This window comes from Pan paniscus, chromosome 3, assembly GCF_029289425.2.
Source record: "Pan paniscus chromosome 3, NHGRI_mPanPan1-v2.0_pri, whole genome shotgun sequence".
NCBI classification, from domain to species: domain Eukaryota; kingdom Metazoa; phylum Chordata; class Mammalia; order Primates; family Hominidae; genus Pan; species Pan paniscus.
In genome coordinates, this window is record NC_073252.2 from 113736013 (window position 1) to 113808101 (window position 72089).

The following is a 72089-nucleotide window of genomic DNA, read 5'->3' on the forward strand; positions in this document are numbered from 1 at the left end:
AAAATAAATATTTATAACCATGGTTAATATTAATAATGGAGAAATAAATCATGCTCTGCCTCATTGATGTCTTTATCGTGCCTCCTTAGGTGTGTATCGCTGCTTATTCCAACATTTGGTCATTGCCAACATTTTTAGGTTGACTTGATTTACAGCATCTTCTGTAATTAAATAATTTCTGTACTCTAGCCAAGCATTGTAAGATTTATCTCATGCCTACCTGGACTCTAAATTTATTCTGGAAATTAGCTGGCATGAATTTATTTTCTCTATTCTTATTTGATAATTTTTCAGATACATCAACTGTTTTGCCAGTATTTTATTAAGATATATCCACTCCTTTTTCCTTTGGATTTTCATGAATTTGATGGCTTTTCTGCAAAGTTTTCTAGAACCATATTTTATTCTAAAAACATTGTAACTATAGCTCATCTGGAAGAAAACTCAGAGTTAATTATTCATAAATTTGAATGTTGCTTCTATTGACCTTGTAAATGATTATATTTGATAATCTTGACCTGATTTCTTAGGTACTTTTGCTTACAATACCTCATGTATTTTATATATTATATACTACATTTACATAAGACTGCATAGAATACATGAATCGTGTATAATACACATGTAAATATAACACAATAAGGAATATGTGCATCATACACATTTCAAATATACACATATGGTATACATCAGAGAGTAACTGTCTCTGCCTCTGGTGTCAAATTTTATAAATAAAAAATAATGATGCCAGGTGCTGTAACATATTTACTAGCACCACTTCATCTTCATCTTTCTGTAAATTTCTTCTCAAACATAGTCTAATTTTAAGATAATTCCTCTCTTTCTGTTTTCAAATTTTGTGCCAGAAAATAACTAGAAATCATTCATATACTAGATTCCATTTCCCGCAATTTATATGTAATATTTATGAGTTTTGTTAGTTAAAACCAATCCAAGCAGACTTTCTTCTGTTGCAGTTATCATTAGGCAATTTAATTTTGTCTCTCTACTAAGATGTTTGTTTGCCCTTCAACTTTCTTAAACATTTTTCCATTTTTCTCTCTGCAATTTAACCTATCAACTGATGTGTTGCAGTATTGGCAATTCTACTTTATTTTCCAATTTTCTGGTACATGTTATGAATGAAATGTCTTCCTAGTTACAGAAACATTCTGTGTATCTGGCTTTCTCAGAATCCCTTTAAGGATACAGCAGGTAGAGTGACAACTGAAATTTTTAATGAAATGTTTCCTTTATGTATCCATTTGTGGGTGGTTAATAAGAGTCTAAAACCCTCTTCAAAGTGGCTCTTGTGTAGTACCTGTTCAGCTGGCACTGATTCTGTGGCCTTCTATCTTGTCAGCAGCAGAGAATTTGAATCGTCATTAATTTTCTTATAACAGTAACTCAAATGATTTAAAAGTATTTATTGATAATGGATGCAAGATTAATGTAAATGAATTTGCTAGGAATAAGATAAGTTTTCTGGGAACTAGATGAATTTACCTGAATAGAATGGGAAAAGGTAAAATGACCTCAGAGATGGTGGCTTTCTCAGTCTGAAGTGGTCTTTCATTCATTCATTCTTATGTCTTGACCACATGCTGCTGAGATTTGATATAGGTCTGGCTTCAAAGCACAGCTTTTTAAACACTTGTTTATATTCCCTAAGGGAGTATTACAGATCACAATCTTTGAAAATAATTCAATAACACATTATTAATAAACAGACAACCCCCAAAATCAATGACTTAGAAATCAGTAGTTTCAAAATGAAGGTTGTAACAAAGATGACATTAAAACTAATATCTAAATTACATTTTGATTAATTTTGGCCATTGCATTTTTCCAGAAAAAAATTAATGTCCTTTAATTTGTATTTGTTTGCCATGTAATTGAATTTATGCATCTTTTAAAACAAAATCTCAATGATTTTTTTCTTCTAAATTTATGGTTATATCTTTCATTCCTAAACTTATCCAGTTTTTCTGGCTTCTCTGTCCTTTTATCTGACTCTCTCTCTCTCTTTCCCTCTCTCTTTCTCTTGCTGTCTCTCTTTCTCTCTCTCTCTGTCTCTCTCTCTCTCTCTATATATATACATATAGTGTTTTTACTTAAACAAATTCTAATTTGTCTCTTTGTGTATTTTAAAATAACAAAATTTTGTACTTATCATTTTTATGTTTTGATTTTTAGTTCTTTAATATTTTAATATTTTCAGCTTTTAAATTAAGGAACTTATATTTCTAGAAAGTTTTTTTTATTTTTTTATTATTTATTTATTTATTTTTGAAACAGAGTTTCACTCTTGTTGCCTAGGATGGAGTGCAATGGCGTGATCATGGCCCACTGCAACCTCCACCTCCTGGGTTCAAGCGATTCTCCTGTCTCAGCCTCTGAAGTAGATGGGATTACAGGCATGCATCACCACGCCCGGCTAATTTTGTATGTTTAGTAGAGATGGGATTTCTCCATGTTGGTCAGGCTGGTCTTGCACTCCTGACCTCACGTGATCTGCCCACCTTGGCCTCCCAAGTGCTAGGAGTTTAACTTGTTCTTTTGTTAAGTTTTTAGAAGATTAGTACAAGGTTTATTTATTTTCCTTTTGTGTTAAGTAATAAAGGCACTAAAAGTAAATTAAAGGCATTCAAAGGCTTATATGGAAATACTCTTTTTCATTGGTTTGTGGATAGATTATCACTTTGAATTTCCTCTTTGACACAAAGGCTATCTAAAAGTAGGTTTTCTAATTTCAAAGAAGTTATAAGTTTGAATAATTTTTATTATTTGTATTTAATTCTATTGATTTCTAAAATGTAGATTTTTAAATGTCTTACTTTAAGAATTTTAAGCACTTTGTAGTAAACAATATGAAAAATTTTCTGCAAATGTTCCAAATGTATCCTTGATTTTATGCCTGAATTTAAGAGCATTACTGCTCTTTTGTCTTGCCATTTCTTACTATTGCTTGAATTGCCCTTTATTTTTAAACTTCTGCAAAATTAAGTATATACACTTTAAAATTTTACAGAAATAATTGAAATTCTGGTATTTCCATGCAATATACAGAATATATTTTCTACTAATAGAATTTTCCTGTTTCAAGAATCCTTAATAACCACTTAACTAATTATCAATCTCTCAATCATTATATATATATATGTGTGTGTGTATATATATGTATGTAAATATATACATAGTCAGATAAAACATTTTGTTTTTCACTGCAAACAGCTTAAACATATTTTATTTCTTTTGGAGGTCTTTGCTTGTTTGTTTTGGGTTGTGTGTTTGTGAGTGTGTGTGTTTTGAGTTATTATTTATTGAGTATTTTCCTCAAATTGATATGCAGGAGACATAGTCTTAAACATTTACTAGTTTACACATATATTTATTTAATCTGCTCTGTGAAAATTATCTTGACTGCCATATGTTTCTTGGGCTAAACTTCTCAGATTTTAATGTGCATATGAATCTATTAGTATTTTAATAAAATGCAGACCTGACATTGTAAGTCTGAGATGAAGTCTGATACTCTGTTTTTCTAAGAAGCCCACAGGTGATGCCAATATTTCCACTCTGTAGATTGCAAATAATTTAAATAGTAAGGTTGTACTTTGCCATTCTTATCTCTCTGTAGTCTATAGATGTTATTCTATAACTTTTTGTCTATAGATGTTACTCTATATCTCTTTGTTACTCTATATGCTGTCTGATTCTTTTTTCTTTAACTTTTCTTTTTTTTCTTTTTTTGAAATGGGGTCTCACTCTGTGGCCCAGGCTGGAGTGGTGCAGTGGCATGATCTCAGCTCACTGCAACATCCACCTCCTGGTTCAAGCGATTCTCCTGCCTCAGCCTCCTGAGTAGCTGGAATTCAAATTGCACACCACCACACCTGTCTAATTTTTGTATTTTTAGTAGAGAAGGGGTTTCGCCATGTTGGCCAGGCTGGTCTTAATCTCCTGACCTCAGGTGATCCACCTGCCTCAGCCTCCAAAAGTGCTGGGATTACAGGAGTAAGCCACCATGCCTGGCCTGATTATTTTTCTTCTGTTAGTTATTTATGCATTTTTCCAGAGAGCTTGATAATTATTTTCTCCTTACACTTACAGCTCGATAATATTTTTATTATAATTCTGGGTGTACTTCCTGATGTTGGTGAAGGTTTAAATTTGCTGATTTAGGTTCTCCTTTCTGTATTAAAATAAATTTCTCTTATTTGTTTAATGGTCACATTTTATTATTTCACATTAGATCTCATGGATCTCATGTACTTTTCTTTTAGTATTTTAATCCTGTGTTTTGAGATAGTTTCCTTCAATAATTGTAGGATACCATTTTTATTTTCATTAGTGATCATGTTTTTCTCCAATTCAATTACATCTTTTTTACTTGAAGATTATTTTGTTAGTGACAGTATTTTTATTTTTGTGCTATACTTGAAACACCCCAAGGGTTTAATAACAACACTAAAACTCTTGTTATTGTTTCTTTTCTTCAAGTTGTCTTTTATTTCCCCTGCCCTTTCTTTGCAGTAGAGATCTATTTGGATTGGTCTTTTGTTCTCTCTGTTGGAATAGCAGGCTTCAGTGTGATTTTGGTTTTGCTTTCCTGCTTGTTAGGGAGCCTTAGGGACAACAGTGGAAGCTGCTATGGCCCTTAATACCTCAAACTAGTGGCATGGCCTTAGCCAATTTCCTGGTCCCATTTCTAGGTACTAAGAATAAGTCATTTTCCCCCGTCCTTCATATTTACTGGTAGTCTTAGGGATGGAGAAAACTTAGTTAAAGCCTTAGCAACTTTTTATTTTCTGGTGGCAAGGATTACTGCGCATTCCCATCCTGACTGATGAGTCCAAGGATCTTCACAGACAAAGGAAGCGCCACATTCAAATCTTTGTCCAGAGGCTTTTTATATTTAAAGTCTAATCTAAAAATAAGAATGTGCAACACTGGGCCTCTGTTCTGTCTCCTTCAGGATCTGTCTCAGCAGGGAAATGGATTAGGTAAGCTTTTTGCTTGATTTTACATTGCGGATGTATGTTAGGTGGTAAAATCATAGTTTTCTATCTAACCTAAATCTCCCTGTTTCTCCCATGAATACTTCAAACGAAATAATTTGAAATATGACTGATGGAGTCCAGTACATTCCCATTATATGTGAATAATTTGGATAAAAATAGTCTTTATGGCAGCCAAGTTTTAAGTTCGCTATTGTTCATAAAATTATTTCTGGAAATTGTAAGTGGTTGTTTTATTCTCTTCTGAGAGCGGACATGTCATAGCCATGTCCCTGATTTTTCTGAGCTATTTGTATTGGTGTTTTTAAAACATGTATCTACTTTATTTTTTTATCAGTGATATTCATATAGAATGCAGAAAAAACAGGGTCTATGAAAATGACATTTGCTTGTTGAGTAACGTAAGAAAAGTAATATATTAGCATGGTGAGTACTCCACTGGTATGACACTCTAGGAAACTGAATGTTGGGGTAAATGTATTTGGTCTTCTTTTCTAATTTGAAGTTATTTTAATTATGCCTAAGACAATAGAACATAGAGATTTAACACTCATCTTTATTGAGCACTGAATTGTACCTGGTTTATAATTCAGGATTATAAAATTAATATTATTTTTGTAGCCAATATTATTAACTTTGAGAAGAATTTAGTAAGAGTATCCATTTAACAATGTCAGCACTGGAACAAAGTGTAAATAGTTTTTGCTATCATACTCAATCCATTTATAAAGAAAATTTGAAGTATTTATAGATCCCATACATATTTTTAAATTTATGCATTTATCTTTAATAATAAAATAATTCTATATAAAACATTCTTAAAAATACAATGCACTTTGGATTATGATTTTTTAATAACACTAGATTACTATTGCTAGGTTCCCTCTACTTTCTGCCTGTTCACAATAACCTAGCAGTTCTGACCTAAAGATTTTGAAGACTGTCTTCTCGAATAATGAATGCAATTTAAACTAGATTGTAAATATGTTGATGTCTTACAGGGCCACATTTCTCAGAATTCCAATGTCAGATACATATTAGAACTAGGTTTCCAGTTTTTTTTTTTTTTGTATTTCTGTATACTTTTTATTGAAATGCTTTTAGCAAGTGCACATATCTTAAGTGCATATTCCAATAGATATTTACGAAATACATCCCTTTATAATCGAGATATAGGAAACTGCCAGAACCCAGAAGTCTTCCACATGTCTCCTTTTTCTTAGACATTGTTTTTGATGATGTTGACCATTTTGAGAAGTACTGGTCAGATATTTTGTAGCATGTCTTTGGTATGGGATTTTTCTGATTTTTCTGATGCTTTTCTTATGATTAGTCTGGGGTCATAGGTTTTGTAGTGAAGGCTGCAGAGGTAAGTTGCCATTCTCATCATATCACATCAAGGACACATAAAATAAAAAAATCACTGTTGATGCTAATCTAAGCTGAAGTAACATTTGTCGGGTTTCTCCGCTGTAAAGTTCTCTTTTTTCCTCCTTTTTGCGGTACTGTTAGGAAAGTGTAACTATGCATGGCCCGCAATGAAAGAGTGGCAAGTTAGGCTCTACTATCCTGAGGGCAGAATATGCATAGAAATTATTCTGAATTCTTCTGTACAGGAAAGTTGTCTCTTCTTCCCCGTTTATTTATTAACTCGATCAATTAGTTGCATCACTATGAAGTCATAGATAGTTATTTTATACTTTGCGTTATAATTTAACACTATTTTATTTATTTGGTTGTTAAAATTGTTCCAGCTTTTGTCAACAAGAGCAATTTCAGTTGGCTCCTATGTTGCTCTGAAAAAATCTAATCATTATGGAATTTTTTTTTAGCACTTTCTAACTTTCTGGCACATCAAGGTGCTCCAGGTTCATATTGCATATTTTTTGCCTGAGAATCAGTCATGTCTCCAAAAAGCACTTGATCTTTTTATTGATGAATGGAGTTAGATACCAAGATATGGGCACTAAATATCCTTGTTACTATGGGCATGTTACTTTTAGGCTCTCTCAGCTGATTGAAAAAGGGAATATACAAATGCATACAAACCCATGTATATATCATATATTCATGAATATTTTTATGGGTAGTCATCTGTATTAGTTTCTTTAGGCTGTAATTAACAAAGTACTACAATCTAAGTGTATTAAAAAGACAGAAATGTATTATGTCACAGTTCTGAAGTCTAGAAGTCTGAATTCAAGGGACCAGCACAGTCATGCTCCCCCTCTGTGACCTACAGAGGAAAATTCCTTCTTGCCTCTTTCTAGCTTCTGGTGCTGAGACAGAAATTTGCTGGAAATTTTCAGCATTCCTTCACTTGCAGCAACATCACTTCAATCTCTGCCTCTGTGATCACATGGACTTTTCCCCTTGTGTGCCTGTCTCTGTATCTCTTTTCTTTTTAAAAAGACACCTTTCTTCCTATCCATGAGCATAGAATGTTCTTCCATTTGTTTGTGTCCTCTTTTATTTCGTTGAGCAGTGGTTTGTAGTTCTCCTTGAAGAGGTCCTTCACATCCCTTGTAAGTTGGATTCCTAGATATTATATTCTTTTTGTAGTAATTGTGAATGGGAGTTCACTCATGATTTAACTCTCTGTCTGTTATTGGTGTATAGAAATGCTTGTGATTTTTGCACATTGATTTTGTATCTTGAGACTTTGCTGAAGTTGCTTAAAAGCTTAAGGAGAGTTGGGGCTGAGATGATGGAGTTTTCTAAATATACAATCATGTCATCTGCAAGCAGAGAAAATTTGACTTCCTCTTTTCCTGATTGAATACCCTTTATTTCTTTCTCTTGTCTGATTGCACTGGCCAGAACTTCCAACACTATGTTGAATAGGAGTGGTGAGAGAGGGCATCCTTGTCTTGTGCCTGTTTTCAAAGGGAATACTTCCGGCTTTTGCCCATTCAGTATATTGGCTGTGGGTTTGTCATAAAAAGCTCTTATTATTTTGAGAAACTTTCCATCAATACCTAGTTTATTGAGAGTTTTTAGCATGGAGGGCTGCTAAATTTTGTCGAAGGCCTTTTCTGCGTCTATTGAGATAATCATGTGGTTTTTGTCATTGGTTCTGTTTATGTGATGGATTACGTTTATTGATTTGCGTATGCTGAACCAGCGTTGCATCCCAGCGATGAGGCTGACTTGATCATGGTGGATAAGCTTTTTGATGTGCTGCTGGATTCGGTTTGCCAGTATTTTATTGAGGATTTTCGCATCGATGTTCCTCAGGGATACTGGCCTAAAATTCTCTTTTCTTGTTGTATTTCTGTCAGGCTTTCGTATCAGGATGATGCTGGCCTCATAAAATGAGTTAGGAAGGATTTCTTGTTTTTCTATTCATTGGAATAATTTAAGAAGGAATGGTACCAGCTCCTCTTTGTACCTCTGGTAGAATTCGGTTGTGAATCTGTCTGGTCCTGGACTTTTTTTGGTTGGTAGGCCATTAATTACTGCCTCAATTTCAGAACCTGTTATTGGTCTGTACACAGATTCAACTTCTTCCTAGTTGAGTCTTGGGAGGGTGTATGTGTCCAGAAATTTATCCATTTCTTCTAGATTTTCTAGTTTATTTGTGTAGAGGTGTTTATAGTATTCTCTGATGATAGTTTGTATTTCTGTGGGATTGGTGGTGATATACCCTTTATCATTTTTTATTGTGTCTATTTGATTCTTCTCTCATTTCTTCTTTATTAGTCTTGCCAGTGGTCTATTTTGTGGAGTTTTTCAAAAAACCAACTCCTTGATTTAGTGATTTTTTTGAAGGGCTTTCTGTGTCTCTATCTCCTTCAGTTCTGCTCCGATCTTAGTTATTTCTTGCCTTCTGCTAGCTTTTGAATTTGTTTGCTCTTGCTTCTCTAGTTCTTTTAATTGCGATGTTAGAGTGTCAATTTTAGATATTTCCTGCTTTCTCTTGTGGGCATTTGGTGCTGTAAATTTCCCTCTACACACTGCTTTAAATGTGTCCCAGAGAGTCTGGTACATTGTGTCTTTGTTCTCAATGGTTTCAAAGAACATGTTTATTTCTGCCTTCATTTTGTTATTTACCCAGTAGTCATTCAGGAGCAGGTTTGTTCAGTTTCCATGTAGTTGAGTGGTTTTGAGTGAGTTTCTCAATCCTGAGTTCTAATTTGATTGCACTGTGGTCTGAGAGACAGTTTGTTGTGATTTCTACTCTTTTGCATTTGCTAAGGAGTGTTTTACTACCAATTATGTGGTCAATTTTAGAATAAGTGTGATGTGGTGCTGAGAAGAATGTATATTCTGTTGACTTGGGGTGGAGAGTTCTGTATATGTCTATTAGGTCTGCTTGGTCCAGAGCTGAGTTTAAGTCCTGGATATCCTTGTAAATTTTCTGTTTCATTGATCTGTCTAATATTGACAGTGGGGTGTTGAATACTCCCGTTATTATAGTGTGGGAGTCTAAGTCTCTTTGTAGGTCTCTAAGAACTTGCTTTATGAATCTGGGTGCTCCTGTATTGGGTGCATATATATTTAGGATAGTTAGCTCTTCTTTTTGAATGGATCCCTTTACCATTATGTAATGGCCCTCTTTGTCTCTTTTGATCTTTGTTGATTTAACGTGTTTTGTCAGAAACTAGGATTGGAAACTCTGCTCTTTTTTTTTTTTTTTTTTTGCTTTCCATTTGCTTCGTAGATCTTCCTCCATCCCTTTATTTTGAACCTATGTGTTTCTTTGCACATGAGACGGGTATCCTGAATACAGCACACTGATGGATCTTGACTCTTTGTCCAATTTGCCAGTCTAGTTTTTTAATTAGGGTATCTAGCCCATTTACATTTAAGGTTAATATTGTTATGTGTGAATTTGACCCTGTGATTATGATGTTAGCTGGTTATTTTGCTTGTTAATTGATGCAGTTTCTTCATAGCATTGATGGCCTTTACAATTTGGCATGTTTTTGCAGTGGCTGGTACCAGTTGTTCCTTTCCATGTTTAGTGCTTCCTTCAGAAGTTCTTGTAAGGCTGGCCTGGTGGTGACAAAATCTCATAGAAATTGCTTGTCTGTAAAGGATTTTACTTTTCCTTCACTTATGAAGCTTAGTTTGGCTGGATATTAGATTCTGGGTTGAAAATTCTTTTCTTTAAGAATGTTGAATATTGGTTCCTGTGCTCTTCTGGCTTGTAGGGTTTCTGCCAAGAGATCCGCTGTTAGTCTGATGGGCTTCCCTTTGTGGGTAACCCGACCTTTCTCTCTGGCTGCCCTTAACATTTTTTCCTTCATTTCAACTTTGGTGAATCTGATAATTATGTGTCTTGGGGTTGCTCTTCTCGAGGAGTATCTTTGTGGTGTTCTCTGTATTTCCGGAATTTGAATGTTGGCCTGCCTTGCTAGGTTGGGGAAGTTCTCGTGAATAATCTCCTGAAGAGTGTTTTCTAACTTGGATCCATTCTCCCCGTCACTTTCAGGAATGCCAATCAAACGTAGATTTGGTCTTTACACATGGTCCCATATTTCTTGGAGGCTTTGTTCATATTTTTTTCACTCTTTTTTCTCTAATCTTATCTTCTCACTTTATTTCATTAATTTGATCTTCAATCACTGATATCCTTTGACTGTGGAAACTTGTGCATGTGTCATGAAGTTTTTTTGCTGTGGTTTTCAGCTCCATCAGGTCATTTAAGGTCTTCTCTACAGTGGCACTATTCACAGTAGCAAAGACTTGGACCCAACCCAAATGTCCATCAATGATAGACTGGATTAAGAAAATGTGGCACGTATATACCATGGAATACTATGCAGCCATAAAAGGAGATGATTTTATGTCCTTTGCAGGGACATGGATGAAGCTGGAAACCATCACCATCAGCAAACTATCACAAGGACAGAAAATCAAACACTGCGTGTTCTCACTCCTAAATGGGAGTTGAACAATGAGAACACTTGGGGAATATCACACACCGGGGCCTGTCAGGGGGTGGGGGCTGGGAGAGGGATAGCATTGGAGAAATACCTAATGTAAATGACAAGTTGATGGTGTAGCAAACCAACATGGCACATGTATACCTATATAACAAACCTGCACATTGTGCACATGTATCCTAGAACTTAAAGTATAATTTAAAAAAAGACACCTTTCATATGAGATTAAGGACCCATTCTACTACATTATGGCCTCATCCAAACTAATGAACTTATTATACAATGACCCTTTTTCTAAATCAGATCACATTTGAAGGTACTGGTGCTTAGGACGTCAACATAGAGTTTTTGGAGAGAAAACTCAACCCATAACACTATCTATATCTGCATTAAGCTAAACATGAGTTCATACTGATGCTTCCAACTCTAATTCATTACCATATGGACTATTCTTGCCTTATTTACTTGCTTATCTGCTACCTTCCAATTTAACAGTCAGAACATTTGCTCCTTTTATCTACCTCCATTTACTTTATTCAACCTCTGTATGCATGTTGTTGAGTTTTAAGAGTTCTTTGTATGTTTTGGATAGAAATCTTTTGTATGTTTTAGATAGAAACCAGATACTGTAAACAGGTTTTCCTAGTCTGTGGCTTTTTATTCTCTTAACAGTGTTTTAAAGAGCAGAAATTTTTTTATTTTAATAAAGTCTAATTTATAAAGCATTTTTCTTAATGGATGATGATGTTAGTGTCATATGTAAAAACTTATCATCAAATACCATGTTATACACATTTCATATAGATAGAGTTACTTGATGAATTAGTACTTAAATTTATTGATATAGTTTAATTAACGTCTGTCATTTTACATTTTGTTTTCTGTATATCTCATATCTTAGTGTATATGTTTCCACCTCTTCTTTATTGATTTATTTTAGAATAAGAGACTATTTTCTAATGTAACATTTTAATGTCTTTAATCATTTTACACTATTTAGTTTTAAGTTATTTCTTTGGTGATTTCTCTAAGTCTATCATATAAATCTTAACTAACCAGAATCCGTCTCAGATATATACTGATTTAATTACAGTGAGATATAGAAAAGCCACTCCCATATAACTCAATTACATTTTCCTCTTTTTTAAGGTATTAATATTATACACATTTTATTTATATATGTTATCTATTCAGCAGTACATTTTTATAATTAATATTTTATATTTTTATGTACCTTAAGGAAGATAAGAAAGGAATGGGGAGCAACTATATATGTATTTTGATATATTTATTTTCTATTTGCTATTTCACTTTTTCTTGTGAGTTTCATTGATAATTGGGAGTCAGTTTCTCAGCCTATTCTTGCCTTACTAGCACAAAGAAGATGTGTCTATGCATACTAACTCATGTATATATGGGACACAAAAGAGATGTGTCTCCTTTGTGCTAGCATGGGAAAATACATTATATTTCTATGTGTATGCTCGACAATATAATTATATATATTGATTTTTAATTCATCTGAGAGAAGAAAGGAGATAAAATATGCATTTACAGTGTTTTTTACAATTTCATAGTGATCTTCACTGTTTTTTTTTCACATAGCTTTAAACTATTGTTTGGACTCACTTGCTACCAGTCTGAGAAATTTCCTTTTTTTTTTTTCTTTTTCTTTTTTTTTTATTTGCCGAGATGGAAAGTGAAGTCTGAGAAACTTTCTTTGTTATTTCCTGTAAATCAGTTCTACTCACTACAAGTTCTTTTAGATTTTGTTTTTCTTGTAATGTTATTTCAGCTAGATTTTTGAAAGATAACTTTGCTGAATGTAGTACGTAGTTTCCTTGGATGACACGGATTTTTTTTTTACTTTTTGAACATTTTGAATATGTGATTCTACAGCTCTCTAGCTACCATTATTTCTGATGAGAAGTAAACTGCTAATCTTGTTCAGGATTATACGGAAGTAATCATTTTTCTCTTATTGCTTTCAAGATTTCTTCTTGTCTTCAATGGTCAGCATATTCACTATGACATATCTGTAGATATTTTTTGTGTTTATCCAACTTAGATTATGATCATCTTCTTTAATGAATAAATTAACTATTTTCATCAAATTTTGGACGTTTTTAGACATTATTTGCTTAAAAAAATTATTTCCTCTCCTTTGACCTTCCCATTTGTAGTAGTTTTTCCTCTCCTTTGACCTTCCCAAATGTTAGTAGTCCCTAACATTTCCCTGAGACTATATTCATGTTCCCTCATTCTTTCTCTCTACTCTTCCAATTGCAAATTGGAAATAACAAAGAAACTTTCTTTGTTATTTCCTGTAAATCAGTTCTACTCACTACAAGTTCTTTTAGATTTTGTTTTTCTTGTAATGTTATTTCAGCTAGATTTTTTGAAAGATAACTTTGCCGAATGTAGTACATAGTTTCCTTGGATGACACGGATTTTTTTTTTACTTTTTGAACATTTTGAATATGTGATTCTACAGCTCTCTAGCTACCATTATTTCTGATGAGAAGTAAACTGCTAATCCTGTTCGGGATTATACGGAATCATTATTGATATATCTTTATGTTAGCTGTGTTTCCCATTGAAAGTCAACTGATGAACCTGTATAGTAAATTTTTAATTTTAGTTATTGTACTTGCAGCTCCAGAATTTCCATATATGATTGTTAATTGGTGCCTTAATTAGTCTGTGTGATGAGAACATGTTTCCCGATGTCCCCGATGCTTGTGGATCTTTGTTCATGTCTGGGTATTGAAGAGTTAGATATTTAGTCTAATCTTGACAGTCTGGACTTCTTGCTGTCCATCCTTCTTGAGAGGGCTTTCCAAGAATTCCAAGGAGACTGTGTGTTGCTACTTATGCCTGTGATCACTGCAGCCCTATAAACACTCAGAGTGGCCTAAGCCCAGTAACTCTTTGAGTCTTGCAGACTCCTAGATCCACAGCCTTGGTGGAATTGGTGAAGATAAACGATTATACCTTGGTTCCCAGGTAAAGCAGATCACTCTGTTCTCTCACTTTCCCTCAAGCAGAAGGAATCTCTTTATGCTGGCCTGCCTAAAGTTAGGGGAGGGGTGATATTGGACTCTCCCAGGGCCACAACAGCTGGAACTGTGCTGGGTCACACCTCAACCCCACAGCCTCCCAAACCAGCACAGTACTGAGGTTTGCCCAAGTCTGTAGCTGCTATTGTTTGGCTGCAGCTGATGTTTCTTTAAGGCCCAAGGCCACTTGATTCAGCAGGTGGTGAATCCTTCTGGGGCTGGATTCATCTCACCAGAGCAGCAGATTTCTTGCTAACCCAGGGTGGGTCTAGAAATTTGATCCAGGAACAAAGGCCTGGAACCAGGGGCTTCAGGAATTTCCTGGTGCTTTTTTTTTACTTTGGCAGAGCTGGCATTCAAGTTGCAAGACAACGTCTTCTGTACACTTTGCCCTCCTTCCACCAAGCAGAAGTTTTCCTCCCTCTGCACTTACTGGAGTTTGGGGAAGAATGATGCAGGCACTCCCACAGCCACTGCAGCTAATGTTACACTGGGTTACACCCCAAGCCCACTGCTTTCCAGACAAGCACATCATCAGAGCATGTCCAAGACTGCAACTTCTGTGGCCTGACTGCCACTCAAATTTATTTGGGTCCTTAGACTGTTTTAATCAACTAACTGGTGGTGAAGCTGGCTGAGATAAGGGTTCCTCTGTCTGGGGCAAATGATAGTTCTCTCACCCAGGGCTGGGGTAAATGCTCCCTCCATGAGCAGAAGCAAAATTCTGCCTGTAATGTGTTCCTCTGCAACAGGGAGCACTGAATTCTAATGCAAAGTCACACACTCACTTTCTCTCCCTCTCACAAACACACAGATTCTCTCTGTGCCGTACTGCCTGGCCTTAGGGAAAGGGTGGTGTAGACAATGCAAGACTGTCCTTCCTACCCTCTTCAATGCCTCTTTCCTTGTATTTATGTTAAAAGCAGGAACTGTTCTCACCTGATTTTTTTGGTTCTTATGAAGGTGCTTTCTTGTTTGGATCATTGTTCAATTTGGTGTTCCTGTGGGGAGATAATCACTGAAAGGTTCTAATCAGCTGTCTTTATCATACATACTTTTAATTGTAGAATATCTGTCTTTGAATGGCTGATCACAAAGAAACAGAGAAAATCATAATATTTTTGAGGCATTGTGTTCACAAAAGACCCAATTCTACCCTACATTTAACTGTTATCCCACCCATGAGTTAGAATGTACTGCTTACTCCTTTTCTTTTATCTGAGTGTATGTTCTGAGTGTATGTTTCTTTTATCTGCGTGTGTGTTCTAATAAGATAGGGACACTGTTATTCTCAACCCGTATTCTTGAAATACTAAATGGAAAGCAGTGTTCAGTGATATGAGAAAAGATATATCAGGCAGAAATATTGTTTTCAATTAGCTTACAACACACCACTTAAGTAGAATGTAATACATAAGTAATTGGTGAGCTTAAGGAATATTAATTAAGGGCACAAATAAATATGTTTGAATAAATGGAAATGATTTTATATGTAAGACAGATGTTTAGAAATCCCTTCTATATTTTTACTTATATATTAATATTTGTACTATATTATATCCATGCACATAGATATAAAATGTATATTTTACATGCATATACAAAAATCTCATAGATTAAAAGGTAAGTATGAATACATTAATAACATGTTAATGTGCAATATGCACGTAACACCTCACTGTGGCTATAAATCTTTTACACTTTAATTTTACTCTGTGATACTCAACATATTCTAGTTCCTGTCAAGCCTTCAGGGTAAGGTTTACATTAGTGTGTAGCCCAGTGCTTTTCAAATTTTAGAGTGCACTGGATTTCCTAGGGGTATATGACAGTATATACAAAATCATTTTCAGAAATATTGGTTCAGTGGGTCTACAGCAAGGAGCAGCATTCTGTAATTTTAACAGGTAACTTTTGAGAAATGCTGAATTAGTTTTCAGAATACTTCAATTGCAGATACGCTTGGATAGAACTCATTTCACTGATTTGCATTAAAGCAACAAATCTAGCCTATTATTTTTGTGAGAATAGAAAAAAATGAATAAGTTATTTCTTTGTTCTTTACTTAATGTAGAATGCCATTATGCATTACTCCTGTCTGTATTTCTATAGTAAGTTCCTTAGAGGACAGAGTACATCTACCTTTAAACTTAGTTACTGCTGATTTCCTAGGTGACAGTGAAATAAGATTTCTGAAAAAGGGATTATAGACTAAGATTCGTTCATCTAATTCACATTTAGAGTGAAACTTTTCATATTTAATTTTCTATATTTTTCCAATCTTGGTCAAATACCTCAAAAGATATTCTTGCCCTTGAATTTTTTTTTTTTGGAAGTTCAGTGTTAAGGCTAAAAAATGACCTCAACGATTTCTCTTGATACTTTCCATTCTCTTAATTCCATCCCATTACTCCTTGGTATGCCTTCTTGCACTATGGTAAAGTATTCCTCATCTGTCTCTAATATTTACACATGTCAAATACAGATGCATTATTCTAAATTGAAATGAGTACCGTGGCAGCAGTAAACATGAGAGCGATGTAACAATGAAATAAATAGAGCCTAGCTAAGCATATACAAGGATTTACAAACTGCTGCAACAAAGATTAAAAGTCACTCTGACAAGAGCATTAGAAAGTCTTTGCCTGACCTTTAGTTAATGAGTGATCATGTTTCAGCACAAGCACTTTATGGCAGTAGCGAGTATCTAGCAAATCATTATTATTTATCTCCCATGCTATTATAAAGAATACAATCATAGCTATTTGGATTAATTCATATTTATGAAACTAGTCTAACAACATATTGTATTACAAGTAAAAGAAAAATGTTCACTCCTTTCCTTGTATCTCCTACTCTATCCTATGTTATTTAAAAATTTATAGATAAGCTAATGTACCTGGAAACTCTCCCATACTTTCTTGGTTTCTTTTTTATTTAAATATGTGAAAATGTGTGACTTGATACAGGAATACATACATATACCCTTTTAATTTTAGGCCATCTACATTTGCCCAAAATACAAACCCATAATGTAATGTTATATATGTATATTCATTTTCCCATCCAAATATATGATGAAATAGAGATTGCATGATAAATATGCTTACTTAATAGCAAACTTTTTTCAATATAATGAAGGATATTTCAAATAATTTCTCAGAATTTCTTCGGTCCTTAACTACAAATTGGAAACTCAATTAGTACCAGTCCCAAAGATTTGCTAGCTGTTTTAAACAACAAAACTAAACTAAAATTTAATTGTCTATCCCAAAAAACAGAAAGTATAGGTGATATTTTTACAGAAATGAAATAGTGCCTTTTTGGTTCCATGATTTTTTTCCCTTTTTTTCTTAGTAACAGAATTCCAATTATATCCAGCCAACCAATGTCAAACTACAATATCAAAGAGATGTTGACTGCAATAGTTAGGTGAGATTTTTAAAAGGCTCTTTAAAGAGCAGAGATTTTTAAGAATAAAACCTTTAGAAGGTTTTCCCACCTTCTTTTATAAGCAATTATAAAATATTTTTCAGTTACTAATCTTTACCTACCATTTTTTTCCCAAAGTCTCACTCCTATAGCAGGGGTCTTCTCCTTCCTTCTGCTGTTTATCCAGTCTGAGATCATCAGTACACACCTAGATTCTAATCATCTCATTCACTTTCTTATTTCTAATTCTTTATGTTTGCACTCAGCTATTAAATTCATATGCTTTCATAATTTCTATCTTTTCTTCAAAATAATTTCTTAACTTTGCTTTGTCATACACAAACTTAAAACTAGCATTTAAGAGCATCCTCCATTACATTGTATGATAACTCTCCATTTCTTCTTTCTGTCTCCTAATTGAAAGAAGTGGTTCCTGTGAGAACAATTTATTCCAAATCCTCTGTTATCCATGTCTTTGCATGAAGAAGTGTGCCTTATCTCATTCTGTACTAAGATCCACATAGTGCCCCCTGATTATTTCCCTGTTCAAGGTCGTTGTCTTCCATAGAACCCTTCCTTAGCACTCTAGTATACCATGGATTTTCTTTCTCTAAATGTTTATGTGTCATATATGTCACACTAATCTATTAATGGAAATATTAATTTTATATCAATCGTATGCAACTTTTTATTGTTGGGGAATTTAACCTGTTACTTATTGCCTCAAGTACCTCAAAGACAGAAAATATAACCATTTCATACACCTCATAGCTCACATTCACAACACCCAACATATTTGTATTGGTCTGGTCACTGAGAAAGTTTATTTTATCTATCTAAATATATTTTCACCACAACTTTTAAGACTTCTTTAAAACAGAAACTCACAACTTTCCTCTCCACCATAATATTAATCTGTTAGTTATTATCACAAATTACTCCAATTAACCTTAGTGTTCTACTTGACTTCGTGAACATAAGCTAACTGTTTTCCTCAAATATTCTAGAGTCCCATGTTAACTGGGGAACATGCAGACACACATACACACACACACACACACACACACGGCAAATTAAAATGCATAATAATTTAAAAATAAACATTTGAGAAAACATTTTCCACTCCATTAATATCTTTTAACCTACTCACAACCATTTATGAAACACATACTTAATGTAAGCCAGACAAATTAAAATCCTTTCATAGGTTTTTCTAATTTAAGGTAGTATGGAGTCTTCATTTATTTCTTGGTCAGAAGTTATGCATATTACCCAAAACACAGCAGTTGTTAATTCCTCCCATACCATAAAAAAGGGGAACAGAAGGAAAAGTACCAGAAATAAATTAATTCTTTGTTCTGGAACCTGGGCTACCTAGGATTCTCTTGATTCTTGAAATTTTTATTTCAATTCTTTTAGTTATTATAGTGTATTAATAGTAAATTCCTTCTTACATTAAGTCGAACAGAATTTCTAATAAAGGCAGCTTAGAGGGTTCTAATTAATTTAAGATCCATATAAGTTAAGGGTTTTGATGCTTAAATATTATCTCACACTGCATGTGATGTATTTACTAACCATTCCTTCCAATGATGGAACAACATCAGGGCAGTGGGAATGGTTTGTACAAGGTGTCGGTGAAAGAAGGGGTTGCATTGTCTGTAGAGAAATATTATCAATAATAAAATCAATTCTTTGTCAGGCTACTTTGTTTAGTTTTTTTGTGCTGATAATCATAACATTACTAATTATAAATTATTTCCTGAAAGAAATAACTTTTGATAGATCATATTCTAAGAAAACTGTTGCAGTTATTGCTGATCGTGTGTGTGTGTGTGTGTATAATTAAACTTTTAATTAGTCCATTGTGTTACTTATACTTTAGTAAAAGTCATATTCCATGTGATATTAGTTTGGAGAACTCCCAATAATACAGTGAGCTCCCAACATACCAAGCTTAGCTACATGAGTCTCCTCAGAGAATTAGTTCATAATAGTCAGAATTATATTCCTGCATTTAAATAGTAAATTGGATATAAACAACAATAACATCGGAACTGTAAATATGAGGAAGCAGAACTTTAATTACTTCAATTAAATCATTATATGTGCATAGCATCCTTAAACCTTGTAGAATGCAGTCTTTGGAAGTGTTTGGCATTTGTATTTAAGTCCTTTTTATAAAAACACATTAATGTAATAATACATATTAACATGTTACTTCTTCCTATTTCCTCTAGTAAAAGATTTCTTTACTTTTAATTATATATATTTCTTAACTTCTAAAATTGTTTATTCATTTTATTTTTACTTGCATTTTTACTTACAACTTCAATAAAAAAACTCCATAGCTATTATTTGTCTTATTTCATGATTATTATTAAAGAATCTGGTTAAAAATGATCTAGTAACAATTGTCCTGCTCTTTCTTCCCTAAGAAACTCAAGTTATGGAGTGGGGATGGTAGAAAGGGTTTATATATATGAATGATATATTTTTCTTTACAATGTATAGACATATATTAAGATAAAAGTGTGTTGTTGCTGATGAAACACAAATTTTATTATTTTTCTCAAATTTCTTACTGAGTCAGTAAAATTCTAATATTTCAATATTTTATAGCTAACTACTATTTTCAAAATGGCATGGGTATTTGTTCTCATTTCTATCTCCTTTATTTCTATTTTCTATAAGTTGCTTCTACAAAAGCTTTTAAAAAAGGAAAAATGGCCACCAGCACCTGTCTTGTTTTGAGAGGCAAGATCTTATCACTGACAGCTAATCAATAAAAACAAATGAAAAGTAATAACGTCAGACTTGAGAAGTAAGGTTTTTATTCCTAGCCTGAAGCAAGGGTTCACCAATATGCTAAAATCAATCAATCTTTCCTTCAGACCGAACCTAAATCGTAATCGTTAAATCTTTAAAAGTGCCATATGCAGAGCACCCTGCTGCTTGCACTCAGAGTACAAAATAGAACAGACTGTCACTGCTGTTGTTTTCCCCCTCGGGCCCTCATAACCAAGACAGATCACCGCGCAGGATAACAACTGACCCCGAGAGTAGAGGGAGCAAAACATCCGCACAACTTTTCTTGCTAAGCAGATTATAAGCAACCGCCTTGCACCCACTGTGATGAAAGTCATTCCGAGCATTCTGAGAAGCAGGCAGTAAGTTGACTAAATGCAAAGCTGGATGGTGATCAAATACGCTGCAAGTAATGGTCAAAGGGCTGGGAGGGGGCTTGCATATGCGTCATAATCTATCACCAATAGGATAGAAAGCAGAATGCCTGTCTTTGCTGGAAATTGTGTATTTCATCAACCAAGAGAAAATAAGTCATAAAAGCTACCAAATAATGTTTTCAATTTCTTTTGTATACGCAGCTTGCATAATTTCATTTTTTCAAATGTTAAGAAACCATTATTCTCTTCATGTATCTTAATTCTGCTTAATCATGAATAGTCCCTGAACTTTGCCCTTAAGTAGACTGTCACAGAATTTTCCTAATAGTCCAACACAGTTAATTAGAATATCAATGAACCTGAAAAAGGTGAGAGTGTGCACTATAAAATAAGATATTTGGCAAAATTAACAAGACATAGATTCTTATAAGAGCTCCACAAATACTTTATTCAGCGTGGGAAAACTACATGAAGACCCTGCATGGAAAGAGAGTCCAGAACTATATTTACCTCACTTCTAACACTTCCATGTGGTCAACATTACTTCTATGACACCAGGCTACATGTCACTTTCCTGAATTTAGAATACATAGAATAGATTCTGAGAATTAGAGAGTATTGGATTACTGGAGCACACAACTATAGCTGGGTAATTTTTGTATTTTTTTGTAGAGACAGGGTTTCACCATGTTGCCCAGGCTGGTCTCAAACTCCTGGACTCAAGCAATCTGCCTGCCTCAGCCTCCAAAAGTGCTGGGATTAGAGGTGTGAGCCATCATGCCAGGCCCTGATTTTATTATGCCTTTATTATGAAGCAGCTGTTTCCAAGAAAGGGTAAGAACCTTGGGCAGAGTCATAAGACTTGATTTTTCTTGTCTTTCTTTTTTCTTTCTTTTTTTTTTTTTGAGATGGAGTCTTGCTCTTTCTTCAGGCTGGAGTGCAGTGGCCCGATCTCGGCTCACTGTAACCTCCGCCTCCCGGGTTCAGCGATTCTCCTGCGTCAGCCTCCTGAGTAGCTGGGACTACAGGCGCCCGCCACCATGCCCAGCTAATTTTTTATGTTTTTAGTAGAGACGGGATTTCACCATGTTGGCCAGGATGGTCTCAATCGGCTGACCTCGTTATTTGCCCACCGAGGCCTCCCAAAGTGCTGGGATTACAGGAGTGAGCCATCGCACCCTGCCTTTTTTTTTTTTTTTTTTTTTTTTCCTATTTTTAGACAGAGTCTCGCTCTGTCTCCCAGGCTGGAGTGCAGTGGCGCGATCTCGGCTGACTGCAACCTCCTCCTCCGGGGTTCAAACGATTCTCCTGCCTCAGCTTCCTGAGTAGCTGGGACTACAGGCGCTTGCCATCACGCCTGGCTAAGTTTTGGTGTATTGTTTTAGTAGAGACGGGGTTTCACCGTGTTACCCAGGATAGTCTCAGTCTCCTGACCTCGTGATCTGCTGGTCTCGGCCTCCCTAAGTGCTAGGATTAGAGGCGCAAGCCAACGTGCCTGGCCAAGTTTCATTTTTAATAGTTACCTGCAATCAAACAGACCTAAATTTATTGTCTAGATTGTTAGCTCAATCCCTAAATCCCTCCCTCCCTCCCTTCCTTCCTTCCTTCCTTCTTCCTCCCTTCCTCCCTTCCTCCCTCCCTCCTTCCCTCCTTGCCTCCCTTCCTTCTTTCCTAGCTAATTTATCCACGTATTTCTAGTTTGTACAGAAAGACAAAGTGCTCACATTGACCTATTACTTACCATTGATTCTACTTGATTAAATTTGCTCAGGTTTTTCTCCTCCTTCTAGGCTCCCGAACTTTGGCTCACCCCCAAGCTTAAGTACCTAGGTAGATGCCTAAGACCCTTCTTTAAAGGCTTATTCCAAGAATCAGTTGACTAGGGGGGGAAGTTTTTGTTAACGTAGTTATACCATCTGCTCAACTCTACCTGCTCATTCCACTCCCCCACTAGTTCCTGCTAGTCCTCCGTTATACTTCCCTATGAAAGAAAAGCCTTTGCTTTCTGTTTAATTTTGAGACATCTATAGACCTTATAATTGTTCTCCCTGTTGTAATAAACATTTGGAATAGTCTCTGTTTACGTCTAGATTTGTTGTTTATTTGACAGTAATAAATATCAAAAGCTATATTTTCAAAAAGAAAGCTTATATTAAAGGAGTCGTTCTTACCCAATAAGGACCATCTTCTACCTTCATCCCTTTTCATATTCCTATAGTATGAGTTTTGCATTTTCAGTTTACTAAAACTGCTCTCTTCAAGCTCCTAGAAGGCTGTCTCAGAAACTTATTCTCTATCCCCAAACTGCTTGAACTCTTCCTATATGTCTATGCTTTAGCCAACCTTTTTTATAATATATATCTTAGCTTTTATAAGGATAATATTTCTCTTTCTTTCTTGTAGATATATCTAAAAATATAGTATACCAAGATATTCAATCTTCATTCATCTCTGTGTCTCTTCTACTAAGAGTTTTCTAATTTTTGTAATTGATTGTATTTCTTCTTTTTCATAGATAAATCATAATTGTTTTTCATCTAGTGTTTCTGTCTAAGAAGTATTTATTTTTTGATACTTCCCTGGGATATCAAATTGATAGCATGATATCTTGGTAGATAAACACATAGTGTATATATGGATTCTCATTCCAAAGTTTCAACCATTTAAGTAACAATGATGATAGTTGCATAAAAATAAGTTAGCATACGCAAACTGCTGAATGAACTTAAGTAATTTACAGTAAGAAATTGCTCAAAATCCCTTCTGAAAGCTCATAATTTTTACAATGAGGTGATGAATTTGTTATGAATTATATATACACAATCTCATCTTTTCCTTGAAGTAACTAGCAACATGAATTTTAAAAGGGATTGTCGTAGTTAAGGATACGGTTTATGATAATAATTTTGTCTCTGTACACTGTTAACTGAAACTCACATGGTCTGCTTTTTTAAAGGAGTTAATCAGTGACTAGAAAAGTAAGAAAACAATTTTTGCTAAGTTTTCTCATGAGCTTAACCATGATGCATGAATACGGCTGCAAAGCAGGTGTTTAAAACAGAGATGACAGTTAACATGTATTATACAAGGTGCACTCCTGAAAACAAATTGCAAAGATCAGCTAATGAAATGAGGCAATAGTGAAAAAGAAATATAGACAAAACAAGAGTCTAATACTTATATCTAACATAGTATAATTTTAGTGAACATTGTCAAATAGTAAAAAGTGGATAATTTTATTTTGTTAAAAAATGGCAAAAATAAGAATAATATTGTGGTCATATATCTGTGCACTGAGATACAAAGTAGAAAAATTAAAATGAGTAATTGATAAGTTAGACATTCTAGAATGAGATAGTCACATATATTTTCACTTAAAAATACCATGTATTAAACCTCCGAGGCATAAAATATAAAATTTTTAAAATCTGTACAAATTTATTTTACTCATTATACCCTTCCTATTCACCCTTTATTTCTACTTCTATTTATCCTCTCTTTCACCAGCCAAATATCCTGAAACATCAATTTACATTTTAGATCTTCACTTTCTTATTTCATATTCACCTCGTAATCATCATAAAATTTTTATGGTTGTCTCCTTTTCCTTTTTTAAAACTTTATTCATAACTCCATATCTCTATTACCCCCTTCAGCAATGATGCTTCCAATATATAACTTCTCTTCAGACCTCTCTATTAAGTGTCTAAAGTACATTTTCAGTTTAGAAAACTACTAATTAAAAATCTTACACAAATCCAGATATAACTGAACATCCTAACCATCATTTTTCCTTCACCTCTGTTCTATGGTTTATTCGGTTTCCTAAATCATTATTTGGAGTCATTACTACTATTTCCTCTCCTACTCTTCTCATATTCCATTAATCATGAGGCCCCATTTTCACTTTTCACTGTCTCCAGTTTCCTTTCCTCCATTCATCCTATTATTCTTGTTTTAATCCATGACTACAACTTCCTTTCTTCTAGACTTTGCATAAATTCAGCCTTTACTATCACATTAATGTTTCTTAAAAGCATAATGACCACATCATCATTTGATGCTTAAAATCCTTATCTGCCTACATTGTCATTATGAGCCTTGAGGATGAGATTATATATTTTTATTGTTTATGATTTTGCACACTGAATAAAATGTAACAAATGCTTAATAATCTTTTTTCTTCTTTTTAGTAACATTACCATAATCTTATTGGTACTCACAGTCCAGTTAAAATAGGGGACAATTAGAACCCATATACAAAGATTCAGGTTTTCACAGGGCAGGCATTTCCAGTAAAGGCAAGAATTTTTCAGTAGCAGGAATATTTGCTTGGTGGATAAATTACTGCAAAAATTCCAAGAGGGAGAAATATTAATATTTGGAAGATATGGGCCTCTGCCAAATGTAAGGAAGATAATACAAATTAGGGTAGAAGAAACCGCAATCTGTCCTGTTATCTGAACAGTTATGTGGGTAATTTTGTATTTCTACTGCAAGTAATTCACCTTTTCATTTATTCAATAAATACTTATTTTTATTATTTCTCAGTCACTATTCTAAGGATGAAAATTCATTAAGGAAACAGTATACAAATATACAAACATCTCTATACTCTTGGAGATTTCATACTTCAGTGGAAGGAGGAAGATATTTGAGTAAAGAGTGGAGGATTTAATGGAGTAGAACCATAGAATATTGGGGTAGGGTGAGGTAGGGAAGATCACCCAAACTAGAGGGAATAGAAAAAACGTCAAGTAGCAGTGTGCCTGGTATGCAATGACTAGAGAGACCAGTGAGGATGGAGAAATAGGAAAGTAAAAATAACTTGCTTAGTATTAGATCTTTTGGATTAAAACCTCAGACTACAGGACCTCAAGATCATTGACTTGGAAATGTAGATACTTAGATGCTTCTCCTTTTAGGCCCTTTGTCCTGGGATATAATCGGAAATGTTCTAAAGAATCAACTGTTATGATTTTAAAAGAAAATAACACCAAAAGAACTAAATGCAAACATTAGATGTGAGGATTATAATGCAGGAATTTATCTTGTTGGAAGGGAGGAGTTTGTTGTTAGAATACTGTAGTGTATGTGTGTGTGTGCATATATATATGTATATATATGTATACATATGTATACATATATGTATATATATGTATACATATGTATACATATATGTATATATATGTGTATATATATAAAATTAGTCATTTTATATATATATACACACAGTTTCAGTGATAAATAATTGCAGTTCTGGGAAGAAATAAAATATTAAATTATAAAGGATTTGCTTCACACAGATTTGGAAGATACACACACACACACATACTACATACACATATATATACATACATAAAATACTGATGAATTTTCATCCTTAGAGTAAAGCTTGAGAAATAATAATATATATATACACACACATACACATTATATATATACACATATATAAAATACTGTGGTGTGTGTGTGTGTTTATGTGTGTATCTTCCAAATCTGTGTGAAGCAAATCCTTTATAATTTAATATTTTATTTCTTCCCAGAACTGCTTTTTTAAAATTATTTATCATTGAAACTTCCACTAGTAACTCAGAGTAGATATTTTCGGTCACATTCTTCGCCTCTCATATATAACTGCTATAGCAGCTTGTCTTATGGATTTGTAATATATACATTTTAAATATAATTCTTAGTTTGGGGAACAGTTAAGGATACGTGTAGTTAAGCTCACAATGCATATTAAGTAACTTTGGTAACCAAACTATAAAGAGCACACTACTCACTGCTTTCTAAATTGCATTCTCTGCTAAACACATAAGCTAATACTCAAAGGCACCGTAAAATGCGTATCTATGTTTAACAGAATACTGTCCTTTTACATAATTGGAGTAGATTTTCACAATGTGCTGCAAAAAATTCTTATTAGTCAAAATACGTCAAGCACTGCCTGTCCTAAGTGTCCAAATTTTGAGCAAATTGAGACACTTCTGTGAACAAACAAGATATAATGACTAATTTTATTTTCCCCTTATAGATATTATAGAGCATGGAATGAAAATTTTTATGAAAGGGGTGGGTGAATAATAATATTTTGAGAACACTCCCACAGAAAAGTAAACTGAAGAAAATAGTTGGGTGTTTTACATTAAGCAGTTCGTAAACTAGAGACAAACTAAAGGCCACCTTGGAGGTCTAAGTGTCAAGACGGCAGAAAGGAAAATAAGTTTTATTTATCATTATTCTTATTTTTGCAGACCATGTGTCAGAGGAATTGTCCCTTGCATGACTTTTTCCATTTATGAAAGTTATTTATATCTATAAGAAAATGTTACTTTTAAAAGTAAGGTAATTTTTTATGTGCTGCTTAAGGAAAGAATGTTGTTTTGGAGAACTGTAGAGAGCTCTCTGGCTTATCAAGTCTATCATCTTGCATATACCACTGTGGCTCTTGAGATGAGGACATAAATAATAGATATGAGGATTTCAGTGGAACTCTGAAGACAAGGATTAACTTCTACCTCCAGCAAAGAAGACAAGAGAACACCAAGGAGACTGATTTTCATATGGATATTTTACCATGCTACACGTAAGTAATCTTGTAGACAATGTCCTCACAATTTATCTTTCTTTCCCTCATTTACTGTGAGCTTTGTGACCTGCAGTTTAAAATATTTGCCCTCTTTGGAGATTTATGCTTAGAACGAAATTTTGTTTTGTCATATCATATGATATTGATTTAAAAAGCCATGTATTTCAAACTTTCTCCTTTTAACATTTCTTATTACAGCATATTTTAAAATGACTCTGCTGGATCTATATAATATTATGTTGTTCTTACATGGTTTTTGCACATTATTACAAATTAAAGTATATTTTAAAATTGATTCCAGTTCCCAGCGACAGCTCATGTAATTAAAATTCAAGTTTCTGTAGTACCTATAGCACTGACTTTGTAAAATGTCACATGGGCATCAGCTACTATTTATTAATACTTGTTTTTCAGTTAACAGTCAGCTGTGACAACAACTTTGATGCCAATGCCAACAGCAGATTATTGTGTATTATCTTATTGACATTGCCAGAATTTGGTATTCCTGTGTATATATATTTGGCTTATGACTGCGCATATTTGTGGAGGTCATTTTGTACAAATTTTATTTGAAAAGATTCCGTCTTAGTATGAGTAGGCAGTTTCAAATTTCCACACCTCATAAATCATTCATACACTCAGGTCTTGTCCACTTCTGTTGTATTTATTTAGCACCGTGATGCGGTGGTGAGCATTATTGAAAGGACAAAGGTTCTTTGTCATAAGGGAGACAAGTCCTGGAATGAAAGTTTGTAATCATAATGTTGGAGCTTCTTCAAAAGTAGAGATTAATTCAAATGACTTCATTGTCAGGAAAGTTATTATTATGAACACTAAATTCCATTTGTGACTGGACTTAACATCAGAAAAAGGTGATGATCAAAATAGCATTCTGTTAATTTTTATTCCTAATTAATCTTGTATTGGCAAGCTTTTGTACTAGTAAAAATCAAGCTAAGCCACAGTAATAAAAATCACTAAATAATACGTGCTAATTTTTCATACTAAATATGTTGTACCCGTTTTGAAAGACATTGTTTTATTTTTCCAGAAGCACAGTTGCCCATAGAATGTTGAACAGTACCTCAATGAATGAATTTGATTTAGGTTAAGGTTAAAATCTTTATCAATGCTTAGCAATGAGGCATCATCAAAAGTTCTTTTAAAACATGCTAAGAAACATTATGGCCATTTAAAAGAAAAAGAAGTCTTTTTTCTATAAAGAATGTATATTACATTGATTTCCAAATCACATAGAGTAGTTATTAGATAGGCGCGATGCATGATGCTCTGTCTACCCTTCTTACTGTAATAAATATATCAAATTTTTTTTGTGGATCTTATCAAAAGAATGCTAATAATGTGGAATGGCTCAATCAAAGACTTCATGCAGTTACTAACTTATAAAAACTAATTTTTCATTTTTCTCTTTTGGCTGAATATTGATGACAGAATAAACACATTTTACACAAAACAACATATGATATTACCTGTTCCCTATGCAGTTACTTTTATAAAGTAACTTCTAAATATAACAATACAAATTGGATTTTAAATAACATCTAATAGCATGGTAAATGATGACATAATTATTTTATTCAAATTATATATTATTTATTTTATTATTAGAAGCATAATTATTTTTAATTTTAAAAAGTCACAACTTACATAAAAGGTTTTTTCAGAACTCCTTCATTGAATTTACCTGACAATAAAAAAATACATTAAAACCTACACAATTAAATACATATTAAAACATACTTTTTTAAACATCTGGATATAGAATAGTTTGCATGAACTTTTCCTTTCTGTTAAAACACTGATATCGTTATACTAAACAATAAAATAAATGAAGATAGTTCCAAATACAACTCTAATGTAATATTAATATTTATATTTGATTTACACATTTTGAAATTATAACTCACTTTAAGAATGATAATTCTAGCAACAATATAGAGGGGGGTACAAATGTGTTTAAAGCTTATGAAAGGAAGTAATCAAGTGCCTGAAAATTGTGTATCAGGGCCCGCAAGGTGGGAGAAGTTATGCTAAGTGCTGAGCAAGACAGACATGGCTCATACCTTTGCAGTCATCCAAGACTATAAGAAAAACATATATTTAGAAATACAATATGAAGACAGTGCTGATTTCAAGATGATGTTGCTAGGGATTCTAACATAGCGTGTGGCTTGCAATACTCTCACTTATTAGGTTGCTTTTCAGGTGAGTCTTAAAAATGTAAAAGAGTTGATTAATAGAGAAAAGTGTCCAGGCATAGGTTAGGGGCAGTACTCCTGGAAATAAGAATTGCATTATGCAGTTGTTTTGAGGTTTAAGAAGGAAATAGGAAGTTCAAGGTAACCAAAAATACATTTTACATCAGCTGAGTTTGTATTGTGGGACACAGATATGATATCCGAGGTCTGCTAATAGAGAAGCTACAGAAGATGGTGGTTGTTGTAAGTCACATTAAGATATATGAAATTTATGCTATGAGATAAGAAGCCAGCAAATATTTTAAGTAGAAGAATCAGATTTTTATTTTTGTAAGATCACTATGGCTATGTTGTTTGAGAATCGTTGGAGAAAACTATGAATGGAAGCTAGTAAAATGGTTGAGACAAAAATTACGAGACCTTGATTTGAAAAGGTTAAAAAAAAAAGCACTAGAAAGTAAGAGTTGATTGAGGTAATTGACTGTTTCTTTCCTAGGGCTGCCATAACAAAGGAGGAGAAACTGATGTCTTAAAACAACACACATTTATTATATAATAGTTCTAGAGGTTAAAATTTCAAAATTAAGGAGTCAGTAGGCACATGCTCTCTCTGAAGCATCTAGGAATGAATCATTTTCGTGTCCTTTTCCAGCTTCTGCGGTTTGCTGGGAATCCTTGGTTTTCATTTGCTTGCAGCTGTTTAATGATATTCTTTGTCTCCATCGTCACATAAAACTTTTCCCTCTGTGTCTCTGCCTCTTCTCTTTTTTTGTATGGATGCCAGTCATATTAGGTTTAGTGCATATTCCAGTATAAAATCATCTTAACTAATTATATCTGCAAATTACCCTGTGTCCAAATTTCACATGCTGAGGTACTAGGGCAAAGGACTTCAAAATATATATTTTTGGTGATACAGTTCAAACCACTACAGTTACCAGTGCGGGGATAATGAGAATGAGGGAAATCTGTTTCTGACCAATCCAAATGGTGCTTTATTTGTACACAATAGGAATATTGGAAAATAATTTTATATGTTTTTATATGTTTCTGAAATATATTTTAGTGTTTTATGTATTGACAACCATATTTTCTGTGATAACTCCTTTAATGGATACTACATTGTGGCAGTTAAGCTTCATTTTTCAAGCAGGATACTTTCATCAGCTGGTAATGAAAATCTGCTTGACTAGAGCTTATTATACAGTTGGCACATATGACACAGAGCTGACACACAGCTGACACCATTTGACACCCATTTGAGATCTTTCACTCTCTTATACATTCCTCTCCAAACACTGTCATTGCTTAATGGAATAAAATTAACTTTTTCATTACATTTTCTTTTATAATTGTAATAATTATCCTTTTTCAGCAGGAAACGTTATTTTTTTTTAGTATTGTCAGGTTGTCCACTTTTATTTTTCACATTTTTTATTATTGTGAAGGAAGCTACACCTTCATTCATGTGATCTTATAAGTATCATGTATTTTCTAACTTTTTAAGCATATTTTTGTAAATATTTACTTAAACCTAATTTTTACCCTAATTAGAAAAAAGATAGAAGTATAGGCTTGTTGATAACTGTGTATCATTAGTAAAATTATGAAGCCTGTTTGGAACTATCAGAGGGAATATGGTTCATACGTTTTCTTTCTTGTTGCCATTTTTCAAATGAAGACCAAATTAATATTTTACTGTGTTATATTTTGAATATCAGAAATACTACAACTACAAAAGGAGACTGATATAAGTGTTTTGTATTGGCAATGAAAATCCATAAACATATCTGCTATTGGAGGATTATTTTTCCTAGTGATGAGTAAATATTGTTACATAACATAATTAAAATCATCATTTGATTTATATGATTGCTGCATTCCCCAAAATACACTGTTTATTAAACATATATATAAATGTTTCAAATATGTGTATATTTGTGTATATATGTAGTCATATAAATATATGAATTGGCTTCTAAGTACAGATAAAGGGAATTTCTTCTAGATTAATGTGTGATGGCATATTTAAAAAGTTGTTTAGAAAAAAAAATTTGTTTTTCAGGAATATCTCAAGAAGTTAAGGGGATTCGGATTCTGGCCAAGATATAGTAATACGGACCAGATTTAACCTTCTAAAGTTACTTTAAAAATGGTGAAAACCTATTCTAAAATAATATTCCTATATTGCATATCAAGCATCTCAAAATCGTCATTCCTAAGGAGGAGAAATAAATAAGGTACACCTTATAGAATTCCCAACTTACTGCCTAGAGAAAGCATTCAGGCTCCAAAGAGAAAGGGAAACCATGGTGGCCTCCCTGGATTGAGATGGTGTTGTGAATCTGGGGCTGGCAAGAGTTTTAAAATTTTCAGGGCAGAGTGCTAAAGAACAGAGAGCTGCAGAGAGAGAAAGCAATAAAGACCTGCAGAAAGTGTTCCTGGAGTACTCAACCATAAATCAGAGCATGCATGTAACAAAACAAAGGCTAAAGATTGAAGAAGGAACATTTTATGACTCATCCTAGGGTTTAGAAATGCTTTCTTTTTTTTTTTTCTAGACAAAATGTTAACATCTTTAATCATAAATGAACTCTTCAGAAATCAGTACAAAGAGACTAACATTACAAGGGAAGTGAAAATAAAAGGAACAGAGGAAAATGGAATAGCACAAATGAGTTATAAGGCTATACGAAGATGATGTAGTTAACATTAATAGCTGAGAAAGCAATTTCATTATAAATTATGTTATCAATCCTTACAAATATTGATTATCTGATGTTTGTACAGCTTTAGGAAATAAAGAATTCTCAAATACTGTGGAAACTTACTAGAATCATGGGGAGTTTACTCAATAATGTAGATTTTTGCATAAACTTGGCCCCAGCAGTTCCAAACCACAGGAATCACTCTAACAAAGTAATTAGATACACACCCACACACATACACATACATGTTTACTACATAGAAAATGTATAAGTAATATATCATCCCCCCAAAACTACTTATGTATCAACTGGTTTATAAAAAATTGGCTGTAGGGTAGAAGTAGAGAAAAGGCACTTAAGTAAAAATATTACATTTCACAAAATTCTATGTCCTTTGAATTCTTATGAAACATTTTTAATGAATCAATTTTATATTTACCCTGTGATTAGTGAAAATTATAAATATATGCACTTCATACTTATGAAAGTACTGAGATGAAGCCCTTTAAGAGAAATGCTTTCATTTCAAAACCAAATTTGATCATTACACATTGTATGCTTGTACTGAAATATTACTTGTACCTCGTAAATATGTACAACTATTTATATTGATAAAAAGTTTAAAATTTATAAGATTGAAGTTTTCTTCAAAATCTCTCATGAACATACTTGGAAAAATTATGTCAATATTCTAGCAAATCAAATTGTGTGTGTGCGTGTTTATGGGAAACAACATGAATACGGGGGGGTTAGCTAAGGAATACATTTGCTTTAGAATTCTGAAATTAAAAAATATAATTCACCATATTAGCAAACTATACAAGATAACATTTGTGAGCGTTATAGTAGATGCAGAAAAGCATCTGATAAAAGTCAGCATTCATTCCTGATAAAATTCATATCAAACTATGGAAGATACCTTTGTCAACCTGGTAGAGGACATCTATTAATACAAAGTAACTGCAGGTAATATAACTTCATGATGGAAAACTAGATATTTTTCCACCCGTGTAAATATATCAATTGTTTCAACTTTTATTCAACATTGTAATTGAGGGTTTTCCCAGCGCAGTTAGTCAAGAAAAAGAAATGAATATAATCGGGATTATAAATGAACATATTTACATCTAGGTTGTAAATGAATTATCTTTAATCACAGATGAATCATCGATTCAGAAAGTCCTCTGGGGTGGGCAGGATATTTAGAAAACAATCTTTAAAGTGGCATTAATGTATGAAATACTTAGAGATAAAATTTAAATTTTTTCTCAAAATCTTTATATTGAAAGGGATAAAACATCACTGAGAGATATTGAAAAGAAACTACACTATGGAGAAATATACAATGATCATGGATCAGCTAACTCAACATTGCTTAGACGTCAGTTCTTACAAAACTGATGTCTAGAATCAACGCAACCCAGTAAAAATGCAATGAAGTATTTTCATAGAAATCAATGAGCTGATTTTAATATTATATGTAAATTCAAACTGTGTCCAGAATTGATGGGTTCTTGGTCTCACTGACTTCAAGAATGAAGCTGCAGACCCTTGTGGTGAGTGTTACAGCTCTTAAAGATGGTGTGTCTGGAGTTTCTCCCTTCTGATGTTCAGACGTGTTGCTGACTTCAGGAGTGAAGCTACAGACCTTCCAGGTGAATATTACAGCTCTTAAAGGCAGTGCGTCTGGAGTTGTTTGTTCCTCCTGGTGGGTTCATTGTTCAGGAGTGAAGCTGCAGACCTTCGAGTTGAGTGTTACAGCTCATGAAGGCAGTGTGGACCCAAAGAGAGACCAGCAGGAAAATTTATTGTGAAGAGTAAAAGAATAAAGCTTCACAGCATGCAAGGAGACCCAAGTGGGTTGGGACTGTAGGTGCGGGTTGCCTGCTTTTATTCCCTTATCTGGCTCCACCCACATCCTGCTGATTGGTCCATTTTACAGAGAGCTGATGTTTTGACAGAATGCTGATTGGTGCGTTTACAAACCTTTAGCTAGACACAGAGTGCTGATAGGTATGTTTACAATCCTTTAGCTGGACACAAAAGTTCTCCAAGTCCCCACTGGATTAGCTAGACACAGAGCACTGATTGGTGTGTTTATAAACCTTGAGCAAGACACAGAGTGCTGATTGGTGCATCCACAAACCCGGAGCTAGACACAGAGTGCTGGAGGTGCATATAAAATCCTCCAGATAGACATAAAAGTTCTCCAAGTCCCCACCCAACTCTGGAGCCCTGCTGGCTTCACCTAGTGCGTCCCGCGCTGGGGCCGTAAGTGGAGCTGCCCGCCAGTGCCGCGCCGGGCCTCCGCACTCCTCAGGCCTTGGGCAGTGATGGGACCGGGCGCCGCAGAGCAGGGAGCGGTGCCCCTCGGAGAGGCTGGGGCCCGCACCGGTGGGGAGGGGCTCGGGCATGGCGAGCTGCAGGTCCCGAACCCTGGCCCTCAGGGAGGCCGCTGAGGCCCAGCGAGAATTCAAGCAGGGCGCGGGCGGGCGGGCAGTGCTGTGGAACCCAGTGCACCCTCCGCGGCTGCTGGCCCCGGTGCTAAGCCCCTCACTGTCCGTCGCCGGCCTCTCCAAGTGCAGGGCCTGCGAAGACCCGCGCGCAGCCCCGGTTCCCGCCCGCGCCTCTGCCTCCACACTTCCCCATGAGCCGAGGGAGCCGGCTCCGGCCTCGGCCAGTCACAGAGAGAGGCCCCCACAGCGCAGCGCCGGGCTGAAGGGCTCCTCAAGCGCGCCAGAGTGGACGCCCAGGCGGAGGAGGTGCCGAGAGCGAGTGACGGCTGCTAGCACGTTGTCACCTCTCATAAGGATCATGAATAGCCATAAGTCTTCGAAAGCTAAGAACCAAATTGGAAGCCAGGTACTACTAATTTTTAAAATGTATTGTAAAGCTACGGTAATCAAGATAGTGTGAGATAAATGCAAAGGTAGACTAACAGCTTGATAGAGCAGAACAGTCTCTACACGTTTGGTTAATTTGATGAGAAGAAAAGTATCAGTTCAAAGGGGAAACAAAATAATATTTTCACCAAATATGCTGAAAAAGTTGGGACTCCTTTTGCAAAAGAGAGAGAGAAAGAAAAGAAAAAAAAAAAAACCCAAAGTGTTCCCTACTACCCTCTTCACTCCCACCTTCAAAATTTAGGTGATCTTCATGTGGACTTCAAATAAATGAAAACAAGGCTCTGAGGTTCATCATCTATCCTCTTCACAATCGTTATTGTACCACCAAATATGCTCCTTTCACATTTATTTATTTTGATTCCCAAAAGATGACTATCTTTTTGATGTTCCGCTGTGTCATTCCTAATTCCCCTTGGAGAAAGTCATTGGCACTGTTTGGAAAGAAAACCTGGCAATTGTTAAAGATACTTTGTAGTTACACATGAATGGTTGTGTTTGCTTTCATTTAATGAGAAATAAAACAGACTTGCTTTCAATATTTGGGGGGTAATTGTGAGGAAATGGGGAAAATGGAAGCCATTGGTTGACATCCTTCAGGGCTTCCCTTCCCACTCTAGTTCCATCTTATACTTGTGTGTGCACAACTCCGTGCACATGTTCAAACTCTGTCCTCATCCCACACAAACATCTGATCCTTAGACATGACTTGGATCTAAGGAAATGCATGCGTGAAGTAGAGTTAGCCTTTGTGAGAACAGACAAGGAATTATTCAGCAAAATTCATGAGAGTGGGCTCTGGGTCAACAGTCCCAGGTATCTGGAGTGTGATCTGGTAGATTTGGGTAGATACATTTCTATGGCCCAGTGCATTTCAGGAGCCCACTGCTGTAATGCGCCTAGGGCAGGGGCCCTGGTTGTCTGAGATTAACATGCGCTTCTGATCCCTTCACCAGAGTGGGGGTGTTTGGAGGCTAAAGCACTAGCCAGAAATAGAATATAGCCTTGTGGAAGGCCATATGTGTGAGACGCGATGTTCAAAATAGCGTAGTGAGAAGGAAATACTATTGTGACAGGCATTTCTTTCTTTTCAGATTATACCACAGTTATGATACATCATAATTGCTATTGTGCCTCATTTATTTTAGTTAATGTCTTAACACTTTAAGCTCCTGAAGCATAAGGAACATGTCTTAGCTGGGCTTTGTATTTCTTTTCCTACCTTATAATTTTTAAATATTCCTGAATGCTGTCTAGCACAACAGTGTAGAAATTATATCTATAATTTATACATGTGCGTGCTTGTCAAGGTGTTATGGGTTGAATTTTTCCCTCCTCACTGCAAATTGGTTTGTTGAAGTCCTAATCCTCAGTACTTTAAAATGTGACCTTATTTGTATATAGTTTTATGTAGGGGTTTTACAGAGGTAACTGAATTAAAATGAGGTAATTAGGGTGGGTCATAATCTACTATGGCTAGTGTCCTTATAAAGAGAGGAAATTTGGGGGACACTGAGGTATACATACAGGGAGAATGTCATAGGACATAAAGAAGGCCATCAACAAGAATAGGACAGAGGCCAGGAACAGATTCATGCCTCACAGCCCTCAGAAGGAACCAACCCTGCCTACCCCTTGTTCTCATACTGCTAGCCCCACAATTGTGTTCTGTCATCCTTAAATTCTATTTTTATTTTTTCAGCTACCCACTTGTGCACTTTATTATGACAGCCCTAGCAAAGTAATATAACTTGTGTGTTTTACTAACTGTGATATGAAACTGACTTTTTTACTGGAAAGTGATATTGAATTAATATAAATTATTCACTTGTAATTCAGATTATGTGATCAACCCAATTTCTGAGAAATATGTGAAAACAAGAGAAATAAAATAAGACCTGAAATTTAAAAGTTCACAATGTGTCTTGAAAATAATGTGAATACATACATAGCACTTTTAGCTGTTAGATAAGGACATTTCAGTAGGAGATAATTAAAATTTGTGGATAATTATTTCAGTGGCTGTTGTCTCAATTCTTTCAATGATGGTATATACTTAGTACCATTCTAGATGTCTAGGAGAAAAGTTAATTAATTACTTAAAATGGATGCCTTCAGGTGCTGAAATCCCTCCCAGAACCTCATTGAGAAGTGCTGATTTTAATGTGCTCTATCCATTTAAGTATGATGATTTCATAGCAAAGTATTAAAAATAATAGTTTGTTAACTGTTCTTCTATTTTATAGAATTTACAGAATTACCTGTACTGTTAGTTTATAAATTATATTTCATTATAATCACATAATTAATGACTTTTTCATTTCCATATTTATTTCAATAGTAAATACACATATTTCTGAACAGAGGGTAAAGAAATGTTTCAACAATTCAAATTGTCATTTATTCACAAAAGTCATGCCTCATGTTTGCAATATCTTTAGGACACATATTTGGCTTCTTTGTAACTGTTTTATAAATTGATCAATTGAATTTCCTCCCAATCCTTGTCTTTTCTGAGAACTAACCTTGCTTAATAAACAGAAATGCACATTGAGCAAAGACCAAGTAAATGAGATTGTAATTTTTGCACTATTATGCTTTTTTCCTCTGTTGAAATGGCTGATTATGATGTACAAAAAAGTACATCAAGCAAAAACCAAGTAGATGAGATTGTAATTTTTGTACTATTATGCTTTTTCCTGAGATGAAATGGTTGATTATGGTCTGTCCTTGTGTTCCCATTAGCATACGCTTTATATGCAGTAAAGAACAAAGATTTTAAAATCTTATTCACCTTCTTAATGCTCCTAAAGTGTACAAGCACTATATATAATATATATGTATATATAGAATATGCAGTCAGCTACACTGCAATTGAAATATCCTTTGCATCTTTTTATTTTTAATCTTATTCTTATTCACACCCTGAAGGTTATGGCTCATTGTACCAGGTTTGTGAAGGGAATAATGATAGATATAGGGAAATTCATTCTGGCATTCTGAATAATACTGTTCAAAGCTGTCTTGCAGAACTATTTAATTATGTGAGTGTGTGTATGTGTGTGTTGTGTCTATTGAAATTGCCAGTACATTTTAACTAATTCTCCTTGTGTGTTCTTAATACAAACTAATTACAGGTATGTAAACAATTATCCAACACAGTTTTCCAATACTTTTGTAATTCATTAAAGCATCGGAAGACAAACACTATTTTGCATCGTGTAATATTGTTGGACTGATATATTTTAAAAATTGAAATTCTAATATTGAATTTTCTATGATTTCAGGAGGGTCTTTAGCTTATGTAAGTCATTAGCATTTTCCTATATCTGCCACTAAACCACTCAGCTCCTGGGATCACTGTCCACATTGCTACAACTGTGGGGATTACTTGTCAACCTCCTCAAGGGTTTGGCATGATCTCTGAGCAAACATGCTATATTACAGCCTCCCCAAATAAATATTTTCCATATCCTTTCTCATCTCTATATGCTGTATTATGAGCTGGGGTAGAACAATTTAAAATAATTTTCTTAGTAAAATATGCACACTGGATGTTTATCTCACTAGTTTTTGATTTGAAGACGTATTAAACTCTCAGTTAAAAATAAATAAGAAGAATGCTATAATGGGTCTAATGATAGGTGAAAATATGATAGCAATGGCTGAAAAAATGAATAACTTTTGTTAATACCTATAAATTACATACACAGAAACTCATTTTTGTTTTCATAGAAATTATTTCTATATGAGATAAAATCATTTGCAATATATACAACTCTATGTTTACTTTTTTATTTTTCTTCTCAGTGTCTTTTTCTCAGTAGAAGTTGCAATTATTATTATTATTATTAATTTTTTTTTTTGAGACGGAGTCTTGCACTGTCGCCCAGGCTGGAGTGCACTGGCACCATCTCGGCTCATTGCAAGCTCCGCCTCCTGGGTTTATGCCATTCTCCTGCCTCAGCCTCCCGAGTAGCTAGGACTACAGGGGCCCACAACCACACTGAGGTAATTTTTGTATTTTTAGTAGAGACGGGGTTTCAGCTTGTTAGCCAGGATGGTCTCGATCTCCTGACCTCGTGATCTGCGCACCTCGGCCTCCCAAAGTGCTGGGATTATGGGCATAAGCCACCGCGCCCAGCCAGAAGTTGCAATTTTTAAGTCAAATTTATAATTTCTTTTTCTTTTTCGTTTTTTTGTTGTTGTTGTTGTTAGATGGAGTCTCACTCTATCACCCAGGCTGGAGTACAGTGGCACAATCTTGGCTAACTGCAGCCTCCACCTCCTAGGTTCAAGCGATTCTCCTGCTTCAGCCTCCGGAGTAGCCCACCACCACGCCTGGCTAATTTTTATATTTTCAGTAGAGACGGTGTTTCACCATGTTTGCCAGGCTGGTCTTGAACTCCTGACGTTAGGCGATCTGCCCACCTCTGCCTCCCAAAGTGCTGGGATTACAGGCGTGAGCCTCCGTGCATGGTTAATGCTTTTCAGTGTCTCTGCTAAGAAATCTTTACTTCCCTCAAATATTCTTCTATGTTACCTTATGAAATCTTTATGATTTTAGCTATTCTATTTAAGTTGACTATTCATATTAAATTAACTTAGTGCATGGTGTGACATGGGATATCAAAGTCCATTATTTCTCTTTAAAGTTATTATCCAATTGCTATAGCAGCATTTATTAGAAGACTTTTATTTCTGCATTATGTGGAGAAATATATTTTCCTTTTTGTCAAAAATCAACTGACCGTATGTGTGTGAGTCTTGTTCTGGACCCTCTATTCTGTTGTATAGAAAAACTTGAACAATATTTTATGCATAACAGCCTAAATATAAAATTGTTCCAAATGTCTACTAACAGGAAAGTGAATAAACAATTATACTATTGTCAGGAAATGGACTATGAATTAGTAAAAACAGGAAAAGACTATTAGTATATGTACAACATGTATACATTTCAAAAGCTCTAAGTTGAATAATAATCAAGATACCCACATAACACATAGAGGATGATTCCACTGATAAAAAATAAAAAAGATAAAACTAATCTATTATTTCGAATCAAATAGTTATTACCTATGAGGATTGAGGATTGACAGAGAAGAGCATAACATCTATTTCTTCATTAGCGTATTGGTTACATTGGTGAATATGTTTTTACAAATTGACCAAATGGTACAATTAAATTCTGTACCTTTTTTGCATGTACTTTTTATCTGAATGCAGAAACTCTTGATTTCTAGTTCAGAAAGGGAGTAGAAGTTAAAACTGCACATTGCTGAGACAGAAGTTCCTAGTCCAGGAACAAGCAATGAAAGATTTTGCTTCTGAGGAGGGATCCTATTGCTTTATTCCTAGCAGCATGTCTGAGCCTATCTTCCTCCACAAATCCAGGATTTTGTTTTATTTGACATTTATAAAGTAGTCCTTACTTCTTATTTCCTGTAAAAAGTGTAATATGGAGTTATTCTTTAGCCAAATATTTTATGATCTGTGGGAGAGCTGTTTCATATACGTATATTTAATACAGACATATAAAATAGAGGCAGATAACTTCTTCTGTAAAGAGAAAGTATTTTAGTCTTTGCAGGCAATATGGTTTCTGTCACAAATACTCACCACCGCCACTGTGGCAAGAAAGAAGCCATAGACAATATTTAAATGAGAGTGACAGTTTTACAATCAAAAGTTATCTATAAATGGAGAAACTTGAATTTTATATTATTTGGTTTTTTAAATATTTAAAATGTAAAAACAATAACAAAAACATCCTAACTCTTGGACAATACAAAAACAAATAGAGGACCAGATATGTCCTGAAGGTCATAGTTTGCCTACCCCTGATATAGATTATAGCATAAATGTTGTTACTATTGTGTTTCCATGACATTTTATAAAACAGAGCCATTTAATTTATACATTTAACTATTTTAAATACCTATGTTTCCTTTGGGAAGCCGAGGCAGGTGGATTACCTGAGGTCAGGAGTTCAAGACCAGCCTGACCAACATGATGAAACACTGTCTCTACTAAAAATACAAAAAAAATTAGCCAGGTGCGGCGGCAGGCACCTGTAATCCCAGCTACTCAGAAGGCTGAGGCAGGAGAATCGCTTGAACCCAGGAGGCAGAGGTTTCAGTAAGCTGACATCGTGCCATTGCATTCCAGCCTGGGCGACAAGAAGCTAAACTCCATCTCAAAACAAAACAAAACAAAAACTATATTCTTAGCTATATAGGTCAGAGTACAAAATTTCTTGTGCACTACATCTTCACTGTAGTTTGGCTAGTTTCAAAAATAAGATAACCACTGATTTTTTTTTTAACTTTCTAAAGTTCTATTTTATCTGATATTAATATCATGCATTTAATATTTTTCTTTCCTGAATTTTGTTTGCTCAAATTTTGAACATGCATTTTGTAAGTTACATAGTTAAATAATGCACTTTTGGAATAAAGTGTGAATCATTTTATTTGCTTTCTTTTTTAAAATTTTATTTTAATTTAAGGGGTACAAGTGCAGGTTTGTTACATAGGTAAACTTGTCTCATGGGAGTTTGTTATACACATTATTTCATCACCCAGGTATTACGCCTAGTACCCATTAGTAATTTTTCATGATCCTCTCCTTCCTCACACTCTCTATCCTCCAAAAGGCCCCAGCATGTGTTGTTTCCCTCTATGTGTCCATGTGTTCTCACCATTTAGCTCCCACTTATAAGTGAGAATGTGAGGTTATTTGGTTTTCTCTCCCTGTGTTAGTTTGCTAAGGATAATGGCCTCCATCTCCATCCACGTCACTACAAAAGATATGTTCGTGTTCTTTTTTATGGCTGCATGTATTCCATGGTGTATATGTACCGCATTCTTTATTCAGCCTATCATTGATGGGCATTTAGATTGGCTCCATGACTTTGCTTTGTTAATAGTGCTGCAATGAGCACACACATGGATGTTTCTTTATAATAGCATGATTTATAGTCCCTATAAGTTCCTTATAGGTGCTGAATACTAGACCTTAGTCGGATAGTTTCCAAAAGTTTTCTCCCATTCTGTAGGCTGTCTGTTTAGTCTGTTGATAGTTTCTTTTGCTATGCAGAAGCCCTTTAGCGTAATTAGATCACATTTGTCAACTTTGAGTTTTGTTTCAATTGCCTTTGGTGTCTTTGTCATTAAATATTTGCCTGTGCCTAGGCAAAGCCTGGTATTGCCTGGGTTCTATTACAGAGTTTTTATAGTTACAGGTTTTTCATTTAAGTCTTTAATCTATCTTGAGTAAGTTGTTATATGTGGTGTAAAGAAATGGTCCAGTTTCAATCAGCATATGGCTAGCCAGTTATCCCAGCACCATTTATTGAATAGGGAATCCTTTCCCCATTGCTTGTTTTTGTCAGCTGTGTCAAAGATCAGATGACTGTAGGTGTGTGGCCTTATTTCAGGGCTCTCTATTCTGTTCCACTGGTCTATGTGTCTGTTTTTGTACCAGTACCATGCTGTTTTGATTACCGTATCCTTGTAGTATTGTTTGAAGTTGGGTAGCATGATGCCTCCAGCTTTGTTTGTTTTGTTTAGTATTCCCTTGGATGTTTGGGCTCTTTTTTGTTCTATTTGGGCTCTTTTTTGGTTCCATATGAATTTTAAAATAGTTTTCTCTAGTTCTGTGAAGAATGTCAATGGTAGTTTAATAGGAATTACATGAATCTATTAATTACTTTGGGCAGCATGGCCATTTTAACAATATTGATTCTTCCTATCCATGAGCATAGAACATTTTTTCCTTTGATTGTGTTAGCTCTGATTTCTCTGAGCAGTGCTTTGTAGGTCTCTGTAGAGATCTTTTGCCTCCCTTGTATTTTATTCTATTTCTGGCAATTATGAATGGGAGTTTTTTCCTGATTTGGCTCTTGACTTGACTGTTCTTGGTGTATAGGTATGCTAGTGATTTTTACACGTTGATATTGTATCCTGAGAATTTGCTGAAGTTGTTCAGCTGCTTAAGAAGCTTTTGGGCTGAGATCATGGGGTTTTCTAGATATAGAATCTTTCCATCTGTAAAATGGGGTAGTTTGACTTCCTCTCTTCTTATTCGGATGCCCTTTCTTTCTTTCTCTTGCCTGATTGCCCTAGCCAGAATTTTCAGTACTATGCTGAATAGGAGTGGTGAGACAAGGCATCCTTGTCTTGTGCCAGTTTTTAAGGAGAATGCTTCTGGCTTTTACCCATTCAGTATGAGGTTGACTGTGAGTTTGTCATATATGGCTCTTATTATTTTGAAGTATGTTACTTCAATACCTAGTTTATTCAAAGTTTTTAACATTAATGGATGTTAAATTTTATTGAAAGCCTTTTCTGCATCTGTTGAGATAATCATGTGACTTTTGTCTTTAGTTCTATTTATGTGATGACTCACATTTATTGATTTGCATATGTTGAACCAAGCTTGCATCCCAGGGATGAAACCTGCTTGGTCATGGTGAATAAGCTTTTTGATGTGCTTGCTGCTGGATTTGGTTATTATGCATGGATGTTCATTAAGGATATTGGCCTGAAGTTTTCTTTTCAAATACAGTTGTGAAAACCATAATATCTTTATCTTCTCTCTTGTTTTATGCTTTGAATTTGTTTTCATTCTTTTTTGTTAATTCTTTTACTACATGTTGATATATGATTTCCACAGTGTTTTAATTTTCTTTAACAATATGAAAGAAGTTCATGGTCTTACTTTGTGTGTGCACTTTACTTTTCAGGTTTACATATATAACTGGGATGTATTATTTACTATTTAAAATTATGAATTTCAAATTTCCAAAAATATTTACTACTTACCTGTATAAAAATAACTGTTCTTTATATACTTCTTGTTTTGCGTGATTTAAGATGAAAGAAACAGAGACATTTATTCCTTTTGTTTTATTCATTATCATTATAAATAATTATTTTGGGTATTAGGCTTTTCTATAACTTCTACAACAATTGTTGTGGCTTAGATATATTTTTAAATATTATCATTGTACACTGTCAGCCCTTTTTTGTATGGCTTCGTAATTTTAATTGTTTTATCTTGAATTATCTCCCATTTTCAGTAAATAATTTACTACAGGTAATTTTTTACTTCTTCACGTATCTCACTTCTTATATACTCAACTCCTCTTAATAGGGTTCTCTTCTTACAGTTTCTTTGATAGTTCTCTTGTCAACATAATCAATTTTCACATATTGGTACAAGTCCATTTTGGGGGGTAATTTGGTTTTATCTATTATTTGGTTAGAGTCACTCTGTAAAAACAGTAGCACTTTTCTTACTGGAACACTATATTCTCTTGACTCTTGTGGATCTAATTTCTAATACACTCCCATCTCATATGTTGCTCAATTTTTGAGTACTTTTTTCTTCCTAACTGCTCAAGTTCTAAAATTCGAAATGGCATAGGGCTTAGATCTCAATACCCTTCTCTGTCTCATTCTCTCTCTTTTCCTCTTTCATGTCTCCAAAGTGATTTTTTGTCCATTTCAATGGCTTTCAATGCCATAATGAGGCCATGACTGTCCGTTTGCTCTCTCCAGCTCTGACCTTCATTTCTGAGGACTATAATCCAAGATTCACTAAGTGTTTAATTGATAAATCCAGTTAGATATCTAACATGCATTTCATGTTTAACATGACCAAAGCTGACTTCTGGGCTGAGTTCACAATGGCATCCCCATTCCCCCACTTTGCACTTAAATGATGCACCACTTACTCAACGAAATTAAAATATATAAATTTCCCTGAGTATTTTTTCTTTTCTTACCCCCTCTGACAAACATCACTAACTTAGCATTAGCTTTCCAATGACTTCCCATTTTATGTGAAATAATGGCCACATTCTTACATAACTTAGCATCAATTAACCTCTCTGACATATATAAAAAATCTGTTGTTCTTGACACTTCTTTTCAGGTCACTAGTTTTGCTCTCAATCTCTCTAAAACATCAATATTGTTATGGGTTTTGGATTTCTAAAACTGTACCCCAGTTTTTCATTTTGCCTGAAACACTTTCATCTGGTATCCTTATGACTCATTTCTTCCTAATACTCATTGTTCCACCTAAATGTTAGCTCTTTTTTAACCTATCTTCTGTCCACCCTAAAGAAAGGTACAATTCCCCAATACATCATAGCACTCTGTAAATTGTCTATGCAATATTATTAATTACCTGTTTTTCTTTTATATTTATATTTGATTATTTATTGTCTGACTCTTCTAATTATAACATAAACCCTGAGGTCAGAGCCCTTTTTTTCTGAGTATTATTTTGCCTAGGATAATGCCTAGTGATAGGCAATCAATATCTGTTTAATGTATGAGTATATTCTACTCTTTTAATAAAAATATTGAGCAATAATGCTTCTAATGAAATATTTTAAAACAACTCACATTGTATTTTCATCTGACGTAACTCCAGAGGTGTATAATTACCTTATGAGTTAGAATCTGTCATTTTTGAACTATTTGTAAATGAAGGAATTAAGATAATATCATATCCACCTCATGAATAGTAGTCCTAACTATTCCCTGTTATCTTAGTTTTCATATGTCTTAATTCCACTTAGCAGAGTCAGCTGCATAAGCTCACATCTTCTCTTACATTATGTAGACACTTGTAGAACTATACTCTGGCTCAAAAAAGATAGCTTGTCTTAAAAAAAAAAAGCAATAATGTTCTTTCAAAAGTATATGTGTATAAACAGATTACCCCATGCTATGCTTCTGTGTATTGAAAAAGCATTACCAACACATCTGATAGAATCTGTATGCCACACCCAACAGTTTTTATTTTCTAGTTATGAACTATCAGTAAAAAGCCGTTAAAAATATTACAATATAATGTTATTATATAAAAATTGTATGATAACATGTGATTGCCTATAATATTTGACAACCATACTTGTCATCACAAAAAGAAATACAAATAAGATCCACAAAAGAAAATATGACTTTGAAGTTTTAAAAAACGTATTTTCTTGCGTTGAGACAGATTCTTCAATGTGCCTTTAGTAAAAAGGGATATTGAGTGCTAAAATGCACAATATTTTAAATGTCATTCCTTAAAAATATGCAAATATATACAGATTCAATTTTATGTTTTTTACTTTAGCATTCAAGATTGCATAATAGCGGCCGGGCGCGGTGGCTCACCCTTCTAATCCCAGCACTTTGGGAGGCCGAGGTGGGCAGATCACGAGGTCAGGAAATCGAGACCATCCTGGCTAACACGGTGAAACCCCGTCTCTACTAAAAAATACAAAAAACTTAGCTGGGCATGGTGGCGGGCACCTGTAGTCCCAAATACTCGGGAGGCTTAGGCAGGAGAATGGTGTGAACCCGGGAGGCAGAGCTTGCAGTGAACTGAGATCACGCCACTGCACTCCAGCCTGGGCGACAGAGCAAGACTCCGTCTCAAAAAAAAAAAAAAAAAGATTGCATAATACCAAGGCCAAACATAGTAAAATTCATCCATTGAAGGAACAAAGTACAGAGTCTGAGGAAAGTAAATTTCTGATTCCTCACAATGGTGGCTGGAATATACAAAAATGAGAGATTGATATTTTTAAGGCAATATTTTCCCCTTTTCTCCCCCCAATCTTAGCATGTAGGAAGAACTGAAGAACCAAGTTAAAATTCTCATTATCTGTAATAAGCCCCAATACCAATTAAGTCCAGGTCTCTGTGTGCAATATTTAGTGAAGCACATGGTAATATGAATTACAAAACAAAAGATACCTCTTTCCTGTGAAACTGAGTAATTTTAAGAGAACAGAATTTTCATTTTTTGTATTACCAAGATTATTAATTGGTATCATGGTAGGAGGTATATATATCTCTACATACTTACAGACTCCAGGACATACGTCTATTGGTTTCTTCTAGGTAATATGCCTAAAACCCAAATCTCATACCACTTCACTAGTGTCATCATAAAACATACTATAGCTTACAATATGTTAATCTTTTAAATAAAAATATTAACAAGATGCAAAGAATCACTTTTGTATGCCTTTGACACATTAAATTATGAAATGCGTATCTTAAATTTCTTCAATAAAATCACATATTAGATAATTGTCACTATTTAATTAATATAAAGCATAGCATGTTTTTCAAAGGTTTTGTCAAATAATTTTAAAATTACATTTGTTCTTTTAAAATTTGCAAATGAATTTATTTGGCTGTAAAGCATTTGGTATCTAAGAAAAAATGTAAGCAGTGTTATATTTAACATTTATCTAATTAAAAATAATGTGAATAAGATGAACAAATGCAACATGAGAACACAAAAATGTTCAAGTAGTATTATGCATAGTTCTAATTTCCTCTCTAAATGTCAAGTACTATCCACATATTTTACATGCAACAAACACTGGTGTGTGCTTGCTAATATGCTTCTGAAATGACATTTTCTTAGTGTGACCCTTCTTTCTAACAATAACTTACATTTTAATTAAATCAGACCATTTTCATTACATGCCAAATATCTTTGTGTGCTATGTTATCATCCTCCTTTGGCAGAACTGATAGTTAAAGGTCATGAACTTAAAAAGTTATTAACAGAATTGGTAATTTATGAGAAAATGACAATGTGCATGGTAGTTTTTCTTTCAGAAAAAAATGCAATGTACTAATGTTTGAATAGATTTAAAACAAATAATATAAGAAAAAGATGATTCAGTCATAAAAAAGTAAAATTTGAAAGTTGCCTCTGCAGAATTCTGAGTTTATGGTATCTCTTCACATTTTCAGCTTTCTAGCTCATTTTTGAAAAGGATGTCACTAAATTTTTGAAGAGCTGAAATTGGTCACAAAAACAAATCATATTCCATTAAGAATGATCTCCAAAAGTAAAGTACAAAAATATATTTAATAATTATTTTCACCATATTATAATTCCTAATTATAAAAACAAGATGAGAACAAAATTGAATTTAAAAACTGACTATCAATAGAAGCCTCTATTGCCCCATTTTCAATGTGTTTTTTGCTGTTTACTTTTAGTTGATAGGTAATAATTTTACATATTTAAGGGATACAGTGTGATATTTTGATACAAATATACAATATATAATGACCAAATCCAGGTAATTAGCATCTTCATCCCCTCAAACATTTATTATTTCTTTCTGTTGTGAACATTCGAAATTCTCTTTTCTAGATTTTGAAAATTTATGATAAATTGTAGTTAACCATATTTCACCCTAAACTTGTGCAGAACACCAGAACTCATTCCTGACCTTTAGCTGAAATGTTTTTATATCCATTAACCACCCTCACGTCCTCCTCAACTCCTCACTATCCTTCCTAGCCTCTGGTAACCATCTTTCTACTCTCTGTCTCCTTGAGGTTGATTGTTTTGATTTTTAGCACCCACAAATAAGTGAGAACATGTGAAGTTTTTCTTTCTGGGTCTGATTTGTTTCACTTAACATAATGGCCTCCAGTGCCATCCATGTTGTTGCAAATGATAAGATCTCATTCTTTTATATGGCTGCACAGTACTCCATTGTGTATATGTATCACATTTTCTTTATCCAGTCATCTGATGATGGAAATTTAGGTTTTTTACAAATCTTGACTGTTGTGAACAGTGCTGCAACAAATACAGGGGCTCAGTTATCACTTCAATATACTGATTTCATATCTTTTGGTATATATCCAGCATTGGGCTTGCTGGATCATATAGTAGCTCTATTTTTAGTTTTTTGAGGAACCTCTAAATTGTTCTGCATTGTGGTTATACTAATTTACATCCCCACCAACAGTGCATGAGGGTTCCCTTTGCTCCACATCCTCTCCAGCATGTGTTAGTGCCTGTCTTTAGGAAAAAAAAAAAAACAAAAAACACATTTTAAGTGGAGTGAGATGACATATCATTGCAATTTTGATTTGCATTTCTCTGATGATCAATGATGTTGATAACCTTTTCATATGCGTGTTTGCCATTTGTACATCTTCTATTGAAAAATAGCCATTCAAATATTTTTCCCATGTTTGGGGAGGCTTACTTAGTTTTTTGGCTGTTGAGTGGAATGATTTCTTTTTATATTCTGGATATTAGTTTTTTGTTGGATGAGTAGTTTGCAAATATGTTCTCCCATTCTACAGATGGTCTCTCTTCACTATGCTGATGGTTTCCTTTGCTGTGCAGAAGCTTTTCAGTTTATTGTAGTGACATTTATCTATTTTTGTTTTTGTTTCCTGTGGTTTTGAAGTCCTAGCCATGAAATATTTGACTAGACTAATTTCTTACAGTGTTTCCTCTTCAAAGGTGTTTTCTTCTAGTTGTTTTATAGTTTCAGGACTTACATTTAAGTATTTAATCCACTTTGAGTTAGTTTTTGTATATAGTGAGAAATAGGGGTCTAGTTTCATTCTACTGCATATGGATATTTTGTTTATCCAGAATCTTTTATTGAAGAGGTTGTCCTTTCCCCAGTGTATGTTCTTGACGCTTTTGTCAAAAATCAGTTAGCTGTATGTGGGCTTATTTCTGGGTTCTCTTGTTCTATTCTATTGGTTTATGTGTCTGTCTTTTATTTTTTAAGTTCCAGGGTACGTGTGCAGGTTGTGAAAGTTTGTTACATAGGTAAACGTGTGCCATGGTGGTTTGCTGTACCTGTCAACCCATCACCTAGATATTAAGTCCAGCATGAATTAGCAATTTTTCTGATGTTTTCCTTCCCTCCACCTTCCCACTTGGCATGCCCAAGTGGGTGTTGTTTTTGTCATCATAGCTTTATAGTATATTTTAAGGTCAGGATGTGTGATGCCTCCAGCTTTTTTTTTTTATTATTGTTTTTAGCATTGGTTTCATTATTAGGGATCTTTTGTAGTTCCATACGAATTTTGAGATTAGTTGTCCTATTTCTGTGAGAAATGCCATTGTTATTTTGATAGGAATTGCAATGAATCTCTACATTGCTTTGGATAATATGGTCAGTTTAATAATATTAACTCTTCCAATCCATGAGCATGGGATATCTTTTCATTTGTTTGTGTCCTCTTCAATTTCTTTCTTCGATGTTTTGTGGTATTTTGTTGTTGAGGTCTTTGACCTCCTTGGTTACATTTATTCAAAGGATTTTTTAAATTTTATTTTCTAAGCTATTGTAAATGGAATTGCTTTCTTGATGTTTTTTCAGCTAGTTTATTATTGGTGTATAGAAATACTACTGATTTTTGTGTTTTGATTTTGTATACTGGACATTTACTAAATTTGTTTATTAGTTCTAAGAGGTTTTTTGGTGGAATTTTTAGGTTTTTCTTTTTATATTATTTATTTATTTTAGACAGTATCTCCCTTTGTTGTCCAGGCTCAAGCAATCCTCCTATCTTATCCTCTCTTGATTGGAGCAATCCTCCTATCTTATCCTCTTGAGTAGCTAGGACTACAGGCATGTACCACCAAGCCTGGCTATTTTTATTTTTATTTTTTATGTACAGTTGGGGTTTTGCTGTGCTGCTCAGGGTGATCTTAAACTCTGGGCCTAGAGTGATTTTCCTGCTTCAGCCTCCCAAAGTGCTGGGATAATATGTATAAGCCACTGTGTCAAGCCTAGGGTTTTTTTGTTTTCTTTTTTCTTTTTTAATATAAGGTCATGTTATGTGTGAAGAGTCACAATTTAATTTTATCTTTTCCAACTTCGATGCTTTTTATTACTTTCTCTTATCTAATTGCACTGGCTAAGACTTCTAGTGCTATGTTGAAAAGAGTGGTAAAAGTGAACATCCTTGCCTTGCTCCAATTCTATCTTCCATGACTAAATTTTTGAGACTTTTTATTATATCGAATTTTATCAAATGCTTTCTCAGTTTCCACTGAGATAATCATATGGATTTTTTTTGGTTCATGTGATGTATCACATTTATTGATTTTTGTATAAATTGAACTATCCTTGCATCCTTGAGATAAATCCCACTTGATTGTGGTGTATTACCTTTCTGACGTGATGTTGGATTCTGTGGCTATTATTTCATTGAGGATTTTGTGTCTACGTTCATCAGGAATGTTGGCCTTTAGTCATTGCTCCATTTTTTGTTTCTGTTTTAGATACACCTTTATTTTCATTACAAAATTTTTTAATGAAATCCAATAAATAGCAATATTAAATGGTAAAAAGGAAGAGACTCATAAAATAAAGTTTTTAGTGTTCTATTATTCAAAAATTAAGAAATAAGAATTTCATATTGTTAATAAATTAAGTATACCAAATTAGAATCAATCTGTGATACTTCATAAAAATTTTCAACACTGTAGAAATATATATAAATACATATCACATTTACTTTTTTAAAATTAAAACTATTAGTAGTTTAAAATTAAAAAAACTCAATACTTACACACTCTTTCCATTATTTAATTTCTCCTTCTTCTATAAAGTGTTGTTACTACAGATACCCTTACATATACTCTCAAAATTTATTTTTATGCCTTTAAAAGCAAATAATATTTTTAGATAGAAATGAGGTTGCACAAGGCCATATGTTCTGCAGTTTATTAGCTTTTTAACAAAATACATGGTTGAGAGCACTCTAGAAGTAATGTAAAAGAGCTTATTCATATTTTGACTTTTTCAGTTTTATTATAGGGTAAAACTACCATAACTTCATCATTTTCATGCTTAAGAAATATTGCTACAAGTAGTAATGGAATTATTAACCTTTAGATAGGCATTTTTACTATAGGAGAGCACTTAAATCAATAAAATTGAAAAAATAAAAATAAATATTAATATCAAATAGCATAGATGTAAATATATATGGCTGTGAAATATACGATTCTTAATCTTACAGTAAGAGAAATATGAATTAAATCCACCATAAAACACTATTATTTATTTATTGGATTGGTGAAGAATGACACATTCGAAAACAAATGTTGATGGCAAATATGTAAGAAAACAGAATGGAAAAGTAAGCACTTCCATATGTTAATCACAGGGGTATAGAACAAAGCAGCCACTAAAAAGAGCCATACTTTTACGTCTAAATATTCATTATACATATATACTTTATATTAGCCAATTAAATACATTTACAAAGGCATTTTACTTTTTGATCTGCAATTTCCAGTTTTGGAAATCTTTCATACTGGTGTAAGTGTGATCAGTGCACTAGGTTTAGTTCTTACAATATATGTTTATTCATCTCAACCAAAGATTGTAGGCAGAGCACAGTGGCTTACACCTGTAATCCCAGCACTTTGGGAAGATGAGGCAGGAAGATCGCTTGAGCCCAGGAGTTTGAAATCAGCCTGGACAACATGGTGAGACCCTGTATCTACAAAAACATACAAAAATCAGCTGGGAATGGTAGGGCACAATTGTAGTCCCAGCTGCTCTGGAGGCTGAGGTGAGAGGATCACTTGAGCCCTGGGAGGTTAAGGCTGTAGTGAGCCATGATTGCACCACTGCACTCAAGCCTGGGTGACAGAGTGAGACCCTGTTTCAATAAATAAATAATAAATAAATGAGAAAGATCTAAATATTAATCAAACAAAAAAATTGTTACATAGATTGTATTATTATTTATTTAATGTAATATTATCCAGCTATGTAGAAAAATAAGGACACTTGAAATAAGATCATATGAAAGATTCTAAGATATATTAAGGTAAAATGAATAAGGTATATAATTTTATGCATAATGTCACATTTTGTGGAAAATATGGAAACTCATACATATATTTATATTTGCTTAAATTGTACAGTGACTTTTACAAATGGCCCCAAATTCTTCTATAGTCTTCTGATCAAGAGATAAGATATATGCATCCTTCCTATGAAATCTAGTAGTAAAAAAATTACCAGCTTCTAAACTGTGTACTTATGAACAATGAACACATTAGAAGGGATGCTGTGTAACCAAGAGCCAGCTTCCTGGGAGCGCAACCCGTGCAATGGCACAGAGCCCCATGCTGATAAAGGTCTCATTCGTGGTTTGTTGCTCTATAACTACAGTCTTGAAGTTCTTACTCGTTATTGAACAACGTGGACTTGCATTTTATTATGAACTGAGCTCTGTGTATAACTATTGGTCATAGTGGAGGTTGGCTCGTAAGAGGAAGTGCTACTTGAGCTTTTCTTGCTGGAACTCTTGTTCTTGGAGCCCTGAGACACCCTAAAGAAATCCAAAAACCGTGAAAACATCCTGTGAAATTCAAACTCTATGAAGGTGTCAGGTATAGGTGTTCTGATTGGTAGTCCTAGGCTTCTGGTCATTTCAATAGATGGGCCAAATTTGTAAGTGAAGGAGTCCAATTATTTCTGAAATGAGCTGTAAAATTATCATAGCCTTTGAGCAATCCTGGTTGGAGCTTCAGACATCACAGAGTATAGACAGACTATGTTTGCTCTGCCTTGCCAGAATTGATGGCACAGATACCATAAGGCTAATAAAATGGCTGTGTTGAGCCACTAATTTGGGCATAATTTGTTATGCAGCATTGGTAGCCAGAATATAGTATTTAAGAAATTCTGGAAAGAAACAAGAAACTATTCATTTATGGATTATTTATTCATGGATTATTAAGATAGAACTCAGGAAAAAAGAGAGGCAAAACAAGGATGGAGAAGGTCTTTCCACTGTATAGTATTTTATATGTTTGGATGCTTTTATGAATGTGCTTTTCCAAAATAAATAAATAAATAAATAAGAGAAAAACTAAATCTATTACTTAAAGTGTGGGTTGAGGAAAAAATATTTTTGTATTTCCTCAGAGGTAGGGCTTTCTGAATATCACTTGCTGAATACTTGGAACCTTTGGCTGACAGCAAGCCTTGGAGAGTTAATTTGCAGCTGTGTAGATAGTGAGAGAACTCCAGAGAAATTTACCTAACTCTAGAGGTATGTTGATATACTTTGGGGTAAGATGAGGGTTGGGACTTTGGAAACATCTCTAATTTGTAAAAGCCAGTGACTCCAGCACTTATCTAATTCTTAAAGAGGTGGATTTAATTTAAAAAGGTTATATAATCTAGGAAACTTTCCATGTCCTTTCTAAGAAGTAAAGGTTTTCTTTTCCTGTTTTTAGGAGGAGGGGGAGAGACTTATACCTCTTTTGCCTATGTATGAGCAGAGGTCATCAATTTTTCTTTCTTCTTCACTTATGGATTTTTTCTGTCACTCATATAGAATATTTTTTCATGTGGTTTTCATTGCATTGCCCTAGTGATAAGGACTAAGGGGACCTTAATACTTATTATTTGCTATTTGCTCTGATCCAGAGCACCTCATGTGTACATCGAGAATAAAATTCATAGAAGTTAATATTTTAAAAAACCTGAGGACATATGTACATTTGATATGATGATATGAAAGTAAGTGCACATTAGAAACAAATTTTAGGGTAGAAATTATTTCAAGAAGCAAGGCTTATTTGAGATAAGATTGGAGCACCAAAATAAATGCAGAGGTATTAGCATGAGTATTAGGATAAGGGGTGCTCACATCATTGTTTTGTGCCATAATTTATACATGTGTTTTATATTGTTTATACAAAAAATGACATACTCTAAATAAACGTTTATAGTGTGGAGTCAAGCACATGATCTGGGAGGTCCCATATTTCTCTGAAAAAAAAAAAAAAGTCTTGCACTAGAGAAGTAAGGAAAGATGGAGAATGTGAGTAGTGTTTAGATGTAAGATATATTCTGAAGATGGAGATAATAGCATTTAAAGATGCATTGAGTTAGCAGAATGACAGAAAAAAAGACCTTAAGAAGTATTTCAATACTTGTGCCTGAACAATTTGTGAATAGTTTTCTAATACACTGCAATAAAAAATAAGAAAAAATTTTTATTGCATTTTACATTGAGAAAATTTCAATTTATTATAGGTCTAATTTTATGAAAACTGAGATAATACTAAATTATAACACTAAAATTTTTAAATTGAACTAGTATTTTAAATTAATATTTCCAAATCTTTTGATTTTTCTTTGGGAAAGAAAGGATGACAAAAACATAAATTTTGGTATTTATAGTAATAATTACTTTTACAAGCCTGTGTTTTAGCTGTAGATGATACATTTGCCTACTGGGTAAATTTTTAAAGCTTTTTAAAATAACTTTAAAAATTGTAGAAATTCCTTTAAAGTTAGCTGCAAATAACGTTAATTGTTTCTATTATAAAATAATATTCTGTTCCAACGAAGTTTGCTTGGAAAGCAAAATACAGATTTAACTTGCACTTACTATCATTTTGCACTATTTCTTTCTAACCCAACCCAATTTTCTTTTTTAAATTCCTCCTTACCAGCCTGCTGGCCAACCTCCTTTTCTCCCTTCCTTCCCTCTTTGACTTCATTATTCCTCTGCTTCTGCATTTGAATGACCTGGATGCTGATAATTTCACCTACAATCCAAATATTAATTGTTATCTACAAATGACGTTTAACAGTAACATTCATATAACAATTTACTATACAGACTTAAACCGATGGTATATTCTTTTATTTAACAGTCACATCTGCTCTATGATATATATATTGTGTATATTTAACAGATGAGGAAAATAAAAGTTTAAATAACCTGGTAATCATCACACAGCTAATCACCTTAACTTCAAATGTAGTATTCATTGTACCACAGGAGATGATTTTATGAAAATAGTCATAAATAATTAGGCTTTCCTTTTTCACATTTGGAAAGTCTGGTTTTCATGAATGTTTATTATCATGAATTTCCTAATAAATGTTATATAGATCTAAAGGCCACTTATTTATTATCCTGTCACACAAAGTGGTAATACTGGATTAATTAAAATTTTCTGCTTTGGTTATTTTCACAATTCACAAAGTGTTTCATTATCTTCTTAAGCAAGGTAATTTGTAGGAAATATTTATTCCTTAAATTAAAAAAAAAATTTATAACCCTAATTGAAGATTTAGTTACATCTTTTAAAACAACTAGGAAATCCTGATTAGATCTTTTCTCAATTTTCTCACATTGATTTTAATGTCTAGTCCTTATGTTGTAAGTCCAACAAGCAATGAAATGTCACCTTTGACTCTAAAACAGTACTACCACCTATAATAACATAATACAAAAACAATGTAATACAATCCTGATAAAACATAGATAATTCATAACATGATGAAGCTACAGCTAAGTAAAAGTATCTAGACTTCTGAATGTTGCTTCTCAAATATTTTAAATATGTATTTTGCTATTTCAATTAGGCCCCACATTTTTAAAAAAAATGATTAGTAGTAAAGCAAAATACTTACTTACAGGTATACCTGTTTGCATGCACATAATATCTCCTAAAATAATACACACACACACACACATCATATTTTCTAAAAGAGTGCCTGCTTTCTTTATATTTTTTCTGTAACATATGCAAGAAATGATATATACATTGATTATGTGGATTTATATATCACAAAAATGGAAGCAAATGCTGATACAGAAAAATCTCTTCCAGAAAGTTAAGGTTTATATCTTTTTGATTATGAAAAAACAAATAACCTTTAATATTCTAGGTTAGTCATTGTTCTTAGTAGAAACCAATGGTGGGGGGAAAAACTTGTGAACAAAAGAGAAATGTTGCCTACGTAGGCCTAAAAACTGAGGGAACTAATACCTGCTGTGCCATGTGATTTTAGGAATAGAAATAATGCATGTGAAGGGTCTGGCCGACAGAGAATAATCAATAGTATTATTAGTTGGATTACAATATTATATAAATAACAGCTTACAAATGCATTTAGTACCATAATTTAAAAATATAACATATTAAAATATTTTCAAAAGTGTTTACCAAGAATAATCTTCCCAATTATATATAATACAGTCCAATTAATCTATGATGTCTTCATTTTCAACCTTCTAGGTGAATAAAATTTTATACAATTATTTAAAAAGAAGACATACCATCTCTTTCTTGAGTAGTTCGAGATTATAGAAAACTTTAACATAGAAAACTCTTAAAAATCATGTATGTGTATATGTACAACATTCTTAAATCTATAATAAAAATGCACACACTGTAACAGTAAATTGATAGCCGCTAACCTTGTCATTTCCACATACTTAGGTAAGATAGAATAAATGAGTACTGTAATATTTCAGAGTTGAATACCCTCTTGAGAACTGAATACAGTTTTGTTTTCTTGAGGCTTATATTTATTGTCTTATTAGGTATGTCCCGAGTAATAAATACAAAGTGTGAAAATGTATAGAAAAGTTTTATATCCAATCAAAGGAGCTTAAACAAAGATTTCCTTCTCCAGCATAGTAGATTTTAAAAAATGTAGATATTAAGGTCAATAAACTTCATTTGACGCATATTCCTCAACTTTTAGATTCTGAAAACTGCAACTACCTTATTTGGCAGGATAATCCTTAAAAAAGATTACTGCAACAAACATATTGCAATATGTACACTAAAGTAGGGATTATATGTGTATAAAGTAGGGAATCTATATAGTGATTGATTGTGACTACAGACTTGCTAAAAAGAGATTAGAATCCTTTCATAAATGTTTTAGCCTCAGTATTGGAAAATCCATTAAATTTGATTCAGTTAGAAAATGTGTGAAATGCTGTTAATAGGAGAATAGTTTGCATTACTGTTCTGTGGGTAATCCTGTTTTAAGATTGATGTATAGATCTGGCAAAATCATAATGCAGTCAGCTCAAGTATTTTCTATGAGGGTGTTTTTTTTCTTTCTGGGAACCTCAGCAATTTATTATACGCAAACCATACATAATTGTAATACATATATTCTAACATCTATGTCAGTATCTATTTATACAACTTCCAAGTTTTCCTCAGTTTCCACTTTGGGTCTGTGCACTCCGTACAATCTACCCAAACCACAATAATTTTACTCTTCTTAATATTTCTAAAGCAAATATTCTAATGTGTCATTACATAAGTTATTTCATTTTCTTCCTTGGGGAACTTTCTAAATCAGTGTATATTGTGAGCTCTTAGTAGATAACTTGTGGATTGTATGGATTTGTGTGTAGTATTTCTACATATGACTATGCATTAATATGTGTAATATGGTATATATGCAACTCTTTAGCCATGATTATTTATTAACTTTTACCTATGTATTCCAATTATGTAAGTATTCATACAGATTTCTACATTCAAGAAGAAAATACTATAAAAAAATCTATCAAGTCAATTTGAATTAGCCAGTGCCATTTAAATCTTCTGTTTTAATCAACTTATTCTTTCTGATTCTTAGAAAATGGGTACACGTTTAGATTCCTTAAGCATGAAGAATAAGTGAAGTGATGTCTATGAAACTTAACATAGTCTTGTTCACATAGCAGATTCTAAAATATGTTGTTATTAGGAAAGGAAGAGGGAAAGTTATAAAGCCAGATTTTTTTAAATTCACAAATAATCTATTTAATAATGAGGTTTTAATGAACTATTAAGCTATTGGACCACAATATATACTACTACTACTACTATTAAATTTTTACCTTGTATTTGATATATAGTATTTTTCTGTAAAGATTTTGTACTTCTAAATTGCTTATTTAGAAAAATTAGATATAATTGTAATTCCCAGTCTTACTATATATTTTTGATATTATATTGACAACAAACATAATAATTCAACAAATGAAACATATGGAGTCTACCTAGGTATTGTATATTCATCACAAATAAAGGCTTCCAGGGAATGCTAATCATTTTACTTGTCAAATGAAATTTACAAAATTATAAAATGTGATTGTCTTCAAAGAATACTGGATGGAGAAAAGAAACTTGATTATGTTTTTGTTTTTGTTAGTTTCTCAGTATTTAACAATTAATTCCAATTGTCAGAGTGAATGGGAGCCTAAGGAGTTATGAGAGCTAAAGGTCATGTGGTATCCTGGATGGAATTTTTTAACACAAAAAACAAAATGATATGAGGCAAAAGCTAAGGAAATCCGAATAAAATATGGACTTCAGTTAATAATGTGTCATTGCCTCTTTGCCTCATTAGTTATAACCAATAAAAATGTTAATACTGGGGGAAACTTGGTGCAGGGTATATAAGAACTCTATATACTATCTCCTCAATATTTTTATAAATGTAATCAGTTTTAAAAAATAAGCCCATTAGGGCTGGGTGTGGTGGCTCACACCTGTAATCCCAGCACTTTGGGAGGCTGAGGCAGGCGTATCTCGAGGTCAGGAGTTTGAGACCAGCCTGGCAACATAGTGAAACCCTGTCTCTACTAAAAATACATAAAAATTAGCTGGGCATGGTGGTGGGCACCTGTAATCCCAGCTACTTGGGAGGCTGAGGCAGGAGAACCTTTTGAACTCAGGAGTGGGAGGTTGCATGAGCCGAGATCGCACCATTGCTCTCCAGCCTGGGTGACAGAGCAAGACTCCATCTCAAAAAGAAAAAAAAAAGAAAGAAAAGCCCATTAAAAAGAAAAATAAATAAATTTATTTGTTTCAGGAAACTTACGGATGTTTGAAATATAGTTTATATTTTTATTTCATACAATTAACTATAAATCTGAATGATCTGAAAATTTCACCCAAATGAAATTTCTCATGTAAAGAAAAAGCTTTAACAAGTTTCACATATAAACGTGCAACATAGTTTATTTTTTTCAATTGTATTGTCTCATGTAGAATTGTTCTGTAGGATTACAGACACACATTTTTAAATAATATCTAAAGCCAATGTCTTATCTTTATTTTCTTAGCAAAAAAAAAAAAAACTAGTTTATGTTTGCTGCATGTTCTACACACACACATACACACACACACACACACACAGACACCCCCAACCAGAAAATTAAAAAAACCAATAAATTTGCCTATTTCTTAACTAAAATTTAAAAGTTAATGGAAGCCATATTTAGGGAATCCTATGACCTGAGAAAACATTTCAGATGAGACAGCTGATCCAGAGTAATGCCTTCTAATTCTTTATACTACAGTTTTTAGTTTATGCATTTATTGCATTTGTTGTGAGCATTTTGTAGAATGAGAAATCAACTTTCTCTTGGCACCTTCTGTAAATATTTAGAAAAATCATCACAGACAAAAGGTTTTAAGTGATTTTGAGAATTGATGTTGTCTTGAACAGAAAGTAAAGGTAGATATGATTTAAGTACATTCATATAACAGGAAAAAATGGGCTCTTGTCTGTATAATTCTTTCTCCTATATCTAAGAAATAAAGGTAACATGCAATAAATAATGCTGTACTTGAAAAGTATCAGTATGAATGCATGTAAAAGAAATCTTAGTATAAGTGTTGAAGTATCAGTGAAATTGAAAAAATAGACATAATCATCAATATTTATTTGAATTTTAATATTGGGATATGCTCACTCTTCTTTTCTGTGTGTAGGGGGCCCAAATCTACTCAATGAATCATTCATGCTTCCCTATTAGGAAAGGTGGGTGCAGCTAATGACTGTACCAGCAAGAGTTCAGAAGGCAAAAAAAGAGAGAAGTTGAGAATATTTATGATGTCCAGTCTGCAGTCCAACCTCTCTATCTTACTCCATTACCCTCTCTTTTTTGGATTATTCCCATCAGCATATAAACATACTGTCTTCACTTCTGTCTAATTAAAAAAAAAATCTTAATCTCATTTCCTCTGCTGACTACTGTCATATGTTATTGAAACTTTTGTAACAAAATTCGTTAAAGAAGTTGTCTAATTTGCTGTCTACAGTTTCTGTCCATATATTCTTTAATTCATTTCAGTCTGGCTTTGATATCCATGTTGTGAAATCTAGTAACCAATTTTCAAGTCTACCCTTATTTGACCCAGCAACAGTATTTGATGCAGTTAATTGGTCTCCTCTTCTTAACACACTTCCCTCACCTGGCTTCCTTAACACTACTATCTTTCTGGTGTATCCTTATCTTTTTTGTTGTTGTTGTTGTTGAGATGGAGTCTCGTCTCTGTCACTCAGGCTGGAGTGCAGTGGCGTGATCGCGGCTCACTGCAACCTCCGCCTCCCGGGTTCAAGCGATTCTCCTGTCTCAGCCTCTCGAATAGCTGGGATTACAGGCGCCTGCCACCATGCCTGGTTAATTTTTTTTATTTTTAGTAGAGACAGGTTTTCACCATGTTGGCCAGGCTGGTCTTGATCTCCTGACTTCAGGCTATCCGCCTCCCTTGGCCTCCCAAAGTGCTAGGATTACAGGCGTGAGCAAACACGCCCGGCCCCTTATCATTCTTAACAGCTGGTTTCTCTTTTCTCAGAACTCTTAATGCTAGAGTGTTTTGGGATACAGGCCTTAGTCTTCTGTGTTTCACTTTTTCCATGGTTACCATTTTACTGATTTTAACACATTCAGTCAATCTTTTAGACTTTACAATCTCTTTATATATAATTGACTTTCAAATTTACAGATATGTGGTTCAGTTCTGTGACCTCAAGTTTAGACTAATAAGCACAATCTCCTATTAGATATTTACACTTGGCCTTCAAAACTGAACTCATGTCTTATCTTATCCCAGAAACCCAATTCACACATAGTTTCACATGATTTCATTTAATAGTAGCTTTCACATTTCTACTTGCTTTATTTTCCATCTTTTATTCATACTCTACTGAATCCATCAGCAATCCTTCTGGCTTTATCATAAAAATAGATCAAAATCCAGCAGATACCATCCTGATCTCCCGAGATTTCCTTCTTGTTACACTTGTATTTTATTCTCAAGACATTGAGCAGAGCTACTATGGAAATGTGTCAAATGATACACTTAGGGTTTTGCAATTTGCATTGTATATCATTGGGAGGATTATCCCTATAAATAAATAAAAAAGTATTTGTTATATACTGGTTGATGATACTGCAGACAAAAACAATATTATGTTTGCAGATCTACATAATTTAATAACATATGTTGGGCCTAGAAACTCTGTAATAGCTCCAAATTCTACATACACAGTGATCTTAGGGCACTTAGTTTCACCTCCTGCACATGAGAGGACACGTTTCATAAATGATCATGAGAGACATTTGCCCAGTTGTTGGTTGAACACATGAAGAAATAGGAAAATGGGAATGTTTAATTTATTTCCTCTTTTTAGAATACTTGTATGTTAATTTTGTTAATTTAACACATATTTGTTGAGGCATAGATAGCAGGCATATTCACATTGAAAATTCTAGAAGATATGAGTGCATGTGTGTTTTTGGTAGAAAATTTTATTTTATACACCAGACCTCAGTGATATGTAACTTACCCATGTAAGAAATCTTCATGTATACTGCCTGAATGTAAAACAAAGTTGAAAAAAAAGAAAATTCTGTAAAACATTCACAAGTGTGAAAAATATATTCGTAGTTTAGATTAATGCACATTTTTAGGTTTCCTTAAATTACAATACAATTTCTTAACAAATAATGAATATTCCGTCTTCATACCACTTGTTGGAATTATATGGCATGTCTTACCGTTTAGGGAAAGTCATTTTAATTACGCATAGAAAGTAAGTGTGAAAGTACCTTTGTGAAACAAAGGTAATAAAACTAGTAATCCTGTAATTTTGTCCCTAATCTTCAATTTGAACCCAACTCAATTCGAGAGAAACTTTTAGACATGTTGTTGATGAAGCTGTTTATGCTTAAACAGATAATTTATTTAATGCTCCCCCAATCAAGATAGTTAAATGTTCCAATTTACTATATACTGTCTGTTTTATTTCTAAGTTTGGTGCTTAGAATTCTTATGTGGCAAGAGAATGACCTTGCTTTTTCTACAATATTTTTTCTAAGAAAACCCTCTATGCCCTTTACTGTAGTTTATTATATTGACATTGCCAGTCCAGTCAAGTCTCCCTATGAGCCAAAGTGGATGAAAACTTCAAAGTTTTATATTTATATCTTGATTCACTCTGCTTGGATTTATCATGTTATGACAAATTTATTACCAGAGCTTTACCCACTCTGAAGATTCTGATAGTGTTTCATTATGAAATAGAAAATATGTCTACAGGATCATCCAAACACCCTGTGATTGAGAGCAGCCTTTACTAGATATCAGAAGGGCTACATTGTATCACATTGTTGATAGAGCATTTCTATTTTATATCCTTGATTTTTATTTTTATGTAGTGTCTGACCTGTCCCCGATAGCTTTTAAGGTGTTGCCCTATCTGTGCTCTTTCCTAATATTGTCATAATATGTCTCTGAATATATTTTGACATAATTTTTGAATTATATATTTATGAGCATCTGTTAGTTGGTGTAAATGAGATTACTTCAGTGTGTTTTTTTCTGGAAGCTAAAATTACTTTTGTTTTTATTTGTTGTTGTTCTATCTCAATGTTGCTCTTCAAATATACGTTGTATTGCAGTTAATTGAATTGAGCAAGAATGCCACATTCAGTATCTTTTCAGCTAGAAAGTATTGAGCTCATTGTAGAGATAAATGTTTTACTGGGCAATGTAAAAAAAGTTGTTTACATCAAAGAAAAATAAAAGTGAAGAAAACTAAAGTTACTGACATGAGCAGCAAATGGCATTTATAAATTTAGAGAAAAAAAAGCCTAGGATTATTTATTTAACTTAACCTTGCCCTATGGTAATAAAAATTGTTTTCCATATGCCCTTGATTGCTATTATCCATCCCTCCAAGATAATTTTAAGAAGCTTATTAAAATATTTCAGGCCGGGCGAGGTGGTTCACGCCTGTAATCCCAACACTTAGGGAGGCTGAGGCGGGCAGATCACGAGGTCAGGAGATCGAGACCATCCTGGCTAACATGGTGAAACCCCATCTCTACTAAAAATACAAAAAAATTAGCCGAGCGTGGTGGTGGGCACCTGTAGTCCCAGCTACTCGGGAGGCTGAGGTAGGAGAATGGCATGAATCCGGGAGGCCAAGGTTGCAGTGAGCCGAGATCGCACCACTGCACTCCAGCCTGGGAGACAGCGAGACTCCGTCTCAAAAAAATAAAAATAAAAAAAATAAATAAATAAAATAAAATATTTCAGAAAAAATAACTCCAGGATAAGTAAATATACAGATGCTTAACTTAAATAAGAAATACTTTTCATTAGATTTTTCAGTTTGGCTATCTGTATAGAATCTTTTTTGACTCTTTATAAATACTCTGTTTTGATATATTTGGAACATTTAGAGAGGTTCAGCTGGTATGATTAAACTCGCAACATCTTTAGTTGGGAGCTGCCACTATCTTAATACAATATTTTAAAACACCATACTACTCTTCATCATTCTTTTGTGACTCAACCTTAAATTGCAGGTGGTATACATGTAGATTGGTAAAGGAGGAAATGTGATTTAATAATCAGATCAATGGAATCAGCCATTTAGTCAGTGAAGTAGTAGACTACTGAACCAATTATACTCTCATTTATTCTATTTCCAAAACAAAATAGTTATGTGTTAATTATAAACTTATGAAAGGACTTTTATGAATTTAACAAGAATTTAAATTATAAAAGGAAAGACATTAAATAGCATTGAGAAATTGAATAATTTTTATAGATTCTATTCATTTTATAAATTCTAAACTATGATGAATGTTGCACATTATGTTTTAGTTTTATATTTATGTGTGTTTAAATATTCACAAGGTATACAATGCATGGAATTTTAAATCTAGTTTTTCTCTTAATTTAGCTTAAACCATATGCACACTTTTATGTTGCCAAATGAATTTAGGGAAACATTATTAATGGTGGCATTTTGCTGTGTTTCAATCAGGAGACTGATACTTAACCACATGGGCAAATTTTGGAACTAAATCTGGGTAAATCTGTCATATTGCCAGAATCCTAAAAGGGTTGCTATGAAGTTTAAATAAGCTAAAATTTATAAGAAACTAGAGCAATGCTTGACAAATATTATATGGGAATATAAACACAGTGAAAATAATTTTCACCTATCATTATTAGTATGTTTATGCTTATCATAATATTTACATAGTGAAAATAATTTTCACCTATCATTATTTGTATGTTTATGCTTATCATAGTATTTCCATTACTAAATGAAGCTTTTATTTATTGTATATATTCTATTTTGATTTTATTCTATAAAATTTGAATTATGTTCAAATCTCTTGGTTTTTTATTTCTTAGACTTTTTATTTTTTTGCTATTCCCTCCCATTCTGATGGATCCTTAAAAGTTAAGTGTTCCCCTGATTTTAAATCTAGCCTCACTTCTTTATTTATGTACTCTCCCTAGAACACATCATACAGCGTTGTGGCTTTAAATGCCATCAATATAATAATAATTTGTAAATTTATATATTTAGTTCCCAATCCTCCCTTGAACCACAGAACCACATATACAACAACTTGTTTATATTTTCATTTGTTTATGCAGTCTGCATCCTGAACTTAATGTGTCCAAATAGAATTTTTGTTTGACCTCAACCTCTGCAAGTTACACATTTACCTCAATCTTTCCAAAGTTTGTAAATAGCAATTGAACCACTCCCCACTCAGTTGCTCACTCTGAAAGCCTGGGAGTCATCTTGAGTCTTCCTTAACTTCTACACTTAATTCTTCAAATAGCTTTTGGACTGAAACTCAGAATAATCTGCCCAAAGTGTTCACTTCTTTGCATCTTCACTATTCTCACTGTTGACCAAAGTTTGTATTTTTTACCTAGATTATTGTGATAGCTACTAATTCAATTACCCACTTACACTCTGTCCTCTGGTATACTTCTTATAGTACCCAAAGGGATTTTTTCTTTCCATAGGGAGCTTAGTTTTTTTTTTTTATTCTTTATTAAACTTTAAGTTCTGTGATACATGTACAGAATGTGCAGGTTTGTTACATAGTTATACATGTTCCACAGCGGTTTGCTGCACCCATCAACCCGTCATCTACATTAGGTATTTTTCCTAATGATATCCCTCCCCTTGCCACCCACCCCGAACACACCCCAGTGTGTAATGTTCCCCTTCCTGTGCCCATATGCTCTCATTGTTCAACTCCCACTTACGAGTGAGAACATGCAGTGTTTGGTTTTCAGTCCCTGTGTTAGTTTGCTGAGAATGATGGTTTCCAGCTTCATTTATGTCCCTACAAAGGACATGAACTCATTCTTTTCATGGCTGCGTAGTATTCCATGGTGCATGCATGCCACATTTTCTTTATCCAGTTTATCATTGATGGACACTTGGGTTGGGTCCAAGCCTTTGCTATTGTAAATAGTGCTGCAATAAACATGTGTGCATGTGTCTTTATAGTAGAATGATTTATAATCCTTTGGGTATATACCCAGTAATGGGATTGCTGGATCAAATGGTATTTCTAGTTCTAGATCCTTGAGGAATCACCACACTGTCTTCCATAATGCTTGAACTAATTTGCATTACCAGCAACGGTGTAAAACCATTCCTATTTCTGCACATCTTCTCCAGCATCTGTTGCTTCCTGTGTTTTTAATGATCACCATTTTAACTAGTGTGAGACTCCCACCAACAGTATAAAAGCTTTCTTATTTCTCCACATCCTCTCCAGCAACTGTTGCTTCCTGTCTTTTTAATGATCGCCATTTTAATTGCTGTGAGATGGTATCTCATTGTGATACTGATTTGCATTTCTCTAATGATCAGCGATGATAAGCTTTATTTTCATATGTTTCTTAGCCACATAAATGTCTTCTTTTGAGAAGTGTCTGTTCATATCCTTGCCTGCTTTTGATGAGGTTGGTTTATTCTTTAAATTTGTTTAAATTTCTTGTTGATTCTGGGCATTAGCCCTTTATCAGATGGATAGATTGCAAAAATTTTTTCACATTCTATAGGTTGCCTGTTCCCTCTGATGATAGTTTCTTTTGCTATGCAGAAGCTCTTTTGTTTAATTAGATCCCATTTGCCAATTTTGGCTTTGTTGCAATTGTTTTTGGTGTTTTAGTCATGAAGTCTTTGTCCATGCCTATGTCCTGAATGGTATTGCCTAGGTTTTCTTCTAGGGTTTTTATGGTTTTAGGTCTTATGTTTGAGTCTTTGATCCATCTTGAATTAATTTGTATATAAAGTGTAAGAAAGGAGTCCAGTTTCAGCTTTCTGCATATGGCTAGCCAGTTTTCTCCACAGCATTTATTAAATAGGGAATCTCCGTTGCTTGTTTTTGTCAAGTTTGTCAAAGATCAGATGGTTGTAGATGTGTGGTGTTATTTCTGAGGCCTCTGTTCTGTTCCATTGGTCTATATATCTGTTTTGGTACCAGTACCACACTGTTTTGGTTACTGTAGCCTTGTAGTATAGTTTGAAGTCAGGTAGCATGATGCCTCCAGCTTTGTTCTTTTTGCTTAGGATTGTCTTGGCTATGCGGGCTCTTTTTTGGTTCCATACGAAATTTAAAGTAGTTTTTTTTTAACTCTGTGAAAAAAGTCAATTGTAGCTTGATGGGGATAGCATTGAATCTATAAATTAGTTTGGGCAATATGGCCATTTTCACAATACTGATTCTTCCTATCCATGAGCATGGAAGGTTTTTCCATTTGCTTGTGTCCTCTCTTATTCCCTTGAGCATTGGTTGTAGTTCTCCTTGAAGAGGTCCTTCACATCCCTTGTAAGTTGTATTCATAGGTATTTTATTCTCTTCGTAGCAATTGTGATTGGAAGTTCACTCATGATTTGGCTCTCTGTCTATTATTGGTGTATAGGAATGCTTGTGATTTTGCACATTGATTTTGTATCCTGAGACTTTGCCCAAGGTGCTTATCAGCTTAAGGAGATTTTGGGCTGAGATGATGGGGTTTTCTTTATATGCAATCATGTCATCTGCAAACAGAGACAATTCTATTTCCTCTCTTCCTATTTGAGTACCCTTTATTTCTTTCTCCTGCCTAATTGCCTTGGCCAGAACTTCCAAAACTATGTTGAATAGGAGTGGTGAGAGAAGGCATCCTTGTCTTGTGCCAGTTTTCAAAGGGAATGCTTCCAGTTTTTGCCCATTCAGTATGATATTGGCTGTGGGTTTGTCATAAAGAGCTCTTATTATCTTGAGATACATCCCACCAGTACCTAGTTTTTAGCTAGGTATTGAGTGTTTTTAGCAAGAAGGACTGTTGTATTATATCGAAGGCCTTTCTGCATCTACTGAGATAATCATGTGGTTTTTGTCATTGGTTCTGTTTATGTGATGGATTACGTTTATTGATTTGCGTATGTTGAACCAGCCTTGCAACCCAGGGATGAAGCCGCCTTGATCGTAGTAAATAAGCTTTTTAATGTGCTGCTGGATTCTGTTTGCCAGTATTTTATGGAGGATATTCGCATCAATGTTCCTCAGGGATATTGGCCCGAGATTTTCTCTTTTTGTTGTGTCTCTGCCAGGTTTTGGTATCAGAATGATGCTGGCCTCATAAAATGATTTAAGGAGAAGACCCTCTTTTTCTATTGTTTGGAATAGTTTTAGAAGGAATTGTCCCAGCTCCTTTTTGTACCTCTGGTAGAATTCGGCTGTGAATCCTTCTGGTCCTGGGCATTTTTTGGTTGGTGGGCTATTAATTACTGCCTCAACTTCAGTACTTGTTATTGGTCTATTTCAGGGATTCAACTTCTTCCTAGTTTAGACTTGGATAGGTGTATGTGTCCAGGAATTTATCCATTTCTTCTAGATTTTCTAGTTTATTTGTATAGAGGTGTTTATAGTATTCTCTGATGGTAGTTTGTATTTCTGTTGGATCAGTGGTGATATACCCCTTAAGAGATATCTTTAATATTAATTTCTCTCTCTTCGTGGTAATCTCTAGGTTTTTTGTTTGGTTTGGTTTTGCGTGTTTTTTTTAATATTAAAAAGGCTATTCTAAGATCTTTATCCTACATGATCTGCTACTGCCTATAATTCAGATCCTATCTGTAATCACTTTTTTCCTGGTTTTGTCATTTAATTGTGACAGCTTTTTTTCTGTCCCTTGAGTATCACATTATGTTAATTACAACAGGAGGGCCTTTGCACAGTGACTCACCATATCCTCAAATGGCTGGTTCCATTCTTATTTCAGGTTTCAGCTAAAAGAAGCCCTGCTTTCTGAATTTCATTCATTTTCTTAAGTACTCTCTGAAAGTTCTCTGATTTTGCTTGCTTCAATGGCACCACTTACTGGATTTCATTTATTTCCCTACTTTACATTTTGTTTCTTTTCCTTCTGGGAAGTAAACTGGATAGAGACCCTGTATGTCTTGTTCATTGCTGTTATATTCTCAAAGCTGTGAATAATTCTAAACCATCATAATGACTCAAGATACATCTGAATGAATGAATTCAGAAATTAATATTCACAACAAATCTGTGACTCGTGTAATCATATTTATTGTCATCTTACAGATAACAAAGCTGCAACACTGAAGTAGTAGATAATTCACAGAAAATTATAAAGCCAATAAATGCAAAAGTTAGGGGCAAACCCTGGCAATCTAGAATAAAAACCCAAGATCTTCAATTTTGAACTGTTGGATCCATAAGGACCAAATCAATTTTTTTGTTTGCTATGTTATAATGCTGAATTTATATCTTACCATTCTGTCATTAAGATATGTTTTTCCAATTGCCAATTATTTCACCAAATTTCTTATTTTTCCATGATCTGCTTCTCAAAATCTTTAGGTACATTTCTGAAGCAAACAACTTTAGGAATATTTCTTATGTGAAAATTATTCCTAAATAAAACACATTTAAACAAAAAATATTGTAAATGTTTTTCTTAGCTGCATATTAATTAAGTCTAAAAACAAGAAAATGCAGTATTATATTTTGAAAGTAATTTTCAACAACCAACATTATATTTTACATACTGCAAATTTATTAAATATGAATTAAAAAGCTAGGTAAAAATTACCTGTTCCTTCTTACACAATTATTTGAATTCTATATTTCTCACAGTGAATTTCAGCAGCATAACAATACCTTGGTGTACTTAGAGTTTTAATCCTTACAAATACTACACACATTAGGAAGTAGAAAAGTTGTCAGGAACAATTTATTAAAGATATTAGGGAAAGTGTGTTTAGCATTTCAAATAATTATATTTCACTGCTGAGGTCATGAGCCTCAAGGAAAATTTTGGCATGCTTTTTTTCCTCATTAATAATTTATTAAATGTGATATATCTTTATCCACTTGGAGAATTCCTGCTGCTAGCTTTATGGTGGTATTTTGCTATAGATGACATTCTTTTTTGTTACATATTTTATTCTTAGTTAATATGCAAATATTTCCCAAAGTAAATTACCATATACTCGTGATAAAATGCAACATGTTATTTTAAAAATTAAAATAAGACATATTTAAATGAAATACAGTGCCATCTTCATAGAGAGCTTTAAAAGATATCAGCGTTTAACATATTTGTCAATTCTGTCATTGTTCAGTTAACCACTCAGGCTGTAACACTGACCATAGTATCCTTCTAGTCTTGGTATAGAATGTGGCAAGTGATATCAAACTGCTGACATAAACCCTGCTTTGTTATAAGATGTATAAGGATCAGCAGATGTTTTTCTGTTCTGTGCTAAAGTTGAACACCTTCTCCAACTCACATTATCAATATTGCCCTGAACATATTGTTGTTGATTTTAATGCTTAAAGAAAGCTCATCATAATTAAGGTTAATGTAAGAACCTAAAACTTACAGTAAATTTTACTTCACAATCTTTTAAAAAAATGTATGACATTTTTTCCTGCTTTCAGTTTGTCACAATCATTATGTATTTTGATATCAAACATTCTGCACTATAACAAATATCTTTGGCTTCCAGCAAGGGCAAAATTTTGAGACTAATATTACATTTACTATTCTTTTGTCCTTATTTTTTTCAACATTAAATCTCTAACACAAATTAGTATGTTTCAAATCTCTTATCATTGTAATTAACTTGTTCATTATAGTTGAGGATTCATTTCTTCTGTTTTGTACCAGCATTATGAATATTTTAATTATAAATAAATCCCATTAAAAGATTCTCTTAACTTTCTGATGAATAGCAATGCTGTTATTTACTTCCTTAATTATATCTTTTTACCTGAATCTTGAAATTTGTTTTTAAAACACTTTGTTCCAAATTATCAGACAAGATTTTTTAGCATTCTAATTTTTTGAACATTTGTTATTATAACATGTTTTACTGTAAAAATATAAACATTTTTCTTCTATTTGGGACCGTGATTCAAACTCAATGAAAAATTAAAATAAAGTGAGTATCTTTGTTTCCAAAATTTTCTTAAATTGGTGTTTGCCGGTGTTTGCATTCGGTCCATCAAAAGATGAATGAGTTCCTGGATTAAATAGAAGTTCCCTTCAATATTTACAATAAGCAATAGCAGATTGAAGTGTTAGTAAGATCCTGAAAACTTTTCAACTCATTTTCATCTACACTACCTTAATTTTACTGCTTCTTTACTCTCTTCTCTGATCTTTCCTTGAAGTTTTATTTTCCTCTTCTCTCTTTTCTTTTCATCTCCTTTCTTTAATTTAAAGCCAATGAACTTTTCACTCACCATTTATTCTATAGGAAACATGAACATTGAAGTCAGACCTGTTGAGATAAAATCTTAGCTCAGTGTTACAGCATGACTGGCTTTAGATTAATTAGTGTTTCTCTCTGAGCTTCAGTTTCCCCATTTGCATATGTACAGTTAAATATTTATTATCTTACTCCTGTATGTCTTGAAAGTAACATAAATGTTTTCAAACTTGCTAAAATGGCACATCTACATCTTAATATATTACAATGTTTATTTTTGTGAACCTGTTCCTGAACTCCCTTTATAACTACTACATGACTAGTAGGGTACTAAAAGTTTCAAGAACAAAATAGGAAATCATGTTACTGATTTTAAAATTTCTGTTAATAGGAGACAGGTCTAAGTGGGCCAGACTAGGTTTAAGAAAGAAGGGAATAGTAATTTGTAACTTAAAACAAGGGTGTAATTTCAATTTTCCACAGGACTTGGGTAGTAGCATAACAAAGTGTTTAGCAGTGTATCAATCTGGGAATAATAGATAGATAGAAACCACACAGTGGGTTACACAGGGGAAGTTTAGTAGGAAAACTCATTAAACTATGATGAAAGAGTAACTATAAGATAATTGTA